The sequence below is a fragment of the Engystomops pustulosus genome, chromosome 10, assembly GCF_040894005.1.
Source record: "Engystomops pustulosus chromosome 10, aEngPut4.maternal, whole genome shotgun sequence".
Taxonomy (NCBI): Eukaryota; Metazoa; Chordata; class Amphibia; order Anura; family Leptodactylidae; genus Engystomops; species Engystomops pustulosus.
Genome location: NC_092420.1, coordinates 54,241,577 through 54,301,427, shown reverse-complemented (window position 1 = coordinate 54,301,427; position 59,851 = coordinate 54,241,577). Strand labels below are relative to the sequence as shown.

Sequence of the window (59,851 nt, the reverse complement as noted above, 5' to 3'; positions counted from 1 at the left end):
GCTTTGCGCTCGTCACAAGAGACGGGGGAAGAAGATTCCCTTGTTGATAGCCAAAGCACCCTTAGGTCTGTTTCTCAGCGCATATCGGAGGAGGTGGAGGTGGAGGAGGATGAGGAGGAAGAGGAGGAGAATGTTGGCGAGACACAAGAGGGGACCATTGTTGAGTCCTTCACTGTTCAGCGTGTATGGGCAGAAGAAGAGGAGTTGGAGGAGTTGGAGGAGGAGGAAATGGACAGTCAGGCCAGTGAGGGGAGTGAATTCTTACGTGTTGGTACTCTGGCGCATATGGCAGATTTCATGCTAGGCTGCCTATCCCGTGACCCTCGCGTTCAAAGAATTTATTCCAGCACCGATTACTGGGTGTTCACTCTCCTGGACCCACGGTACAAGCAAAATCTTTCCACTCTCATCCCTGGAGAGGAAAGGAGTGTGAGAATGCATGAATACCAGCAGGCCCTGGTGCACAAGCTGAAACAGTATTTCCCTTCTGACAGCGCTAGCGGCAGAGTGCGCAGTTCTGCGGGACAAGTAGTGAGGGAGAGTAGGCGAGCAGGCAGCTTGTCCAGCACTGGCAAGGGTACGCTTTACAAGGCTTTTGCCAGCTTTATGTCACCCCAGCAAGACACTGTCACCTGTCCCCAGTCTCGGCAGAGTAGGGCTGATCTTTACAGAAAGATGGTGAGGGAGTACGTAGCTGACCATACCATTGTCCTAAATGATCACACAGCTCCCTACAACTACTGGGTTTCAAAGCTGGACATGTGGCACGAACTGGCGCTGTACGTCTTGGAGGTTCTTGCCTGCCCTGCCGCTAGCGTCTTGTCCGAGCGGGTTTTCAGTGCAGGTGGTGGCATCATCACCAATAAGCGTACACGCCTGTCGACTGACAGCGCTGACAGGCTGACGCTTATTAAGATGAATAAAGCCTGGATTTCTCATAATTTCCAATCTCCACCAGGTGAAGGAAGCTCAACCTGAATAATTTATCCACTCCTCCTCCTCCTCATTTTCCTCCTTCTCCTCCTCTTTGTACAGTAAAGCAGAGGAAACTGGCTATTTTTTGACAGGGCCCACTGGCTCTAGCTATAGTACTTTATGCATTTAATTTTTCTGGAGGGACACCGACCCGGTCCACTGTTTTAAACAATTTTTGGGAGTGCCACATACAGGCACTCAATCTATTCAATTTTTCTGGAGGGCCACCTACCTGCTCCTCTGGTTTGAAAACTTTTTTGGACTGCCACATACAGGCACTCAATCTATTTCATTTTTCTGGAGGGCCACCTACTTGCTCCTCTGGTTTGAAAACTTTTTTGGACTGCCACATACAGGCACTCAATCTATTCCATTTTTCTGGAGGGCCACCTACCTGCTCCTCTGGTTTGAAAACTTTTTTGGACTGCCACATACAGGCACTCAATCTATTCCATTTTTCTGGAGGGCCACCTACCTGCTCCTCTGGTTTGAAAACTTTTTTGGACTGCCACATACAGGCACTCAATCTATTCCATTTTTCTGGAGGGCCACCTACCTGCTCCTCTGGTTTGAAAACTTTTTTGGACTGCCACATACAGGCACTCAATCTATTCCATTTTTCTGGAGGGCCACCTACCTGCTCCTCTGGTTTGAAAACTTTTTTGGACTGCCACATACAGGCACTCAATCTATTCCATTTTTCTGGAGGGCCACCTACCTGCTCCTCTGGTTTGAAAACTTTTTTGGACTGCCACATACAGGCACTCAATCTATTCCATTTTTCTGGAGGGCCACCTACCTGCTCCTCTGGTTTGAAAACTTTTTTGGACTGCCACATACAGGCACTATCCAAATTAAATTGTCTCCATAGCAGCCTCCACACGTTGTCTCCATTGCTACCTCCAAAAGTCGTCCATATAGCTGCCTCCATACATCGTCCCTTTATCAAACGAGGTGTGTCAGGCAGAAATTTGGGTTGTTTTCATGGATTCCACATCAAAGTTGTTAACTTTGTCGCCACCCAGCTGTGTTATCCACAAAATATACTGGCAAACTTTTATCATTTACCGATATTATTTCAGCGCTTCTTGCGCATCTGTTTACCCGCCATATCCTAAACTTATAAGAACGCTACTACACTTGATCTTATACAAAAGGTTCTTAGAAGTGCTGTTTGGGGAGTAGCCTAGAGACACGGGCTTGGATTGGCGAAAGCTCGCCTGGCAGCGGAGCGCCAGCTCCATGCCAAGATCCAACTAACATAGTTTTAACTGCAGCACCTTTAATCTACTACTAGTTCACTGCCTCCATACATGGTCCCCTTATCAAACGAGCTGTGTCAGGCAGAATTTTGGGTTGTTTTCATGGCTTCCATGTTAACTTTGTCGCCACCCTGCTGTGTAATTCACAAAATATACTGGCAAACTTTTATCATGTACCGATATTATTTGAGCGCTTCTTGCTCACCTCCTTTGGTTCCTCTCTGCCACCCATTGGTTTGAAGCCTGAGTCCATTTAGGGTATGTCGCCATGCCACTCTCTAGCCTGCCGCTGCTGCCGCTGCCTCTGCATGCCGTCCCCTATAGTGTCAGGGTCAATTATTGGATGTTTTAGATGCTATCTAGCTTCATTCTGTCACTCTGTCATGGCCATGCTGTTGCCCATAATTTTGGCATAATGGTGCGATTAAGCAGCCTCAGAGGCATCCATGCATGCTGCCCCTGCTGTTTCCTGTCCATTTCCGTGGTGTTTCCATCCTTTTCTGAGGTTCCCAGGTGTTTGGCCAAGCTTCCCTGTGCAGAGCCTTGGTCCCCTTGAAAAATGCTCGAGTCTCCCATTGACTTCAATGGGGCTCGTTATTCGAGACGAGCACTCGAGCATCGGGAAAAGTTCGTCTCGAATAACGAGTACCCGAGCATTTTAGTGCTCGCTCATCTCTAATTACAAGGGCAGTGTAGTGGATGTAATACAGTGGCAGTGTAGTGGATGTATTACAGTATAAAAAACAACTCCAAAGTGCAAGGAAAAAAAGACTTCTCCTATAGCCAAAGGAAAAAAGGAAATCACAGCTCACCATATGCCCGGATAGTGGTTTCCTCGATTGTCAGTGTGAACGGTGCCCGGAGCAACAAAGAAGATCCTGTACCGATGCAGGTCGTAATCCAGACAGAAAAACACAGATGTCCAGCACTCGTATGAATAGTAAGTTAAAAAATTCTTGAAACTTTATTTCATTCTGGTTAAAAAGGGGGTTGTCAGCGACATAGAAAAAAGCTTTAGAGCTAGCAAGCTGTTAGTCTAAAAAGCGTTTATCGGACTTACGCGTTTCGGACGCATCGCATTATGGTCCGTAGTCATGGTCTGGTCATGGACCATGACTAAGGACCATAATGCAATGCGTCCGAAACGCATAGATCCGATTACCGCTTTTTAGACTAACAGCTTGCTAGCTCTAAAACTTTTTTCTATGTCGCTGACAACCCCCTTTTTAACCGGAATGAAATAAAGTTTCAAGAATTTTTTACTTACTATTCATACGAGTGCTGGACATCTGTGTTTTTCTGGATGTATTACAGTGGCTGTCTACTCGATGCATTTCAGTGACTGTAAACAGGCTGCATTACAGTTGCAGTGTAGTGGATGTATTATAGTGGCTACGTAGTGTATATATTACAGTGGCAGTGTAGTGGATGTATTATAGTGGCTGTGTAATGGATGTATTATGGTGGCAGTGTAGTGGATGTATTACAGTGGCAGTGTAGTGGATGTATTATAGTGGCAGTGTAGTGGATGTATTATGGTGGCAGTGTAGTGTATATATTACAGTGGCAGTGTAATGGATGTATTATAGTGGCTATGTAGTGGATGTATTATAGTGGCTGTGTAGTAGATGGATTAAAGTGGCTGTGTAATGGATGTATTATAGTGGCTGTGTAGTGGATGTATTATAGTGGCTGTGTAGTAGATGTATTATAGTGGCTGTGTAGTAGATGGATTAAAGTGGCTGTGTAGTGGATGTATTATAGTGGCAGTGTAGTGGGTGAATTACAGTGGCAGCATAAGGACACATTGGGGCAGATTTACTTACCCGATCCCACTGTGCGTTGTCTGACGAGGATTCGGGTCTTCCGTGATTCACTTAGCTCGTGCGTCCAATTTCCTGCATGTGTCGCTTCTGCGCTGAGGTCCGCCGGAGTTCACCTTCTTCTTCCCGGTGCTTGTAAGTGCGTGTCTTGCAATACAATTCTAAATGTTAAATCTTGTGTGTTGTCCGAATACGTTGGGTTGTTGGACGGCTCCGATGCGCCAAAATCCGATTGCGTGCGCCAAAATCCCGGGGCTGTTCAGCGCAAAACGGAAATCGTCAGGAAACCCGACGAACATGCGCTCCGCGGACCCTTAGTAAATGAGCCCCATTGTGAAGACATTCATCTCTATTATACAACTAGAAAACAAGTGACTGAGTAGTTGCAGATGGCTTTTTATCCCTTAAAATTTGTGAAACGCTCCTGTGCAGAAGAACTTTGAAGCACAATAAATAGAGTATAAAGTGTGTCCATTGTCATTTATATGAATGTAGCACACTTTACTCCTGTCATTATTTAGTATTAAGAATTAATTGCTTGGCCTTTTCCCGTTAATTGGGGAGTGGGAGGAGTTGGGGGCTATGAGGGTCTTTGATCAAGAACTGGCTGCTCATTATTTTCATTGTGCTTGTAAAGTGAAGCATTTCTGGAATATGGCTATTTTTTCCTGTAAATAGCTTGCTGCAGAATGAGATCCATCTACTAAAAGCGCCTGTGATGTTAGACCTTTACTTTCAGCATAGGATGATGAGAAGTGAACAGCGAAACAAAACTTACACACAATGAGATACATGCAGAAAGCGTGCACACACATTATGATACACATACATGTACAGAACTTCCACATGTAATCAGCCACAGATATATACAGTACACACATATCAGACATTTCCAAATAATCCCTCCAAACTGCGACACACACTATTACCGCCACATAAAGTAAATACCAACATCCTGAAAATGAGCACGAGATTCTATTCACAGACCAGTATTTACAATAATTTACCACATAGAAACTGCATTTTTTGATTAACTTTACTGCTATGTTGTTATTATACAAACACCACCAAGCAAAGGACAATATCACTACTGACACCTCTGTACAAGGCCAAATAATAACATTACATCATAATTATAACCACCACATAATGACTGAATAATACTACAATACTAAATGATAACCTACACACAGACCAGTATGAACCACCATATAGTAACTATATAGTAGCAGATAGCAGTCCTGCACAGAGGCCACAGTGTAATCCAATGATTTACAGATGATGTCCCTGATGTTGTCTCTTCCCTCCTGTGTAATCTTCCAGGAGACTTCTTCCATCCATGATTAATCTCTGCTGTTCTATATAAAACAGGTGAGGTTGGCATCATCCTATACACACCTCACACCTGACCCTCACATACACAACTGACCACACTGTGCCCCCACATACATCATATACACACCTCACACCTGACCCTCACATACACAACTGACCACACTATGCCCCCACATACATCATATACCCCTCACACCACAACTGACCAAACTGTGCCCCCCACATATATCATATATACCCCTCACACCACAACTGACCACACTGTGCCCCCCCACATATATCATATATACCCCTTGCACGACAACCGACCACACTGTGCCCCCACATATATCAAATATACCCCCTCACACCACAACTGACCAAACTGTGCCCCCTACATATATCATATATATAACCCTCACACCACAACTGACCACACTGGGCCCCCACATATATCATATATACCCCACACATCACAACTGACCACACTGTACAACCACATATATCATATATACCACTCACACCACAACTGATCACACTGTGCCCCATCATATATCATATATACTCCTCACACCACAACTGACCACACTGTGCCCCCCAGATATATCATATATACCCCTCACAACACAACTGACCACACTGTGCCTCCACTTATGTCATATATACCCCTCACACTACAACTTACCACACTGCGCTCCCACATATATCATATATACCCCTCACACTACAACTGACCACACTGTGCCTCCACTTATGTCATATATACCCCTCACACCACAACTATCACACACCATGCCCCTCACATATATCATATATACCCCTCACACCACAACTGACCACACTGTGCCCCCTACATATATCATATATACTACTCACACCACAACTGACCACACTGTGCCTCCACTTATGTCATATATACCCCTCCCACCACAACTGACCACATTGTTCCCCCACATATATCATATATACCCCTTGCACGACAACTGACCACACTGTGACCCACATATATGAAATATACCACCTCACACCACAACTGACCAAACTGTGCCCCTTACATATATCACATATACCCCTCACACCACAACCGACAACACTGTGCCCCCCACATATATCATATATACCCCTCACATCACAACTGACCACACTGTACAACCACATATATCATATATACCACTCACACCACAACTGACCACACTGTGCCCCCTACATATATCATATATACTCCTCACATCACAACTGACCACACTGTGCCCCCCACATATATCATATATACCCCTCCCACCACAACTGACCACACTGTTCCCCCACATATATCATATATACCCCTCACACCACAACTATCACACACCATGCCCCTCACATATATCATATATACCCCTCACACCACAACTATCACACACCATGCCCCTCACATATATCATATATACCCCTCACACCACAACTGACCACACTGTGCCCCCTACATATATCATATATACTACTCACACCACAACTGACCACACTGTGCCCCCCACATATATCATATATACCCCTCACACCACAACTGACCACACTGTGCCTCCACTTATGTCATATATACCCCTCCCACCACAACTGACCACATTGTTCCCCCATATATATCATATATACCCCTCACACCACAACTATCACACACCATGCCCCTCACATATATCATATATACCCCTCACACCACAACTGACCACACTGTGCCCCCCACATATATCATATATACCCCTCACACCACAACTGACCACACTGTGCCCCCCACATATATCATATATACCCCTTGCACGACAACCGACCACACTGTGACCCACATATATGAAATATACCACCTCACACCACAACTGACCAAACTGTGACCCCTACATATATCATATATACCCCTCACACCACAACTGACCAAACTGTTACCCCTACATATATCATATATACCCCTGACACCCCAACCGACCACACTGTGCCCCCCACATATATCATATATACCCCTCACATCACAACTGACCACACTGTACAACCACATATATCATATATACCACTCACACCACAACTGACCACACTGTGCCCCCTACATATATCATATATACTCCTCACATCACAACTGACCACACTGTGCCCCCCACATATATCATATATACCCCTCACACCACAACTGACCACACTGTGCCTCCACTTATGTCATATATACCCCTCACACCACAACTGACCACACTGTTCCCCCACATATATCATATATACCCCTCACACCACAACTATCACACACCATGCCCCTCACATATATCATATATACCCCTCACACCACAACTATCACACACCATGCCCCACACATATATCATATATACCCCTCACATCACAACTGACCACACTGTACAACCACATATATCATATATACCACTCACACCACAACTGACCACACTGTGCCCCCCACATATATCATATATACCCCTCACACCACAACTGACCACACTGTGCCCTCTACATATATCATATATACTCCTCACAACACAACTGATCACACTGTGCCCCCACATACAGGTATATCATATATACTTATCACACCACAACTATCACATACCATGCCCCTCACATATATCATATATACCCCACCCAACGTGGCAGTTTTTGTTACATTTTTAAAAAGAACCAAAATGCAAGTGGGAGGGGGTTTGGCCAAAATGCATATGTGTTTGCCATGAAACACATGCTTTGTAGCCAAACTCCCACTTGCATTTCGGTTCCTTTTAAAAACGCAACAAAAAACACCACGCAGGAATCTACATCTCAGGGTGCATTCACACGTTGCAGTTAAAACTGCATGGCAATCAGCTTTGAGGTGGTTTTAGGTGCAGTTTTGTCAATTTAACAGGTGAAAGACATAAACTGAACGGGTGAATGACATCTGAGGAGCAGGTTTCCCCTTCAAAATCAAATTTTATCGTTCAGTTCAGATCTTTTACCTGTTTAATCGACAAAACTGCACCTAAAACCCCCTCAAAGCTGATTGCGATGCAGTTTTAACTGCAACGTGTGAACGCACCCTCAATCAGTTTTGAGGAAGTTTAGATGCAGTTTCTTATTTTAACAGGTGAAAGACATGAAGTGAATAGGTGAAACACATTTATTAAACATATTTCCCGTTCAAAATGAAATTCACCTGTCTTTGATCTGTTCAATTTACAAAAACTGCTTCTAAAATCACCTCACCTTGTGATGCAGTTTGAGAGGCAACCTATGATTGGAGACTGAGCCACACTTTTTCAGATGCAGTGTTTGAAGTCCAAACCAGGTGGAGGAGTAACACTTCCCAATGATAAGTTCATACCTATTATCATCCACACCTACTTTTAGCTTCAAAAACTGCAACTGAAATGGCTGAATAATACCACCACACCACTACCACTGCATCATGACTGAATAATACCACCACACCACTACCATTACCACTGCATCATGACTGAATAACACCACCACACCATTACCACTGCATCATGACTGAATAATACCACCACACCACTACCACCGCATCATGACTGAATAATACCACCACACCACTACCACCGCATCATGACTGAATAATACCACCACACCACTACCATTACCACTGCATCATGACTAAATAATACCACCACACCACTACCACTGCATCATGACTAAATAATACCACCACACCATTACCACTGCATCATGACTGAATAATACCACCACACCACTACCATTACCACTGCATCATGACTGAATAATACCACCACACCACTACCACTGCATCATGACTGAATAATACCACCACACCACTACCATTACCACTGCATCATGAATAAATAAGACCACCACACCATTACCACTGCATCATGACTGAATAATACCACCACACCACTACCACCGCATCATGACTGAATAATACCACCACTACCACTGCATCATGACTGAATAATACCACCACACCACTACCACCGCATCATGACTGAATAATACCACCACACCACTACCACCGCATCATGACTGAATAATACCACCACACCACTACCACTGCATCATGACTGAATAATACCACCACACCACTACCACTGCATCATGACTAAATAATACCACCACACCATTACCACTGCATCATGACTGAATAATAACACCACACCACTACCATTACCACTGCATCATGACTGAATAATACCACCACACCACTACCACTGCATCATGACTGGATAATACCACCACACCACTACCATTACCACTGCATCATGAATGAATAAGACCACCACACCATTACCACTGCATCATGACTGAATAATACCACCATACCACTACCACCGCATCATGACTGAATAATACCACCACACCACTACCACCGCATCATGACTGAATAATACCACCACACCACTACCACTGCATCATGACTAAATAATACCACCACACCACTACCACTGCATCATGACTAAATAATACCACCACACCATTACCACTGCATCATGACTGAATAATACCACCACACCATTACCACTGCATCATGACTGAATAATATTACCACACCATTACCACTCCATCATGACTGAATATTACCACCACACCACTACCATTACCACTGCATCATGACTGAATAATACCACCACACCACTACCATTACCACTGCATCATGACTGAATAATACCACCACACCACTACCATTACCACTGCATCATGACTGAATAATACCACCACACCACTACCATTACCCCTGCATCATGACTGAATAATACCACCACATCACTACCATTACCACTGCATCATGACTGAATAATATCACCACTACCATTACCCCTGCATCATGACTGAATAATACCACAACACCACTACCATTACCACTGCATCATGACTGAATAACACCACCACACCGCTACCATTACCACTGCATCATGACTGAATAATACCACCACACCACTACCATTACCACTGCATCATGACTGAATAATACCACTACATCACTACCATTACCACTGCATCATGTCTGAATAATACCACCACACCACTACCATTACCACTGCATCATGACTGAATAATAACTCCAAAAGAATACTTGGCACTCCTTGTTCGTTTTCATTTGAACATGATACATTTTTTTATTTATTACAAGTGGAGGTTTAGAATGGCAATCCAATTCAAAAATGCAACGTTTCGGTCTACGCAGAGACCTTCATCAGGCACGGATTGCATGGTATATTGAGAAAGAGACAGGTGGATAGATGTGCGGTGCTATGACCGCTAGAGCGCTGGGGAGTGTAGCAGCGGACACATCCGCTCAGGAGGAAGGCGCCTTCCTCCTGAGCGGATGTGTCCGCTGCTACACTCCCCAGCGCTCTAGCGGTCATAGCACCGCACATCTATCCACCTGTCTCTTTCTCAATATACCATGCAATCCGTGCCTGATGAAGGTCTCTGCGTAGACCGAAACGTTGCATTTTTGAATCGGATTGCCATTCTAAACCTCCACTTGTAATAAATAAAAAAATTTATCATGTTCAAATGAAAACGAACAAGGAGTGCCAAGTATTCTTTTTGAGAGAATTGTCGATGGTTTAGTAGCCTACTCGAGCACCCGAAAAACTACTCTCCGAGAGTGACGTGTATTATCTCTACACATATGAATAATAACTCCACACCGCTACCATTACCCCTGCATCATGACTGAATAATATCACCACTACCATTACCACTGCATCATGACTGAATAATACCACCACACCACTACCATTACCACTCCATCATGACTGAATAATACCACCACACCACACCATTACCACTGCATCATGACTGAATAATCTTACCACACCATTTCCACTCCATCATGACTGAATAATACCACCACACCACTACCATTACCACTGGATCATGACTGAATAATACCACCATACCACTACCATTACCACTGCATCATGACTGAATAATACCACCACACCACTACCATTACCCCTGCATCATGACTGAATAATACCACCACATCACTACCATTACCACTGCATCATGACTGAATAATACCACCACACCATTACCATTACCACTGCATCATGACTGAATACTATCACCACACCATTACCATTACCACTGCATCATGACTGAATAACACCACCACACCACTACCATTACCCCTGCATCATGACTGAATAATACCACCACATCACTACCATTACCACTGCATCATGACTGAATAATACCACCACACCATTACCATTACCACTGCATCATGACTGAATACTATCACCACACCATTACCATTACCACTGCATCATGACTGAATAACACCACCACACCGCTACCATTACCACTGCATCATGACTGAATGATACCACCACATCACTATAATTACCACTGAATCATGACTGAATAATAACTCCACACCGCTACCATTACCACTGCATCATGACTGAATAATAACTCCACACTGCTACCATTACCACTGCATCATGACTGAATAATACCACCACATCACTACCATTACCACTGCATCATGACTGAATAATAACTCCACACCGCTACCATTACCACTGCATCATGACTGAATAATACCACCACACCACTACCATTACCACTACATCATGACTGAATAATACCACCACATCACTACCATTACCACTGCATCATGACTGAATAATACCACCACATCACTACCATTACCACTGCATCATGACTGAATAATACCACCACACCATTACCATTACCACAGCATCATGACTGAATAACACCACCACACCATTACCATTACCACTGCATCATGACTGAATAACACCACCACACCGCTACCATTACCACTGCATCATGACTGAATGATACCACCACATCATTACAATTACCACTGCATCATGACTGAATAATACCACCACACCATTACCATTACCACTGCATCATGACTGAATAACACCACCACACCACTACCATTACCCCTGCATCATGACTGAATAATACCACCACATCACTACCATTACCACTGCATCATGACTGAATAATACCACCACACCATTACCATTACCACTGCATCATGACTGAATACTATCACCACACCATTACCATTACCACTGCATCATGACTGAATAACACCACCACACCGCTACCATTACCACTGCATCATGACTGAATGATACCACCACATCACTATAATTACCACTGCATCATGACTGAATAATAACTCCACACCGCTACCATTACCACTGCATCATGACTGAATAATAACTCCACACTGCTACCATTACCACTGCATCATGACTGAATAATACCACCACATCACTACCATTACCACTGCATCATGACTGAATAATAACTCCACACCGCTACCATTACCACTGCATCATGACTGAATAATACCACCACACCACTACCATTACCACTACATCATGACTGAATAATACCACCACATCACTACCATTACCACTGCATCATGACTGAATAATACCACCACATCACTACCATTACCACTGCATCATGACTGAATAATACCACCACACCATTACCATTACCACTGCATCATGACTGAATAATATCACCACACCATTACCATTACCACTGCATCATGACTGAATAACACCACCACACCGCTACCATTACCACTGCATCATGACTGAATGATACCACCACATCATTACAATTACCACTGCATCATGACTGAATAATAACTCCACACCGCTACCATTACCACTGCATCATGACTGAATAATAACTCCACACCGCTACCATTACCACTGCATCATGACTGAATAATACCACCACATCACTACCATTACCACTGCATCATGACTGAATAATACCACCACATCACTACCATTATCACTGCATCATGACTGAATAATAACTCCACACCGCTACCATTACCACTGCATCATGACTGAATAATACCACCACATCACTACCATTACCACTGCATCATGACTGAATAATACCACCACATCACTACCATTACCACTGCATCATGACTGAATAATACCACCACATCACTACCATTACCACTGCATCATGACTGAATAATAACTCCACACCGCTACCATTACCACTGCATCATGACTGAATAATACCACCAAACCACTACCATTACCACTACATCATGACTGAATAATACCACCACATCACTACCATTACCACTGCATCATGACTGAATAATACCACCACATCACTACCATTACCACTGCATCATGACTGAATAATACCACCACACCATTACCATTACCACTGCATCATGACTGAATAATATCACCACACCATTACCATTACCACAGCATCATGACTGAATAACACCACCACACCGCTACCATTACCACTGCATCATGACTGAATGATACCACCACATCATTACAATTACCACTGCATCATGACTGAATAATAACTCCACACCGCTACCATTACCACTGCATCATGACTGAATAATAACTCCACACCGCTACCATTACCACTGCATCATGACTGAATAATACCACCACATCACTACCATTACCACTGCATCATGACTGAATAATACCACCACATCACTACCATTACCCCTGCATCATGACTGAATAATATCACCACTACCATTACCACTGCATCATGACTGAATAATACCACCACACCACTACCATTACCCCTGCATCATGACTGAATGGTACCACCGCACCGCTACCATTACCCCTGTATCATGACTGAATAATACCACCGCACCACTACATTTACCACTGCATCATGACTGAATGATACCACCACTACCATTACCCCTGTATCATGACTGAATGATACCACCACGCCACTACCATTACCACTGCATCATGACTGAATGATACCACCACACCACTACCATTACCACTGCATCATGACTGAATGATACCACCACACCACTACCATTGCCCCTGCATCATGACTAAATAATTCCACCACACCACTACCATTACCACTGCATCATGACTGAATAATACCACCACACCACTACCATTACCACTGCATCATGACTGAATAATACCACCACACCACTACCATTACCACTGCATCATGATTGAATGATACCACCACACCACTACCATTGCCCCTGCATCATGACTGAATAATACCACCACACCACTACCATTACCACTGCATCATGACTGAATAACACCACCACACCACTACCATTACCACTGCATCATGACTGAATAATACTACAATACTGCTACCATTACCACTGCATCATGACTGAATGATCACACCACTACCATTACCACTGCATCATGACTGAATAATACCACGACATCACTACCATTACCACTGCATCATGACTGAATAATACCACCACATCACTACAATTACTCCTGCATCATGACTGAATAACACCATCACACCACTACACCGCATTATGACCAAATAATACCTCCACAACACTACCATTATCACTGCATCATGACTGAATAATACCACCACACCACTACCATTACCACTGCATCATGACTGAATAAGACCACCACACCCCTACCATTACCACTGCATCATGACTGAATAAGACCACCACACCCCTACCATTACCACTGCATCATGACTGAATAAGACCACCACACCCCTACCATTACCACTGCATCATGACTGAATAAGACCACCACACACCTACCATTACCCCTGCATCATGACTGAATAATACCACCACACCACTACCATTTGAGACTCTATGGTTATGTGGGTGTCGGTATGGGTTTCTAATAGTTTAGCAGCCCCTTACTTTGAGTAGCTGATACATGTGGGGCCCTTGGAGCCTAACCGACCTTATGTGAAGGGCAAGGGCCGGATCTACACTGGACGCCGGGGCCCCCATAGAGACAGGACTAATCCGGGGGCCCGGCGCAAGTGCTCCAGTCCCAGCATGTACAAACAGTTTGATGCTTTTTTCAGTGCCGAAGTCAGACAGAAAACTACCGCAAACGCTGTAATAAATGCGCCCAATGTTTTGTAGTGTCCATCGCAATGTCCTGATCTCAATCATATTGAAAATTTTTAGGCAAAGCTGAAAAGGCCTGAGCTAGGCGGCTACAAACATGGTGAAATTATCAGAAGCTTGTGGAAGGCTATCCAAAAGGCTTCACCCAAGTCATGCAACTACAGGCAGTCCCCGGGTTACATACAAGATAGGGTCTGTAGGTTTGTTCTTAAGTTGAATTTGTATGTAAGTCAGAACTGTATATTTTATAATTGTAATCCCAGACAGAACTTTTTTGGTCTCTATGACAATTGGATTTTAAAAATATTGGGTTGTCATAAGAATCAATATTAACACTAAAGCTTCATTACAGATACATTTGATAACTGTTACAGCTGATTATTGTAGCCTAGGACTAAAGTACAATAAATTACCAATATCCAGAGGTCCGTTTGTAACTATGGGTCGTATGTAAGTCGAGTGTTCTTAAGTAGGGGACCGCCTGTACTGTAAGTAAACTGTTGACCTTGCAGAAAGTTATAAAAATGCCCTAAAGGTTATCATTTCTTTATTATTCTGGCATTTTGGCAAATAAAAATTATTTTGGTAATCCTATTTGACCTACAATGGGAAAGGTTTATTCAGATTTCATGTCAGATAGTGAGAAACATATGCATAAATGTTTTTTTTATATAGTGTATGTAAACTGCTGGTTAAAACTGTATACAGGCAGTCCCCGGGTTACATACAAGATAGGGACTGTAGGTTTGTTCTTAAGTTGAATTTGTATGTAAGTCGAAACTGTATATTTTATCATTGTAGTTCCCGACAATTTTTTTTTTTGCCCCAGTGACAATTGGAGTTTCAAATTTTTTTGCTGTAATAGGACCAAGAATTATCAATAAAGCTTCATTGCAGACAATTTTAAGCTGATTATTGCAATCTGGGACTATTTTAAAGCATCCAGAGAGCTTCACCAGAGGTCACAGTGGGCAGAGGGGTCCGTCTGTAACTATGGGTTGTCTGTAAGTCGGGTGTCCTTAAGTAGGGGACCGCCTGTATACAGAGTGGGGCACATTTACTTAACCGGCCAAGGAGTTCATCCAAAGTGCACTGTTCCGACGATCATACACTCTGGCGCGATTCACTAAGATTGTGCGCCCGAGATCATGTGTCGCTTCCCCGCCGGAGGTCACCATCTTCTTCCGGGTGTATGTAAGTGCATTGGGTCCGAATCAGGCCCACCCCCGATTTCTGTTGTATGAAAGCTGAAATTGCGATCCGCGGACCCTTAGTAAATAAGCCCCAGTATTTTGCACTTTTAAGAGCGAAATTTTGCTTTTGCAGCTCCGTTTTTACACATTTGGATTTAGAGTGCCATGTCATGTTCGCAGTGCCCATGAGGTACCAGTGTAATAGAAACCCCTGAGAAATGATACCATTTTGGAAACTACACCCCTCAAAGACTTATCTGGGGTTGGAGGTGAGCATTTTAACCCCCAACATGCTGGCCAAAATCGAATGCAAAGTAAATGGTGCAGAGTAAAAAATATGTGTTTTTATCTCAGAAATGTAATTTTACTGCCTAATATATTGTATCCCACCCATGCCACTTTAGACAAACAACCCAAAAATCATTCTGCGGGTCATCCCGAGTACGGCAATACCACGCAGGTGCCAAAAATTGACAGGCTGGGTACACAGCAGAGATGAGAAGGGAAGGAGCTAAATTTTGCTTTTGGAGCTCCATTTTCACCTGTCTGGATTTGGAGTGCCATGTCATGTTCGCAGGGCCCGTGAGGTACCAGTGCAATAGAAACCCCAGAGAAATTATACCATTTTAGAAACTAGATCCCTCAAAGAATTTATCTGGGGTTGTGTCGAGCATTTTAACCCCCAACATGATGGTCAAAATTTGTCATTTTACTACCTAATATACTGTGCCCAACCCATGTCCCTTCAGACAAACACCACAAAAATAATTCTTTGGGTTGTTCTGAGTACGGCAATACCACACATGTGCCAAAAATTGATATGCTGGGCACACAGCAGGGCAGAGAAGGGAAGGAGCGAAATTTTGCTTTTGGAGCACCCTTGTCACTAGACTTGTGTTAGGGTGTACCAGTACAATAGAAACCCACAAGTAGTGACCCCATTTTAGGAAAGGGCACCCTTCAAAGAATTTATCTAGGGTTGTATGAACATTTCAACCCCTGAGATGCTGGGTCAAATGTAATACAAAATGATGGGGGCAGTGTAAAAATTGCATTACTTTCTCAAAAGTAGGAAGAAATTTATTCAGCCCAACTCATTCCACTGTGGATAAACACCCCAAAAATCATTCAGTGGGTTACTTCGGGTATGGAAATGCCCCATGTGTAGCAATAGTCTACAGGGTGGGGACACAGCAGGCCGGAGAAGGGACAAGCAAAATCTAGCTTTTGGAGCACCCGTTTCACTAGACTGGTGTTGGGGTGCCCCTGAGGTACCAGTACAATAGAAACCCTGTGTAGTGACCCCATTTTAGGAAAGAGCAACCCTCAAAGAATTTATTTACGGTTGTATGAGCATTTTAACCCATAAAATCCTGGCTCAAACACAAATTGAACGGCGTCGAGTAAAATTTGCTTAGCAATTTCTCTAAATTTGTAATTGTAGTGTCAAAAGTATTTTACCCAATTCATGCAACTGGAGGCAAACACCCCAAAAATCATCATGCAGGTTCTCCCGCGTACATGCCAATGATCTAAAAGATGGAGACAGGGCAGGGCTCGGAAGAGAATGGCATTTGGAGTACCGACATTTACATTTTTTTTGGCACCATAAAACATTTGTAGATGCCCTCGGGGATCAGTACAGTAGGAACCCCTGAGAATTGACCCTGTGACCCTGTAGTGAGTATTTTAACCCCACCAGTGGACCCCAAGGATGATGCATAATGGATGGTGCATAGTACAAAATATCTATTATGTCATCTTGTGCCCAGCTCCTGCCTCGGGAGACAAACACCCCAAGAATCATGATGCAACCTCTCTCTTGTCCTTGTACCTAGGCACTTCAGCACTACTACGAAAGTGCCTTCTCGGGGGGTCCTCAGAGTCGCTTTATGAGGAAGAGGTACACAAACAAAACGTCCCCACACTCGTCCCCACTAGCAGACTCCATATCGGAGGCCATATAATTATATACCTCCAAGTCAGTGTATGACTTCTGGGACATGGTGGGGGTAGTACACAACCTATGCAGAACAACACAGAACAACGCCTGCCCTTCCAGACAACGACTGCCCCTCCACACAACTACTGCTCCACAAAACACCTACTCCTCCACAGTACACCTGCTCCTCCACACTATGCCTGCTCCACCACAGAACGCCTACTCCTCCACACTAATCCTGATCCACCAAAGAACGCCTACTCATCCACAGAACGCCTTCTCCTCCACAGAACGCCTGCTCCTCCACAGAACGCCTGCTCCTCCACAGAACGCTTTCTCCTCCACAGAATGCCTGCTCCTCCACAGAACGCCTGCTCCTCCACAGAACGCTTTCTCCTCCACAGAATGCCTGCTCCTCCACAGAACGCCTGCTACTCCACAGAACGCCTGCTCCTCCACAGAACGCTTACTCCTCCACAGAACGCCTGCTCCTCCACAGAACGCCTGCTCCTCCACAGGACGCCTACTCCTCCACAGAACGCTTACTCCTCCACAGAACGCCTACTCCTCCACAGAACACCTGCTCCTCCACAGAACGCCTGCTCCTCCACGGAACGCCTGCTCCTCCACAGAACGCTTACTCCTCCACAGAACACCTACTCCCCCACACAACGCCTGCTCCTCCACGCTATGCCTGCTCTTCCAAGCTACACCTGCTCCTCCATACACCTACTCCTCCACAGAACGCCTGCTCCTCCACAGAACGCCTACTCCTCCACAGAACACCTATTCCCCCACAGATCGCTTACTCCTCCACAGAACACCTACTCCCCCACACAATGCCTGCTCCTCCACGCTATGCCTGCTCTTCCAAGCTACACCTGCTCCTCCATGCTACGCCTGCTCCACCACGCTATTACTACTCCTCCACAGAACACCTATTCCCCCACACAACGCCTACTCCTCCACAGAAGCCTGCTCCTCCACAGTACGCCTGCTACACCACACTATTACTACCCCTCCACAGAACACCTATTCCCCCACACAACGCCTACTCCTCCACGCTACGCCTGCTCCACCACAGAACGCCTGCTCCTCCACAGAACGCTTACTCCTCCACAGAACGCTTACTCCTCCACGCTACGCCTGCTCCTCCACGCTATGCCTGCTCCTCCACGCTACCTGCTGCCATGCCATGCAAGTAGCGCTCGCATCCGATATATTGGGCGCTGAGCGTTATGTCACTGCGCTCAGAGCGCAGAGCATGAAGGGGTTAATTATTTTTGTTTGTGAGAGTGTTTTTACTTTATGTCCCCCATGAGGTCATAGAAGACCCCTGGGGGACATTTTTAATTTTTTTTCACATTTTACTTTTTTTTTCCTATTACAAGTTTTCCCCTGTAACTGAGGCATCTATAAGAGCCTCAGTTACAGGGTAAATTCCCACCTGTCACTGGGGACAGGTGATCAGAGCTGTACTGGGTCTAATTAGACCCAGCATCTCTGATTAACCCCTTTAGACCCGGCGGTCACGTGACTGTCGAGTCTATGGAGCCGGCGGCCGCGCCGTTCAGCTCCTGTATGCATCGCACTCATTCAGCGCGATGCAGGGAGGATCGGAGAAGGGAGAAGCGGTAACGAACCGCATCTCCCTTCTCCCTAGGGTCTCCAGGTGCCTCTGAAGACGTCGCTGCAGACTCCGGACCTGCACCCGCTGACGCCTAAAGTCAGCGGGCGAGCAGAAAGGAGTTAAGACATGTATTAACATACATATACAATAAACATTATATTTGTACAATATAGATATAAGTAGACACATATCCACAGTCACACAATCACACACAGTATTACGATGCAAACACACACCTGTAAATAAACACATAGGGGCTCATTTACTAAGGGTCCGAATCGCGCATTTTTGTCGGGTTTCCCGAATATTTCCGATTTGTGCCGAATTGCCGCGGGATTTTGGCGCACACAATCGGATTGTGCAGCATCGGCGCCGGCTTTCACACGACAGAAATCAAGGGGCGTGGCCGTCGGAAAACTCAACGGATTCGGAAAAATCACGGAATAATAAAAGAATTGTGTCGCAAGAATAGCACTCACATACACCGGGACGAAGCAGGTGAACTCCGGCGGACTTCAGCGCAGCGGCGACACCTGCTGGATATAGGGCGCACGACCTTAGTGAATCCCGGCAAGCTCCCAATCAACGTTGGACAACGCCCACTGGATCATGACTGGACCGGGTAAGTAAATGAGCCCCATTAAGTACATACACATATAAACATATCCATATTATACATTCATACAGACATGTAACTCCATACATACACAAAAATATCAAAAACCTAGCAGCACTAATATACATGCAGACATACACGTTGCCAGACATGATTATACCCATTTATATATATATATATATAATTTTCATAACATTTAATTATTAAGTCAAGGTCAGCCATTCGCTGGTAACCTGCAGGGCCGCGTCCCTGCCGTCACTCCCCCTTAGGCGCGCTGGTGGAATACTAATTATTTTGGTCAGTATAACAGGACTGGGTGCAGTGTATTAACTCTTTTTCAGTGAAACATTACAGTAAGAATAATAAGGATAGGCAATGGCCCATTATTAGTCATTTTCATTCCGTCACCTTTCGTGGCACTAACCATTTAATGTAGTGAATTCTGAGGCTGGATGTTATGCGCCTCATTATGTCAGCTTTTTGGCACAGAAAACCGTAGATTACATTTTCCTCACTAGATTTCTACAACCTGCCACACATATTTCTCCCCTAATTGTAACATAGGGCATTATTCCTTTTTGGTTTTAAGTTGGAATATTTTGCTGCGGCAGAAAATATGTGCATGAATTCCCCTTTGCACACTGTGTTACTGTAGTTAAATGCTCAGTTCTCAGCTGGTTTTATATCATGCTGACATTGACTTCAATGCCATAGGGAAACCTCACAAGGAGGTTTTTATATAACTGTTTCTTTAGGTAAAATCTCAATATTTCAAGCAATAAGTTGTATATGTGCTAGAGCACCTACCTCCTAGTGTGATCACTGACCTAGTAATACAACACCTCACTATAACATATACCAGCAGGGTTATCATTATCCAAGTAACCTGCAAATCCTGATGTATGTTTCAGTTTGACATCTTCTTATAATCAAATGTTGAATCTAAGAAAAACGCTATCATTTCGGAAATGAAAATGGGCACTGGAATTAATCTGCTTTATTTGTATGTTATGTTATTGGAGGATAGCGAGATAATGTTCACATTTAGAGCATTATATAAAGTATCATATGAGGCTCCCCATGTCAGGATTCATGAATAAAATAGTATATAGACACAGCGCCATCTAGTGCTCAGCTGTGGCTTGCAAAAAAGATTCTCAAATAAATGAAAAAAAAGCTGAAAATTATTTTTCTCCGCACAAGAAAAGCACTTAGGTCAGAGTTCAAGAAGATCCTATGGTGGTTGAGTTCCTGACAATTAATAATGTGCCCCCAGACTACAACCCATTTATACTCTACACAAGGTACTACGCGGGGCATTTACTATTGGTATTGCAGCATTTTTTTGTGTTTTTTTGTTGCGCCTTATTTATTATTTGTCATCGCCACAATTTAGCTTCTTTTCCTCACAACTTTTCATTGCTCAATTTGCGCGTTACATTTGAATGGCGACTCTTTTTCTTCACATCCCGTTTCCCAATATCTTTTGGTGCCATTTTTGGTGCATATTAAGACCAACAAAAAGCATGTATACCAACCAAGTATAAACCCCTTTATTGATGTGGTTCATTATTTTTGATGCTCATTTATTCATCTTATGATGCGCTAAATACAATAAGGACGTGCGTCACCTTATAACATCACAGTGCAAAACACCACTAAATTTGGCACCAAAAAACAACACATAGCGCCAAAATTAATAAATGCCCCCTACATCTCTAGGTGGCCACTCATTATAATCACCTATAGCAGAACAGCTTGGTTCCAGGCTGACATCTGAGCCAACTGCTAAAAGTTTGGTGAAAGAACCTGCTGGATACTGGAACAGTGACTACTGTTCCCATGGTATGATGGTATCATATGGAGGTATCACTCTGATTCTAAATAAAATAATAAAAAAAAAAATGTAATTAAAAATAGGCCACTTTTAAATGGGACACATTTTTCTTGGCCGCAATGGCTATTAGCCATGTTTGCAAGTTTTAAAATCATATTGATTGCCACTTGAAAATAATAATTTTATGGCTCCCACCAGCCTGGAGTCACATGCAGTGGGCCTGAGTGCCACATGTGACTGGAGAACAATGCTTTACCATTTCATGACAACCCTTCATGTTGAATATAGTGTCTGATTTGTAGTCACCTATTTTATTACTCATCTTCATTTGATACAGAAAAACTTTTTGAAAAACATAAATACAAATTTCCCACGTGATCGATGTCCCTGATTACACCAATTGGCTACCCACTTCCCTTCTTTACAACTAAGCACCTAATTCTATGATCCAACAGACAACATAAGGAAGGCAGAAAAAGTAAAAATAAATACATGAAATAAATAATAAATACATAAATTAATTTATAAACAGGAATAACAAATTAGTAAACTATTCCTTTAAGTATAAAAGGAAATTTAACAACAAAATCCTTCATGATAAACCAGGGACACGAACTCATAGATCCAGGCATTGTGACTCTAGTAATCTTCTAATATATGTTATCCATGGATTCCTTCCTTCTACAATCAACTTTACAATTATGCTAATGAGGCAGAAGCCCTCTGGGGGTGTTACCAGAGCTGCTCAGTGCTGTTGTTTCACAGGCTGTTACAGTGTGCAGGAGCAGTTTGTCCTCCCACTGTGTGAAATTACAATAGGCAGAGGGAAGGGGGAAGAAGTGCAGGAGGGGAGGCATGCTCCTGCACAGTGTAACAGCTTGTGAAGCTACAGCACGGAGAGCCCTTCTGGTCATTAGTATCATTTTAAAACTTGATTTTAGAAGGAAGGAGGCAACGGATAACATATATAAGATCTATCCAGTGTCCCTGTATTATCATGATGGATTTTGATGGTAATAAATATTACACGTCTCACCGTTTCTTTTCCTCTCTGTTTGTCTTCTCTTTTCCTCCCTCCCTGCATTTTCCTATCTTATCTGAGTCCACTTCCAGCTCTTTCAATAGATTTTATTTGGCTGCAAGTCTAAAACAGCAATCACAACTATATCAGCAGACACACTGAAATAGTTTTCATACAGTATGTGCTTAACACCTTCTCTTGCTTAGGAAGGAGAGTACTTAGAGCAACCATGATTTTATTACACACCAATGAATTTCTTATTTTTCAGCACAGAAAAAAGAACTTTCCACGATTTCCTAAGTTATTTTTACATCCTTTTACACTCACTTCATTTTATATCTCAAAGGGAACCTGTCATCAGAAATTGGTGTAATAAACCACTACCAGTATATTGTCAAGCAGATGAACAGCTTCTAGCTTGTGTTTCTATCATGCTTCAGTGTAATGGCATGATCCAGAAAAACAACTTTGAACTGGCATGTAAGTTAGATGTATAAAGTCAGGGAGGCGGAGAGTTTAACACTGAAGTCAAGCTCTTCCTGCCTCTGAACACCTCCTCATGTACCGGACTTCAGAAGATCAGATCAATGATTTCCCTGGATGCAAAACCATCATATCGACCTTGGTAGGATAAGAAATGTCCTTTCTAGAATTCCCTCTTTTATATGAAATCTCACCTGTGTCCCTAAAGAAAAATCTCCCTCAAAGTCAGGCAAATATGACCTTTCTCACTGCATTTTTACATGAGATGAGGGGTTGAAGGAAAATGTCAGTTCAGAAGCCCCTTTCTTTCACAGAACTACAAACCTGGGGTGATCTGAAGGATGAGATTCTTATCTTGGATTTAACACAAAAATATGTTTCTAGGTACTGTAGGGCTTATGAAGTGTCCCCTTCCCCTGCAACCACCGATTTTGACTCAACTCATGTTTGAATCAGGTGAGAAAAGATTTTATTTTATTAGATATTTATATAATTAGTAGTCCAGTGTGTGGTTTTACAAAGTGCCCAATTGCCCACTCGACTCTAAAGCTCAGGCTGCATTGACCCCATCACATATGAGTTTCCATGAGATTGGTTACACTCCTGGTGGTTGTTACTGATTGCATGCGTTTCATGCCCCTTCCTGTTGCGTTTCATTTGAGTTTCTAAATGCGATTGAAACAAAACAATTGATTGCAGTCTTAGAACAATATGAAGTTTAAATGAAAAATTGTTTCCAGATAAACTATATATGGTTCAGCATCACTTGCACTATAACATGAAGGACGCAGATGGAGTTGACAGCCACTGGGAGACCTGACCGGGCCCCTCACTGTGCAGGCCCTGTAGCCGACTGAATTGGCTCACATGACCATATGAGCATGGAAAAAGTAATTGCTTTGTATTAGTGTTATACAATTTAGTGTAATATGTCGCACCAGCCTCAGGTAGTATAATAAATAGCACAAAGGAGGAGAAAGTCAGAGACTGAGAGGCAACCAGTCTGCTGGGCCTATATCTTTATAAGTACAGTACTTCTAAATGACACCTTATCTGCAATTGATACGTTTCCTCATTGGCTGATCTGATTGGGAATGTTATCTAATTAGAAAACTGATTGGCTGATGGAGAAGTAAGATTTCTCAATTAATCTTTGTGGTTAATTATCAGATTCTGATTCTCTATACAAACACACAGTTAAAAAGCCTTTTGCTATTTCAAGTGGAAACCAAAAAAAAAATCTTATGGGCATATGGAGCAATTAGTGGCAGAGTATCAAAGCAAGCGGAGAGGGAATATGCAAAACAGGCCAGTGTCAACTTGTATCGTCTTCGTTAGGGATCTAACAAGAATATGGAAATGAGTGTGGATGATATGAGCCAGGAAAATAATTGAGCCGCTTATCTTACTTAACTCACTCAAGACCAGGACCAGACATGGACTCTCTGTTTCTCGGCTGATGGTTCTTCTACAGTAGAACTGTTAAGGTGACTTTACATGTGAACTAATCCAGTTAAAAAAAAATTGTTATGTCCACAATATACAGTATAAAGAGGGACACATCCCTATCTATAGTTCCTCCTACTTCCCTACCTAGGACAAATGGACACATTTGTTGACATTCATTCAGTGGCCGGCTGAAGTGCTAGGTAGTGTGAAACGGCCATTGCCTCACTGTAGGTGTATCTGCTGGTCCAACCATGCCTGGTGCCGTCCTATTCTCCTATTTCCTGATGGAATATTTATTCACCAAGTGCCATAACCCTAAAATAAACATTTTATCTTCTTTTGACACCTGGGCACTATCTTCTCTGATGACAATGGAACTAAATGGCCGTGAAATGTTGTGCCAGACATTCAGCAGCAACTCATGGCTGCTGAATCTCTGGCAACCAAATAAGATAAAAATGGCTGCTTTTAACCAGAGGCATATCAAGGAATTTTGCATAAAAGCGCAATGCCCACCTGTGCGGACCCCGAACCCAAGAACAAAACTATTAAAATTTAACTAATGGAATGAATTGATTGGATTATGGCCATAGTTATGTTTGGAGGAAAAAGGGAGAAGCTTGCAAGCCTAAGAACACCATCTCAACTTTTGGAGGTGGTAGAATCAGCTTGGAAAACAATGGGCCTTTCAAATCGACAATGATCCAAAACATACTGCTAAACTGGTTACAAAGTAGCGTAAGGATAGCAAACTTAATTTTTTGGAGTTGCCATCACAAAGTCCTGACCTGATCTCATTCCTATTGAAAATGCATGGGCAAAGCTGAAGAGGCAGATGTAAGCAAGGCAGCTACGAACATGGTTCAGTTACACCAGTTCTGTCAGGAGGAATGGCCCAAATTCCTAACAACTATTAGGAGAGGCTTGTGGAAGGATATTCAAAACATTTGACCCAAGTCATACAGTTTAAGGACAAAGGTACCAAACGTTAATGAAGTATATGTAAACTGTTGCAGAAATTAATAAAAATGCTTTGAATGTTTCCACTCTCTCATTATTTTAACATTAAGTAAATATAAATAATGTTTGTAATCTAAATTGACCTAAAAAAAGACCTTATTTCATGCGTGTCTTTCATATGTGTTTTTTTTATATAGTTTATGTATAGTTCTGGTTTCAACTGTATGTACACATAGATGAATACAAACAGAGATGTTACCTTTAAGTCACTGCATTTTATGTAGGATAAGAGTAGCAGTATTGTGCTGAACTCATATATGCAGGATAGAAGTAATAGTACTGTGCTATACCCATATATGCAGGATAGAAGTAGTGTCACTGTGCTTTACCCATATATATACAGGATCGGAGTAATAGTAATGTGCTGTGCCCATATATACAGGATAAGATTCGCAGAATCTAAATATACAGGACAGGTGTAGTAGTACTGTGCTGTGCCTAAATATACAGGATAGGTATAGTAGTACTGTGCTGGCGAAACTACTCAAAGAAGGGAAAAAACGTACAGTAATTAAGGCCATAGACAAACCTGGGAGGGGTACTCTCCATCTTCCAGAGGATATACAAGAGGCCTTCGTTGAACACTATGAGGAATTGTTTAAATCCCAAAATACGCTGTCACGGGAAGAGATTGCCACATATATTTCACAGGTTCAACTTCCACGTTTGTCAGAACAAGAAAGAAAATTTCTTGATTCCCCGATTGGTCATGAAGAACTAGATGCGATACTCTCTCACATTGCTAGGGGGAGCTCCCCTGGGTTGGACAGGATCCTGTATGAACTTTACGTTTTATATAAGGATGAAATTATATCTCACCTCTTGGAAGTTTGGAATTATTCTATATGTAAGGGGGTGCTCCCTCCTTCAATGAGGGAAGCTTTAATAACCTTAATTTAAAAAAAATGAGTAGTATAGAAAAAAACTTGATTCAAATCGGCCAATTTCTTTAATTAATACTGATAATAAGCTTTTGGCAAAATTATTGGCTGAAAGACTAAAGAAGTGTGTCAGAAGTATTGTCCACGTGGACCAGCGGGGATTTATGCCTCGTTGCTCTACACTGGACAGTCTCAGAAGACTGTTCCTTAATTTACAGTTGATCCTTTCTAATCCAGGGGACAAACCATTTTAATGTTAGATGCCTCTGAGGCGTTCGAAACAATAGAGTGGGATTATTTATGGTTGGAGGCAATGGGTTTTGGGGATAGATTACAAGGGAGCTGAAATTGAGTAGAGGCTCGAGACAGGGTTGCCCCCTCTCCCCTTTGCTGTTCGCATTAAAACCTTTGGCGGGTAGAATCCATCAGTCGTCGGAGATAACGGGGTACAAACATGGGGAGATTCAAGAAAAAATATCATTATACACGGACAACAACCTATTATTCTTGGGTTTCATAAAGCAATTACAAAAGTATTCTCAATTTTTGACGAGTTTGGGAAGAGGTCTGGGTTGACTTTTAACTGGCAGAAATCTGTGTGTCTCCCAGTGGATCCATTGAATGGATATGTACCCGGAGATATTAAGGTTATCGGAGCGGATAGTTATGCAGATTATTTAGGGATAAAGAACACAGGTAACATAAACAGGTATATTGAACTCAACATTACACCAGTATTGGGTTACATTTGGAGTAAGATTAAAACTTGGAAAAAAGTACCCATCAATTTGATGGGTAGAACTGCTTTGTTTAAAATGCAGTTACTTCCAAAAATTCTCTATGTATTAGCTGCATCCCCAATATGGGTTCCATTAAGGATCTTTAGAATTATGGAGAGTCTTTTTAGGGAATTGGTGTGGAGGAGTAGACAACCTCGAATTAAGTTGCAAATTATGATGCTCCCACATGACAAGGGAGGAAATGGTGTCCCAGACAAGAAAGTCCACTTTTTACTGGCACAAATAAAATCCATTTTGACATGGGATGATCTTTCGTTGGCAGATTTACCAGCTAGGATATTGGGGGTTGGGGAGTGTGTTACAAAATTAAATATACTGGAAACTTTGGAAACTGGTATCTGGGACGGATGTGCTAAACTACACCCCACCTTATCCCTCATGTCCCAAGTTTGGAGGGAGATTAAATCTCTCTTAATCTGGTAGAGATACTTCCATTTACCCCTCTATGGAGGAATCAGAGCCTGGGGACGCCCAGGGTCGGGATCCTACCATGGGTGGAAAAAGGGGTAATATATGTTCAACAACTAACAAGATCGGGTAGGATTAAATCTTTCTCCTCCATTCAGGAGGAATTTGAGATCCCACAATCCTGTCACTTTTCGTATGTACAATTAACTTATTGGTGGTCCAGTATCAACAGGGCCTTAATAAGAATGGGATACACTACCAATGCTTATAAATATATTGTGGACTTCAGTTAACAAAAAAATTTAAAGTAAAAAGTTATATAGTATACTGGTCACACAAAGACATTTAAGATGTTCAAATAAAGTGGCAGAAAAATGGGTTGAGGAAGTAGGGGTATTAGAAGATCAGGTTTGGGCAGAAGCCTGCAGAGATATAGGTAGGATATTAAAAATTCCAGCACATCGATTGGCCCAATTATCCATACTCACAAGAACATATTACCGTATTTTTTGGACTATAAGACACACTTTTTAGTAGGAAAAAATCTTGCTAAAAAGTGCCTGCGTCTAATAGACCGGAGGTCAGGAGGATCCAGCACTGCCAGACCCTCCTTACCACTGTAATGGAGATCAGGTGATGCCTTGACATAGAGCTGCACTCGATCTCCCAGAGAGGAGCCTCCGTACAGCTCTTCCCTCTCCCCGTGTCCTACAGGTACAGGACCTGCGGTGATGTCAGAATCATGTGACTGATCACATGCTTCTTACATCACCACAGGTCTGATACTGCCATGCTGCGCTGGGACAGGGTGAGAAGAAGGGGTATGGGGAAAGTATGTGTGTGTATGTGTATAACTGTGCTGTGTGTGTTGTGTGTATAGCTGAGCTGTGTGTGTTGTGTGTATAGCTGAGCTGTGTGTTGTGTGTATAGCTGAGCTGTGAGCAACAGGGATATTTTAATTGGTATAAAATATATTTTTCCTTTTTTTGGAAGCCTAAATCTGGTGTGCGTCCTATAGTAAGAAGCGTCCTATAGTCTGAAAAATACGGTACACACCTAAAAAGATCTCTAAATTATTGGGGGAAATTGTATGTTGTAAAAGATGTGGTAGGGAGAAGGTTGACGATGTGCATATTTATGGTTCTGCCCACTGGTCAATAACTATTGGTTAGATATTATAAAGGTAATTGAGAGATGCTATGATATTCACATCCCTTTGGATTTTGGGACCTGGCAATTTTGGGTATATGGCAAGGGGATGTGGGTTGGGGTAAGGGGAAACAGGGCAAAAAAATTATTGTTCCTAGCCTGATTCTGTATCATAAAGAAGTGGTCCTCTGCGGACCCTCCCTCGCTTGGATTGTGGAAACGTATAACTACTAAAACTATTTTTTCTCGAAGGTTTTGAGAAGGTGTCTCTAAATCCAAACAGGCATTTCTTAAGGTATGGTCCAAGTGGATAGATTTGTTCTGCTCTGTGGAGGAGAAAATGTTACTAAATTGACTTAGCAAGAATTTAGGCCAGAGTTCGAGGTATGGGGAAGGGAGTGAGGTTGAATTAGTTAGTTTTTTTCTCTCTCTTTTTTTGGCTCTTTATTACTTACTTGACTATTGCGAGGTCATTATGGCAGGAGGGGGGCGCGGGGGGTTTGAAAAGGTACAATGTGACACAATCCCCGTCTTACTGTGGGTTATTGTATTTTGTGAAATATATACTGTTTTGTAATGTAAAATATGCGAATTCAGTTGTACATTAAAATTTATAAATAAGAAAAAAAAATAGTAGTACTGTACTGTGTCTAAATATACAGGAAAGGTATAGTAGTACTGTCTGTTCCCATATGTACGTAATAGGAGCATAGTGCTGTACTGTGGATAGTACTGTACTGGGAGGATATGAGTAGTAGTAGTACTGTCCTGTGCTCATATATGCCCGTATGTGCCCGTACGCCCGTACTGTCATATACCCAGGTAATGTAGCATAGGAGCAGAACTATGTGGAGCAAATTTTAATAAAAATGAATCAAAATGTCATTCAATTCCCAAAATGGAAGTAATGAAAGCATCAGCTTATCCTACAGAAAATAGCATTACAGGAATCTTTTTTCCAAAATTTTTTAAATGTTTTTTTTAAGGTATTAAAACATTGTTGCCTGTGAGGAAATGTCACAACTTCAATTTCTCTGTATGTGTATAGAAATGAAAAAAGCAAAAACAGGGCTTAGTCCTCTATGGGTTAATACATTGGTTCCGTCTTCTGTCCCTTGGCCCTCTTCTTTCTGAATGTAACATTAATGAAAGGTCTGTAGCCTCTACACAGTTTTGTCTGCTGCAGTTTTCTCAATATCTCTTATTTCAGTATTATTTTTAGACATTTATATACTTTTATATATTTATTGTAATGGTTGAAAGGTAGTGGGCACCAACAAGCATTTCCTTCTGGCTCATCAGCACCTTGAGCTGGAGTGAATATGTGGCTATTTAGTAAAGGATTATGCCTTATACCACCAGGATGAAGGATTGTATGCAAATGACTCCCTCAGGCTCATTTGCATACAATCTTTTATTCTGGTGGTAGATGTTCTTTAGGCTCACATTTGCATTAAAAACTAAATAAAAAATTATGGACAAAAAGAGACTGTATAGGACACTTTTTCATCTAGGAAAATGCTAGGTTCTCTAACATAACCCCATATATTTATATATACACACAACTGTTTTTGAGGGCTGTAAGCTGGATGTACACGGTACAGCACTGCTATCGAGACAAGTAGCGACACTTCAGATCATAGAGCAGGTCCTGATTTGCGGCACAGCCTCTCATTTCCTGTGGACACGGGTGGGCCAAAACAGGCCGCAAACAGTGCAACAATTTCTCCTATTTGCACATGCGATCTTATTCCTGGGGCCTAATAGTGGTTGATTGAGCATTTTGCCAGCATTTATCTAAAGTGTATGGTCACTTTGGAAAATAAAAGCGTAATCAATCTTTAACAGAACCTTTAGGAGTGTTGTTTGATACCTGTTTTCCAAATGTATGGCATATCCGACATTTCTTGATATTGACCAAAATAACTATTTGATAAGACACTTGGGGAGACACACATCTAACATTCACTCAGGAATTCTGAGTATTAAAACAAATTTATTTCAGTCCAACAATTCCGATACCATGCTGACATTCATTTTACAGTGATGATGATGAGATGATGGATTGCTGTATCTATATCTTGTACTTATAATTGATATGAAGTTCTGGATTAACATCATATATCAGGTTTAGGAGTTCCTTTACCACACTCTCCTTGGATTTCTGATAGTTTGCATTATACGCTTGGATCTTTTGCACGGTCTGTTCATCAATCTTTGTTGCCAGGTTTCCTTGGGATCCCATTATCTGGGTAGAGAACACAATAAACAAGGATACTTAGCAGTCTAATCCAACATGTATGTGCTAGAATAGTTAGCAATTGGGTGTCACTTACTGTAGTCTGGATGCGTCGAAAGTCACTTTCTCTTTTAAGCTTGTACTGATCAACTTCTGCTGTTGCTTCCTCTTTCGCTTGCCTTAATCTCTTATTTTTTCCTGCATTGAGAAAAGAGAAATATTTTTGTTAACTTTCATATTAAATCTAGTTCATTAGTACAAAACAAAAGTGATGGTGAGTGTTCTTATGGTAAACCCTTGCCTCATTAATAAACTGGTTTCCGGCTCATTGATACGAATGACCAGTCCATGCCACAGGTCCGCGGTTTCAGATTAGTGAGGGCCCGAATCCCCTGACAATAGAGCGAATGGAGTTAGAGAAACGCTCAGTTCCATACTCCAGAAACTTCCAGGAGCTACAATCAGCTGATGTGTAGTGGTCCTGACTGTCAGAGCCCCACTGATCAGAAATTGATGATCTATGATCTTAAATCCCTTTAAGAAAAGACTGCATAGTAAAACATTTCAGGTGACACTTTTGTAATCCTGGTTCTTTTTGCCTTGTCCTTGTCTTTAACTCTTTTTAATTGATCAGACTTCAGAAATGGCACTTGTATTGTATTAATATCATCAATGAAACCTGTGTAAAATTTGATCTTTTTGGTTACTGCAAGACATTTTAGAAACCATTTTTGATGGTAAACATAGGTGTGTAGGTTTAAGTTAGTCTACCCTTCTGCTGGGAATCAATTTTCTTTACACTTGGTAATATGGTCACCCTTATTAAACTTACCCCGTTTACTGGGAGCCGTGAGTGACTTCGGGCAGCAGGACACAGGACCTCCTGCAGGGGCGGACTGGCCATAAGACCCACCGGGAGAAATCCCGGTGGGCCGATTGGTTTGGGGCCGGTCCGGGGCCGGTCCTGTACTGGTGGGGCCGGTGTAAAAACAATAACACATGAAACTCACCTCTCTGATGGCCCGACGCTGCTCCCCTGCTTGATACCAGTCCGGCCGCGGTGACAACAACGTACGCGCCGGAGTCGCATAGACCATGACGTCGGCAAGCGGCTGACGTCATGGTCTGTGCGACGCCGGCCCGTACGGAGCTGTCACCGCGGCCGGACTGTGTTCAAGCAGGGGAGCAGCGTCGGGCCGTCAGAGAGGTGAGTTTCATGTGTTATTGTTTTTATGTACTGGCTGTATACCAGGGGCAGGCTGTATACCAGGGGCTGATGCTGTATGCCTGGGGCTATGTGCTGTACGCCTGGGGCTATGTGCTGTACGCCTGGGGCTATGTGCTGTACGCCTGGGGCTGGCGCTGTATACCTGGGGCTGGTGCTGTATAGCGGGAGCAGGCTGTACACCAGGGGCTATGGGCTGTATACAGGGCTATGGGCTGTACACCAGGGGCTAGGGGCTGTACACCAGGGGCTATGGGCTGCAATACTGGGGCTATGGGCTGCAATACTGGGGCTATGGGCTGCAATACTGGGGCTATGGGCTGCAATACTGGGGCTATGGGCTGCAATACTGGGGCTATGGGCTGTAATACTGGGGCTATGGGCTGTAATACTGGGGCTATGGGCTGTAATACTGGGGCTATGGGCTGTAATACTGGGGCTATGGGCTGTAATACTGGGGCTATGGGCTGTAATACTGGGGCTATGGGCTGTAATACTGGGGCTATGGGCTGTAATACTGGGGCTATGGGCTGTAATACTGGGGCTATGGGCTGTAATACTGGGGCTATGGGCTGTACACCAGGGGCTATGGGCTGTATATCAGAGGCTGGCGCTGTGTACTGGGGCTATGGGATGCAATACTGGGGCTATGGGCTGTACACCAGGGGCTTTTGGCTGTATACAGGGCTATGGGCTGTAATACTGGGGCTATGGGCTGTAATACTGGGGCTATGGGCTGTAATACTGGGGCTATGGGCTGTAATACTGGGGCTATGGGCTGTAATACTGGTGCTATGGGCTGTAATACTGGGGCTATGGGCTGTAATACTGGGGCGATGAGCTGTGATACTGGGGCTATGGGTTGTATATCAGAGGCTGGCGCTGTGTACTGGGGCTACGGGCTGTATATCAGAGGCTGGCGCTGTATACTGGGGCTACGGGCTGTAATACTGGGGCTCTGGGCTGTAATGCTGGGGCTCAGGGCTGTAATGCTGGGGCTCAGGGGCTGTAATGCTGGGGCTCAGGGGCTGTAATGCTGGGGCTCAGGGGCTGTAATGCTGGGGCTCAGGGGCTGTAATGCTGGGGCTCAGGGGCTGTAATGCTGGGGCTATGGGCTGTATACTGGGGCTATGGGCTGTATACTGGGGCAGGGGCTGTATACTGGGGCAGGGGCTGTATACTGGGGTTGTCTGGCTGTATACTGGGGTTGTCTGGCTGTATACTGGGGCTGTCTGGCTGTATACTGGGGCTATGGGCTGTATACTGGGGCAGTCTGGCCGCATACTGGGGCACGGGCAGACTGAATATACTAGGAGGGCTGGCTGGCTGTATACTGGGGGGCTGTATATATACTACAGTGGGCTGGATGTATACTGTGGGGGGGGGGGGGGGGGTTGGCTGGCTATATACTGGGGGGGGTAATGGCTACTAGTAATAGTAGCTATATTCTTGTACATAGGGGGCAGTATTATAGTAGTTATATTCCTGTACATAGGGGGCAGTATTATAGTTGTTATATTTTTGTACATAGGGGGCAGTATTATAGTTGTTATATTCTTGTACATAGGGGGCAGTATTATAGTAGTTATATTCCTGTACATAGGGGGCAGTATTATAGTACATATAGTAGAGGGCAGTATTACAATATATTTTACTTAGGGGCAGTAGTATTATACTAGTTACATTCATGTTTATTGGAGAAGGTATTGTAGTATGTTTTTAGTGTACATATATGGCAGTATTAAGTTGTGTGCTCTTAAAATAGAAGTGTTATTCCTTTACAAGGAGGCAGTATGAGTCTCTTTCTCTGCGGTGTACATGTTGATTTAGACCATCTATTAACAGTTTGCATAGAGTTTAGTAACTCCACCCACATCACAAGGCCACGCCTACTTGTTTTGACCCCCGCCCACCGAATGGGGCCACTTTTACAGTTTTTTCCACTTTAAATTCCCACTTTAAAGGGCCACTTTAAATTCCCAGTCCACCCCTTAGGTTCTTATACTTAACCTGTTTAAGTTTGCCATAAGCTGCCAACCCCTGTAATGCAGTTGTATCCCCTATCCTCATGCACACTGCTGGTACATGGTTTATCTATGGAACTAGCAGAAAGAGCTATTTTCACTGGTTTCATAGAGGGGGGGTTTAGCTACACTGGACACTCTTGACAACTGCTTAGTTACAAAAACTTCCCTTCCCTTATGCAAATAATCAAACATATACCTCATATGATACTTATTTGTCTACACTTCCCCTTGAAGTAACACAACCCTTTTTCTCATATTACTCACATTTACTGTAAGTGAATTTATATACGAAACCTCATGCAGGAAGTTACAGCTTATCTTACATCGCAGCAAACTGAGGCTACACACATTAGTATGTCCCAGTCTTTGCAGATACTTTTAGATTTCTTTTGTTTTAAAATTTTTCTTCTTTAAGATGTGAACCAAGCAATAAGATGTACACAAGGGGTTAATAGCTGGAGTCTGCATAGCCTGTATGGTGTAAACAGCGGAGGCAGCCAGTACCAGCCCGCTCCTGTGTAATGTGCCAGGGGTGTTTGTAGTAATAACAGGCCCGGCCTGAGGTATGTACCACAGTCAGGTGCTCTGTTGTGTCATTAAACGGAACCTGACGTATGGATTTAGACCTTTGAATGCTGAATGCAAATGACCTCTAAGAATCAGGGTAGCAGAGAAGAGTCATGCAGATCTGCCCCCTGCTGGCCTGAATAATTTTGCATAGGACATCATTATATGCTCCTTTATACTATATATCATTTTAGTCAGGAGGGTCTCTACTAGTATGAGTAGTCTTCACCCAATGGTCATCTGCCTACAGCGTAATCCCTAGAACATAGAAGGACATCCTCGTGAAGCTATCACTGTACCTGATAACAACATGGAGGTAGTTTGACTACACGATTCCATATGATGTGTTTAATTTAAAGAGGCTTTTCTCTCAAACTAGCTATAATGTAATACTGTGATCCATTGTCCGATGCATACCTTATATCTAGGAGTCCCATGTCCCCATATTCTATATAGTAGTAAAAAGCACTCGCTACACACATATCACTTTACTAGTCATAGTTTTATTTGTATCTGGGATGGATTATTGTATTGCATACCGCACTTTGTAACTTTCCAGTTGGGACAGTCTTTTACATGACGTTGCTTGCGGTTGTACGTGGACCTTAGTTATTAGGTGGGGTCCACATGTGTATTTTTGATGTGTCTTTTGTACACTTTTATTGGTTTTACTCCATCTGATGCTTGTCATCTATGTGTTTGTATTGTGCTCAATAAACTTGTTTAAAAAAGAGGGTCTTTTTTTAGAAGCTTTGTACTGATGCCCTATAAATGAGATAAAGCATCAATAACAAATTCACAGGACCACACAGTGCGGGTGCCACTGTGTACTGTTAAAAGTGATTTATTTGGAAGCACAGAGCCACACAATGGGGCTCATTTACTAAGGGTCCGTCGGACGCATTTTTGTCGGGTTTCTCTGCGATTTCCGTTTTACACCAAATTGCCCCGGGATTTTGGCACACACGATCGGATTTTGGTGCAGGATTTAACAATTAGAAATTTTTCACAAGACATACACTTACAAGCACCGGGAAGAAGCAGGTGAACTTCGGTGGACCTCAGCGCAGAAGCGACGGATGCAGGAACTCGGGCGCACAAGCTTAGTGAATTGCACCAGCCCCGAATCCTCGTCGGACAACGCACCGTGGGATCGTGACAGGACCGGGTAAGTAAATGTGCCCCAATGTGTAGTGGCTGTAGTTGGTTACTACAACTCCTTCCTATTTACTTAGAACTGAGCTGTAGGCCCGGCCACTGCACATTGTCACTGCTTCCAGTCTTTAAATCATGTGACTGGTGGTAGTGCTGAGAGTTTTAACTCCACTGATATACCATTAAAAAACTTTGCTAAGTATAGGTCAGCGATGTTATATTCCTGAAAACCCCTTTAAATGGGCATTATATTTGCATTTGGGACTTTGTTGTGTAACTTCCCACAGCTGAGAGTCACACGGCTGAAGTTGTCATGGGGCTCTGACCTTACAGTATACCTAGAATTATAGTAATGATCTGTAGAGCAGCAGCAGGAGATGTCTGAAGCCTTTTCTCCATATACTTAATAACCTTCCGTGCGAGTTTCTTTACAGTAGTGTGTAGTGACAATCTATGAGGGCATCTTCCATCACTGTATAAGCCCTGAGATATAGCTCCTATCGATCTGAATAGGAAAGTACAGATGAGACTCTTTATTGGGGAATGTGAACCACAGAGATTCTTTGAGTGAATGGAGGTCCAGATAAGATCTGTTACATACTGAAGAAGCTGGGCTCTGTAGGTTTATGATGTACACTGAGATTTCCTGCCACTGCCTGCACAGAATATTAATACAGCAGGAACAACCTAAGATGCAAATTCTAGTAAATATCTGATTCTTTTTATAATTCTCCTTTCCTCGTTATAACTTACATTTACATTTGCATGTGTCTTTATTATACTGTACATTATCTGCTATTGGATTGAACAATATATCCAGTTTCCAGCTTATGCACATTGATGTTACCCAACTTTCCTAGAGTACTGAGCATATTTGTCTAGTTACTCTGAATCATGGGAGTAGAGAATAAACATCTGCATTAAAAGTCAAATTGTCTATTATGGGAACTGTTTACATAGACCAGTCGATAGTATGTTACATAAGTTGATATTGCCATGACATATTCAGTCATTTGACAAATGCTGTTTAGAGAAATGTAGGGGCACATTTACTAAGGGTCCGCGGACCGCATTTCAGCTGGGTTTCCCGATGATTACCGTTTTGCGCCACATCTTACAGGGGTTTTTGTCGCACACGATCGGATTGTGTCGCAATCGTGCAGACTTTCATGCAACAAAAATCGGGGGATGGGCCGTCACATGATCCGACGGATTCGGACAAATTTAATTTTAAAATTTTCGCATATAATGTACTTACATACACGGGGAAGAAGATGGTGAACTCCGGCTGAGGAAGCAACACATGCAGGATATCGGGTGCACCCTGCAAGTGAATAGCGGCAGCTTTACATTCTCGAGGATTGCTCAGGGACGGGTAAGTAAATGTGCCCCATTATGTTACTTAAAGGGGCAGTATCAGACTGTGGTGTTATGGGCCTACCAGAAGTGATGGTCTTGAGAGCGTACCCTCCATCTATGAAACCCCCATGTAGGATGTATCATCAATAGGATTTTATAATCCAAAATATTTGAGAATCATCCTATACAAAATAGACCATAGTGCCAAATTGGTTTGTCTTCTGCTGGATCTTTCGGACTCTTTATAAAGTGTTAGAGCCTCGAGCCCAGTAGAGGATTCTGAGACACTCTGGTGTAGTCTGATCCTTTATAGGGGTATTCTGGTAATAAAAAGTTATCTCTGATCTCATAATGGATGTTCATGAGAATAGGGGGTCCCATGTACCCACATTTGAATCTCAGAAGCAGATGTCCACTCCATTCATCTCTGTGGGAAGGACAAACAGATGCAAATCACAGTAACCTTTGGTCCATTCAAGAATTCCTGTTCTCATAATTGGACCCCCTTCAAATTAGCAGGAGAAATACTTGTAATTTTCAGAATCACCATTTAATCATATTAATACTCTGACTCACGCACGTCTACGTCTATAACATCAGAGTTACCATTCAGGAGTCTGGGAAAAAGTAAAGACAATGGTAGCCACTTCATGGTTAAATTACATTGCCCTGTAGATGTAGTGGGGTTGGCATTTCACATATTTCTTTCACGTTGAATCACAAGTGGAGTGACCCAATAGCAACCTACAGAACATATGCAGAACATTGTGGACCATTAAGAACAGATGAGAAGCCACACAGTCAGGGAACACAATGGACACCATGGATTTTACAAGAGCAGAAGTGCTAGATGTGCGCTGCCATAGTGGAGAAAACCACAATGATTAGACACATATTGTGTGACCAAGCAATAGTCTGAGAAATAAATGTGCCTCTGCGTGAGGCAGTGGACATATTGCTTGCTATAGTCAGTTTATGATCTTACAGAAAACCCTATAAACTTTAAGTGAGGTTCTGATCAAAGCTCTTGATCATAGCCGGGTTCTTTGATTCTACCTCCCTTTGTTTGTCTATCATTTCCAGATGAATTTATCGTAACACATTTCTGACCATGGGACAGCTAATACAATGGGGGTTGTGATTCAGTCATCAAGGTATTTCTACAACTAAAGATGGTCTAATGCAGAACCACATGTGTGCAATTAAACCTCTCCAGGGAGATGGAGCTGAGATTGCTGATACCAAGAGACTATTTAGTGCATAGAACTCCATTGTTACAAACTGGCAATATCAGTTATAGGCCCACTTCATACAGACATAAAGGGAATTTGTCACCTCTCTTGACACATCTATTTTGAGTAAATACATGTATTATCTGTAAAATAACAAATCTTTTAGTTCCATTCCAGTAGAAATGTATGATTGACTTTCACCATGACTTTGGATATTGTCATTCCCTTGTATAACAGAAGGGGTGTCCTTACATTACTGATCACTGAAACAGTAACATAGGGTTGCCAAGTATTTCCTAACTATCTAGAAGGAATGGCAGAATCCTGAGTTATAAGAAAAGGTGTTCAACTAAATACTGAAACATAGAGAAGAACTGACAGGTTTTCCTTAAAACCGGTTCAAGAAACTTGCTCTGTGCAATTGCTCAATTTCCTGGACAAAACCTTAAGTCACTGAACGTCTGTTTAGCCGAGTTATTGTAGGTCTGGCCGGGGATGACTTTCTAAGGGTGATGGCACACGTGCGTTTTGAACACATTTTTGGCCCGTTTTAAGCAGTCCTTTAAAAAACACAGGAGTTAAAAAACACATCCATTTTGACAGGTTTGACCAAATATCTTAATCGAAACTGGTCAAATACGCATGCGCTTTTCAAAAACGCATGCGTTTTTTGACGGACTGCTTAAAAACAGGCCAAAAACGTGTTCAAAACGCTACATGTGCCATCACCCTAAGTCTATGTTTTGTGAACAGACGGTCTGTGGCAGCCTTTGCCAATCAATAATGAAAGGAATCAGCAACAGAACATTACAGTGATATGGAGAAATCGGCTTACTACAAACGTTAGTACACCTGTGGCTATGCTGTAATGTATTGTGCCACCCATTACATAAGATTACTCTTGCAGTCTGCTCCATATGTGCATTTTAAAGGGGTATTCCTAGGTGCGGCGATGGGCTGTTTCGCGCACTCCTGCGCTTAATCTAGCCATGCACAAATTCCCAATAAAGAAGAATCACTGGTGAGTGCCACCTCTGTTGTCTTTATTTCGTCATTTTATAATGAAAAGTTATACAATTTTCCAATTGTATCAATTTTGGTTTTCTAGATTTCTGCTTACTGTCGCTCTATAGAAAGCTTCTTCCAGTGGACAGAAATCTGACCAAGGTCACACAGGTGCACGGCTCATTATTACCCACAGCTGTAATTACTATCTGTGATATAACGAGCTGTGCACCTGTGTGACCATGGTCAGATTTTCATCCCCTGGAAGTAAATTGTAACCTGAAAGTGATTGTAAAAATTTATAATTTTTCATCATGCAAACAAACTAACAATAATTTGTCGAATTGAGAATACCCCTTTAAGATTACATGACTAGCTGTTTACAGATTGTGTGGAGTCTCAGGCTTGAGGAGATTGTTGTGGAACATGAACCCCCAGGAGTGCAGACATCTTGCATTCTTGCCTTTGGTATTACTACATTCTGGCTACACAGAATACAAAAATTCTATTTCTGGGACACCCCGTAACTTACTCTTTTTGGCCTCTTCCATCTTGTCCTTTGCTCTCTTTTCAGCCTGGAGGAGCTGCTGGATTCCCTGGGACTGAGTGGCCATTGTGTTCAATTGATGTCCCGTGCAGCCAGGAAACCTGTCCTGCTGCTTATACCTTGGACTTTTATACCCCTGATGTTTACTGTCATAACACTGAGTGGCTGCCCACAGAACTGGATAGGGCAGCTGAAGTCTGGTTCAACTGTGTATTGTTTGTAGACACCATATACATACACTACATACACATTATACATCATTGACAAAGACACCCACACATTAGTATTATAAGCATGACTATTATTAATACTGAATTCATTCATTGAGCGGATTCTGAGGAAGAAAATAGACAGAATATAAAACTTCGATCTTCCCCAATTCTAAAGGAGATTTTGTTTATTCCAGTAAATTTAAGTATTTCTTGGTCTCTGATTTTTTTTTAGAAAAGAAGCCAAAATAACACTATTATTAGCCCTCCATGTTTGAAAGAGTCAGCCTCTGAATAAAGAGCTATTTTGACCTCAATGACTTGTCATGACTGATACCAGTAGAGTCTAAGAATATTAATGATTTCTGAGTTGGAACCAGGCACATTCTGGACAGAATTTGTACAATTGGCTTTGTCTAACTCAACTAGTGTTGATTTCTGAGGGTATATGTAGAGTCCTCTCAATAATTGGTTTCATTTCCTTCCCCTGTGGAATAGCTGAAATATGTTGCCCTTACTTGCTAGTGCTCTGTTTCCCTGAAATAAGACACAGGAGGACATGTATCACTCCTATTACTTTCTTTTTTGTGCAACTTTTTGCAGTTTGAGACTTTGTAGCCCAGATGTTTGTTTCGACATATGAGATTTTTTTGGTTTGGAATTGTCCCATTCTTGCGTCTAATAAGTCACAAAACAGAGCATGCTAGACCCAGGGGCACATGTGCCTGGCTTTTTCTGTCTGTTTTTTGAGACTTTTCTTGGCTTTCCTGCTGATCAGATGTATCTTAACATTTTTTTATATTGCTACATGTGGTGTTTGGTCTGTAGTGAATATGTAACTTTTTAAAACAAAAGTCGCAAAAAGACGCAGACAGTTCCCCAGATAATTTCTACGCTTTGCCAGAGGCTGCCAAAGATTTGCACAAAAATTAGCAACTTTTTAAAAAACTTGCAACTTTCACATCTGGGTTAGGGTACAAATCCTGGGTTAGGGTACATACACACATACAGACAGCGATACACCACCGTGTGCTGGAGAGGAGGAGGAGGTAACCCCCCTACCTCCATAGATAAAAACGGCGCATGGCCTATACAAACAGGGAAAGATAGAGCATGCTCTATCTTTTCCCCGTGTACAGTGCGGATCGTTGCCACCTTTGCCATCCATGGGCACGTATATGCGGCCACAAATTTATGTCTCTGTCACTCTCATTCCAGTGACTGTCTCTGATGCTCTCATTCCAGTGACTCTTTGCCTTTCACATTCTCATTCCAGCAACTTTCTGTCTCTGACACTCTCATTCCAGTGACTGTCTGTCTCTGACACTCTCATTCCAGTGACTGTCTCTGACATTCTCATTCCAGTGACTGTCTCTGACACTCTCATTCCAGCGACTTTCTGTCTCTGACACTCTCATTCCAGCAACTGTCTATCTCTGACACTCTCATTCCAGTGACTGTCTCTGACACTCTCATTCCAGCGATTGTCTGTTTTTAACACTCTCATTCCAGCAACTGTCTGTCTCTGACACTCTCAATCCAGTGACTGTCTGTCTCTGACACTCTCACTCCAGTGACTGTCTGTCTCTGACACTCTTATTCCAGCGACTGTCTGTCTGACACTCTCATTCCAGTGACTGTCTCTGACACTCTCATTTGAGTGGCTGTCTGTCTCTGATACTCTCATTCCAGTGACTGTCTGTCTGACACTCTAATTCCAGTGACTGTCTGCCTGACACTCTCATTCCAGCGACTGTCTCTGTCTCTGACACTCTCATAGCGGTGACTGTCACTGTCACCGACTGTCACTTTGTCTATGGGGAGAAGCATAAGAAGCAATGAGCAATAGCGACCGCTAGGTCTTATATATAAGGGGAAGCCTTATATTTACTTGGTCTTATTTTTGGGGGGTTGTTTTATTTTCAGGGTAACAGAGTATGTATTAGCAAAGGCTAAATTGCAGCTGATGTAGTAACAGCATCCGGTTGATTAATTTTAGGTATTTGAGTGAATATGACTTTATCTTTTCTAATCCTGGATTCGTGTTATCTGAAGACTGTAGCACTTCTCAGCAGCGCTCATGAACCAGAGGCATCATAGGGCTTCGCACTTCTCTCCCACCCTAATACCAGTGCAATGGGTTTCCTGATTTTAGTTGAAAGGGTTGTGATCATTCTTGCAGATTAACTTTCTTGTAAAGTTTCCCTGAAAGGTTCTCACTGCTTTCTGACTTGGGAATGTAAGATGTTCTATTGTATTTGATACTTCGGGGCATAACGCTTGTGTAAAGTCTTCCCAGCAGGAGAGATGCAATAGACGCCAATACAATAAGAGAATTCAAAACTGACAATGTGGCAAGGTTTCATCTGATAGAAGATGTTAACATGAATCATCACATACAATTGTATTATATTTTACTTGTCAATCACTAAGATTCAATTTAGCAAAGAAATACAAACAGAAATATATATTCTACATGGACTGAAAGCACAAAAATGACAAAAAAGAGATTGATTTTAATAGAATAACAGCAAGTAATAAGTAATAATACAGATTCATGTGTCTTAGCTGATTGAATACATTTCTTGGTGCCCAAAAACATAATTAGACATGGGATACTGTAATGGCAGTGTTCTGAATTAGGTGTAAAATTAAAGTACAATAAGATCATATGCAGAGACCACAGAAACGGTGCCTAGGGCAGCCAGCATAAAGGGGGCTGCCAGGTAGGGGGAATTGTTTTCATTAATAAAAAAAATGCTCCCACAGGAGAAGATTGCCTGTCCCCATTACCCTATATCCGCTCCCGCCTGCTCCAGAGAGTACCCTGGGGAGGGATCTGGCTCCCACCCCGGACTTATTGCAGCGGAGAACACAAGCTCTCAGCTGCCATGCTCTGCTGCTCTCCATCTATCATACAGCCGAAACTGACCCAGCACAGGCAGACGTCTAATCTTATCACACGTCTTCTGAAGCAGACAGAGGGAGGAACAAAATTTCAAAATTTTTTTTTACTATAGGCAACTGGGGAAGCAATTTGACGACTTGGGGGAAACACTCTCACTACAGTGGACAGCACTGGCTACTAAGGGCAGCACTGTGACTACTGGGGCCAGAACTGTGACTACTGAGACATAACTGGCTACTGGGGACAGCAATGGTAATTTGGGGCAGCACTCTGAGTATTGGGGGAGGCCCTGGCTACTGGGGGCAGCACTGTTTTTACTGTGTGCAGCACTGGCTACTTGGGCAGTACTGTGACTAATGGGGGCAGAACTGTGACTACTGGGAACAAGCATTGTGATTAATGGAGGCAAGGACTGTGACTGCTGGGGGTAAGGTCTGTGATTACTAAGGTGCCAGGCACTGTACCTATGACTATTGGCTACTGGAGAAAAGACACTGTTACTAGTGGTTACTGGGAGCAGGTACTGTTACTAGTGGCTACTGGGAGCAGCAGGGCCGATTCTAGACAAAATGGGGCCCTGGGCAAAACTAAAAGTGGGGCCCCAAAATAAAAATATTTTATGACCATTCACAGTCAGCAAGAGGCTCCCGTTACTATGGTAAAACAAACTGTAATATGGGAGTATTTTATAGGAGATAGACAGATGATAGGGAGATTGATGGGTAGCTCGTGGCTCAGCACTACAGCCTTGCAGTGCTGGTCAACATCTGCAGAGTTTGCATGTTCTCTCGGTATGGAAACATCTGCAATGTGTTCTTCACACATATTGTTCTTCATATACTATTGTGAAGAACATTGTTCGGCGCGCGTGTCTTCCGATAAGTTAGATGTTCGGAACATCTGCAATCTGTTCTTCACTGCGTTTTTTCAATGTGTTTGTTCAGTGAAAACACGATGGAGACACGAGGTGAGGGAGCAGAGCAGTACAGTTATTCTGTGTTGTTGTCGATTTTGAACAGGTTGGCTTTTAGGTTACGTTTGAAGCATTGGAAGGTGGGGGACAATCTGACACATTTTGGTAGAAATGGGGGGTGGGGGGAATGCACGGGAGAAATGCTGGATATGGTTGTGAGAAGTGCAGATGGTAATAGAGGGAAGGTGAAGGTCCAGTGAGGAACGCAGATTAGGGTAGATTACTTACCTGTCCGATGGAGTTCACAGAAAACGCATTGTCCGACGATAATACACTGTGATGCCATTCACTATGATCGTGCGCCCAATATCCAGCATGTGTCACTTCCCCGCTCAGGTCCGCTGCAGTTCACCTTCTTCTTCCTGGTGCATGTAAGTACATTGTCTTGCGACACAATTTGAAAGTTAAATCCTGCAGTCATTCCGAATCCATTGAAACACCCTCCGATTTCTGTTGCATGGAAGCCAGTGCAGCTGCAGAGATAGATGTATATATATATATATATATATATATATATATATATATATATATATATAATTACACACACACATACTTACACATTACATTATACAGTATATAATTTATATATACACACATGATAAATGCATATTCCACTTGTTTACACATTCTAAGTACATGTAGAGTGTACATCTCTCAAGTATGGAGATTACTCACACAAATACTGAAGATAAACACTACAAACATATCACATTTTTACTGATTTATATACACATTGAAAAGTAAAGAACACTTTACTTCACACATTATTATATATAATTATATAAGTATATTGTATACATTGTGCATGTTAAAAATTCGGCATCTATACACATTACATGCATATATATGTCGCACATATACATTCCATTTGTATACAGATCTCATGTACCGTTACATATTCCGCATGATAATTGCACATATACATTGCACTCGTATTCACACTAAATATTCATACACACATTCCACATGCATACATACTACTTGTACATAAAATGACATTCCACATATAAGCATATTACACACAGATAAATGAGGTGCACTCAAACTCATCTAAAAAAAAAGTAATTACTTACCTTTCATCTTCCGTGGATCCTGCAGCTGACACATTGCCTGCTGGACAACAGTTGTACATTTAGTACAATTTTTCTGCTATATATATATATATATATATATATATATATATATATATATATATATATACAGGCAGTCCCCGGGTTACATACAAGATAGGGTCTGTAGGTTTGTTCTTAAGTTGAATTTGTATGTAAGTCAGAACTGTATATTTTATCATTGTAATCCCAGACAGAACTTTTTTGGTCTCTGTGTTGGATTGTCATAAGAATCAGGATTAACAATAAATCTTCATTACAGACACCTTTGATAACAGTTACAGCTGATCATTGTAGCCTAGGACTAAAGTACAATAAATGACCAATGTCCTTAGGTTCTTAAGTAGGGGACTGCCTGTATATATATACATTTCTAAAAATTGCATGTTAATTAAAGGAAATGTACCTGTGTGAAGATAAGTTACCATAAATATAATCATGTTGTACATTAGAAACAAAATAGTTGTTCTTAGATATGACCACTTACGGCCTCTGGCAACAGTGGTCAGATATGTCCACTTGGATTTAGTTTTCATTACCACAGGACATTGATCATATGACTACATTTATGGGAAATAATTTTTACTCAGATATTTTTCTTTAAATTAGCATCCAATTGAACGAATGTATGTATACAGCAGATGAATTAAATTAAATGTGAATGTTCAGATGAGAACACCCCTTTAACCCCTTTGTGACCAATGGCTGGCCTACTTAATCACTTAATCATTACAATGTATCTTAAGTTCTTTCCCTTTGTGATACATGTGATGAGTTGCCTGTTTAGTCTCACTTTTTGGACTTTTTGTGGTGTGAGACTTTTTAGTCCCAAATAGTTTACCAAAAGTACATCTGGGCTAGCATGCTCTGTTTTGCAACTTATTAGACGCAAGAATGGGACAATTTCAAGCCCAAAAGTCACACAAGTTGAACAAACATCTGGCTACAACGACTGCACACTGTGGATTAGCATCCAACGAAATGCAAAACAGGTCAGGAAAGAGCCACAGAGTCAAGAGGGTAGAGGCAGAGTACTTTCTGTCTTTCCTGTCTCCCCTTCCCTCCTGTCACTGCCGACTACACGACAATCTATGCAGAATAGGAGAAGGCGGGAAGACAGTGGGGCTTATTTACCAAGAGTCCCGCGGAAGCATTTCCGTAGGGATTTCCAACATTTTCGGGGATCGCGCTGCTGGGACAAGCATTTAGAAGGGGATTGTGTTGACCGCGAGCGGATTTTGGCATATCCGCGATGGCTCTCATGCGACAGAAATCGGGGCGACGATCAAACGGATTCAGACTGAGCGGGATTTAACATTTAAATTGTGTTGCAAGATATACAATTACATGCACCAGGAAAAAGAAGGTGAACTCCAGCGGAACAGAGCGGGGAAGCGACACATTCAGGAAATCGGGCGCACAATCTTAGTGAATCGCACCGGAGTCCATGATCGTTGGACAATGCACAGCGGGGATCGCGACAGGACCGGGTAAGTAAATGTGCCCCAGTATCTCAAAGCCGCTGCCAGTGGTGAACACAAATTCGGATGTCTCTGTTAATTTCATTAGAGCCAGCCACTCTTTAGAAGCTCCACGGCCTTCTCTTCATAGCTCCGTCTGTGGGAGCAGAGAGAAGGGCTCACCAAAAAACTCTTCTCCGGTCCTCTGGTGGGCCATTCCATTTCTATATGTAGGGTATTCCAAGGGGTGGATTAATACTGCGCTAAGGCCTGTGCTGTATGAATAATATAGCCATACAAGTTCAGAATTCACTTCCTACATATGGTACTAGAATCAGCTTCTTGAAAAACAGAGGATGTGTCCCTTCTGACTGGTTTCAATCTGCGGTTTTAGGACCTTAGGAGAAACTTCAAAGGTCCTGAAATGACTCTTCTGTACATGTATATTGAAAGAATGAACAGATGTACAAGGATTTCATGGATGAAGGCCCTTCTTAGTATAAAAATTGGTGGGTGGTTTGGAAGGCTTGGGCCCCAGTCTACAATGCATTACATGTGCTATATGTGATTTACAATGCATCTAATCCATAGGTAAGCCATAGTAAGATGAAGTTCTGTGAAGTTCTCTTTACATTATATTAAATACCTTAAACCTGTATTTGTGTGATTTTCATCATCAGCCATTATCTGTTATTATTGTGTTTCGGGAGTAAATCCTATAGCCAATTGTGGTGAAATCGCATCCCCCTCAGGCATAATTTTTGTTCCATATCTGGTGGTCTTCATTGTGATTGGACAGAGGTTCTTTGTGTCAGGGATAACAAGCATAAAGAGCGCAGAACCTGCAGAGCGGCTACAGATGCTTGACATGTTTTGGCTTCTGTAAGGTATTATCTTGCTTTGCTAGGATTTGATGATTTCTTTCATAGTGCCCAGCTGCCACAGCGGGCAAATCATGTGCCATGTGCTGTAACGTTACATTTGTACATCAGTGACATCTAAAAGCCAGGCACTTCATAGGGTCACAAAATCCAGAATGAACTGAAAATAAATAACAGGAACAATTTAAACTGTGTTCTTTGTAGAAAGGGAACGCAGACGTAAATCAATATTTCATCCAGTGGAGCTGAACAGAAAGTTCACTGTGGCTCTTCACATTGCATTTTTTCACAAAGGCTATTAACTCTTCCATTTCTGAGTGATGTAAAAAGCCAAAATAAAGGTAGGTAAAAGTAGAACCACCGAAGTGAGGATCAGATACATTGCGCTTCTAAGATGAAAAATGGTTGGGAAATGACATCAGGTACTTTCACTATCACGTATTTACCTCTAGATGGAGCTGCTTATAACAAAAGGACACGTAAAGACGACCTCACAGCTCTGGTGTAATAAATATTTGCATTTCCGGAATGTACTTTCTCATAACTGGGTGATGGCTCTGTTATTCCCTGAAATAGTTATAAATAAACTGACAGCTGAGTGTTACCATCATACTTGTCAAATGGGTGTGTCTGATACTATTAGCTCTGTTTAACTATAGTCTTATTGTGTTAAGGTTGAACTCTCAACTATTAACACCCAATTTTAAATTAATTTATACATTTCTAGGAATAATTACAGAGGAAAACTATAAAGCAGAATTCTAAGAATTCTAAAATATGTTTAGAAATTTTCATTGATTAATAAAATAGGTCAGCAAAGACAACAGGTTTTCTTAAAGTCATTTATATGTTATTTAACCAAAGATAAAGCCTTGCAGTTTTTGATTGGTGTAAAATGTGAATCATGCTCATGTCACAGATGTTCCATTGTGATGTTTGATATACACATCTAGTCAGTGTCGGACTGGAGTACCTTGGGCCCACCAGAGAAAATCTTTTTTGGGGCCCACCTTTCATGTTAATAGAAAGAATACTACAGAACCCAAAACACGTTGGGGAAGATTTATCAAAAGCATTCAACATTAGATAGCGTAAACGGAGACGGACAGATTTATACTGCACCGGAAATCATCCAGCATCGCAATGTATAAATCTGGATGATAAATATGTTGTAGTATAAGTCTTTTTAGTATAAATTTGCACCTTCTATTAGTTGGTTTAGATTACATAAAAAAGCCAGATTTTTGGGCTCTTTTGAACCTGGTGCTAAGGCACAGCCCTTTTACTCATATTAGTTGAAAAACTGTCTAAAAACTGCACTGCAAAGCTCAGTACACAAATAGAGTAACAGAACCATATAAAATACAACATTTGTACATTGCCAACGACAACCTTGGTCATAACAACACAGGTGACATTACTGTACTGCAAGCTCCAGGCAGGGAAGATCTGGTTACTTTATCCACCAACCTTAAGATGAGAGACAGACCTAAGAGCGAAATCTAGAGAGTGCTAAAAAATGTCTATTGTGACTAACAGTGACTATATAGTAGTCAGATACAAGGTATACACAGGGGCTCTGCAATACTCTCATTCTCCATGAAATAACAATTCTAAGACATATTTTCTCCAAATCCTGGATTGAGCATCTGTTATTTCTCGGTATATATGTATGCATAATGTGACAACTGGGTGTTCCCATTACTTCTGTTAGAGACCTATGCTCAATATACACTACAACAGTGTCCTGTCATCGCCGGGGACACATCCTATTTGGATTCACTTAATGAGACTTTATGTAGTGCTACATAACTATAGAGTGAAGCTTGAATGGAGCTCCAATGCTGTGTACTGCTGCTTTAGCTCCATGTATAGCCGTTTACTGCGGCTGTAGCTCCATGTACGGCTGTGTACTGCTCCTGTAGCTCCATGTGTGGCTGTGTACTGCTGTTTCAGCTCCATGTATGGATGTGTACTGTAGCTGTAGCTCCATGTATGGCTGTGTACTGCGGCTGTAGCGCTATGTAGGGCTGTGTACTGCTGCTTTAGCTCCATGTGTGGCTGTGTACAGCAGCTGTAGCTCCATGTATGGATGAGTACTGTGGCTGTAACTCCATGTATGGATGTGTACTGCGGCTGTAGCTCCACGTATGGATGAGTACTGTGGCTGTAACTCCATGTATGGCTGTGTACTGCGGCTGTAGCTCCGTGTATGGCTGTGTACTTTGGCTGTAGCTCCATGTGTGGCTGTGTACTGCTGCTTTAGCTCCATGTATGGATGTGTACTGTAGCTGTAGCTCCATGTATGGCTGTGTACTTTGGCTGTAGCTCCATGTGTGGCTGTGTACTGCTGCTTTAGCTCCATGTATGGATGTGTACTGTAGCTGTAGCTCCATGTATGGCTGTGTACTGTGGCTGTAGCTCCATGTATGTCTGTGTACTGTGGCTGTAGCTCCATGTATGGCTGTGTACGGCGGCTGTAGCTCCATGTATGGCTGTGTACGGCGGCTGTAGCTCCATGTATGGCTGTGTACTGTGGCTGTAGCTCCGTGTATGGCTGTGTACTGTGGCTGTAGCTCCATGTGTGGCTGTGTACTGCTGCTTTAGCTCCATGTATGGATGTGTACGGCGGCTGTAGCTCCATGTATGGCTGTGTACGGCGGCTGTAGCTCCATGTATGGCTGTGTACTGTGGCTCTAGCTCCATGTATGGATGTGTACTGTGGCTGTAGCTCCATGTATGGCTGTGTACTGTGGCTGTAGCTCCATGTATGGCTGTGTACTGTGGCTGTAGCTCCATGTATGGCTGTGTACTGCGGCTGCAGCTCCATGTATAGCTGTGTACTGCTGCTGTAGCTCCATGTATGGCTGTGTACTGCTGCTTTAGCTCCATGTATGGCTGTGTACTGCAGCTGTAGCTCCATGTATGACTGATGTACTGTGACCGTAGCTCCATGTATGGCTGTGTACAGCGGCTGTAGCGCTATGTATGGCTGTGTACTGCTGCTTTAGCTCCATGTATGGCTGTGTACTGCGGCTGTAGCTCCATGTATTGATGTGTACTGCGGCTGTAGCTCCATGTATTGATGTGTACTGCCGCTGTAGCTCCATGTATGGATGTGTACTGTGGCTGTAGCTCCATGTATGACTGTGTACTGTGGCTGTAGCTCCTTGTATGGCTGTGTACTGTGGCTGTAGCTCCATGTATGGATGTGTACTGTGGGTGTAGCTCCATGTATGGCTGTGTACTGTGGCTGTAGCTCCATGTATGGCTGTGTACTGTGGCTGTAGCTCCATGTATGGCTGTGTACTGCGGCTGCAGCTCCATGTATGGCTGTGTACTGCGGCTGTAGCTCCATGTATGGCTGTGTACTGCTGCTTTAGCTCCATGTATGGCTGTGTACTGCTGCTGTAGCTCCATGTATGGCTGTGTACTGCGGCTGTAGCTCCATGTATGAAGGTCACTGAACAGATTCTTCAGAATTGTCAGCTCATGGGTAAAACAAGCATCACATGACTTATGGGTGACATCTAATTGGAGGAGTTCTCTTTCATCTACTTCTTAGAACTAGACCACCATGTCGGCTCCTACCAGACACAACTTGTCTCTGCAGACTAAGAAACACAAACATTTTAGGTTCTGCTCTTCATTACAGTTGCCAATAACACTGCCCAACAGTAGGCAACTTTAAAATGCGAACTCCACTGTGTTGGGTATTGTAAAGGTGCTCTTACAATAGCCAATATAAGCACAGGGGCCTCACAGTAGCATCGCCAATATAGTAACTGATCCCCCCACAGTAAGAAATTTAGCTATGAAGCCCCCTTTGTAGTCAGTATCTTAATGGTGCAATCACAGTAGTCATCATATTAATAGTGTGCATACAGTAGTCATAACATTAACGGTGTCCCCTTGTCCCCAAAATAACCATTATAGACAAAAGGTACCCAACAGTAGCCAATTAAATAACAGTGCCCCCAAAGTAGCCAAGATAGCCAAAAAATCCCCTTAGTAACAAATATAGTCACAGAGCCCCTCACAGCATCCATTCCAAATCCCCCCTCCACACGTAGAATCCATTCAAGAGCCCCCCCCCATAGCATCCATTACAGCCCTCCCCATCCCTCTCCCCCCACAGCATCCATTACAGCCCTCCCCATCCCTCTTCCCCCACAGCATCCATTACAGGGCCCCCTCTTCCCTCCCCATCCTCCTCCACCCCCCACAGCATCCATTACAGGGCCCCCTATCCTCCCCACTCCATCCACTGTTGGGCCCCCCATCCACCCTTCCCCCACAGCATCCATTACAGGACCCCCTCTTCCATTTCCCCCCTCTCCTTCCCCCCCACAGCATCCATTAAAGGGCCCCCTCTTCCATATCCTCCCTCCCCCCCACAGCATCCATTACAGGGCCCCCCATCACCCCTCCCCCCACAGCATTTATTACAGGGCCCCTCTCCCCCCCAACAGCATCCATTACAGGGCCCCCCATTCCATCCCCCGCAGCATCCATGACAGGGCCCCCCATCCCCCCTCCCATCATGGCATCTATTAAAGGGCCCCCCTCCCCTCATGGCATCTATTAGAGGGCCCACCTCCCCTCATGGCATCTATTATAGGGCCCCCCTCCCATCATGGCATGTATTAAAGGGCCCCCCTCCCCTCATAGCATCTATTAAAGGGCCCCTCATAGCATCTATTAAAGGGCCCCCCTCGCCTCATAGCATCTATTGCAGGGCCCCCTCCCTTCATAGCATCTATTAAAGGTCTCCCATCCCCTCATAGAATCCATTACAGGGCCCCCCGCCCCCTGCAGTTCACATTACAGGGCTCTGTACGCTTACCTCCTCAAAGGCTGCTAACTGTCCCACTCCGATGGTCCAGCCTGCCTTCCTACGCGCTTCACATCAATTGTGCAGCGAGCATAATGATGCCGGCGGCGCGGACACTGATGTAAGGGGCGTGCACACTGATGCCGACACCCCGCTAACTGACGCCGCCGCTGCACACACTGACGCTGCCGCGTACAGCGATGCCGCCGGCGCTCACGCTGATGCCGCCGGCGTGTATGCCGCCACTGTGACCTGGTGCTGGCAGAAACAGCTTCCGCCAGTGTCTGAACACAGATGCTATTTAAGTGTGTAAGTGTCGGGACTCGGGGCCCACCAGAGGTTTCTCCGGTACTCTGCTGGGCCAGTCCGACGCTGGATCTAGTGTTCATGAAAAGGTGTTTCTAGGCATTTTATAATTTTTTTGCAAAAATGAAAATAGTATAAGGTAATTATTTAAGTAAGGTAAATAAGTGAGTTATAAAAAAAACTTCCAGGATTAAGCATTTGTAAAAAAAAAAACAAAAACAAAAAAAGTGCCTGGGAAGGAGATAAATGTACTATGTATGTGGCTTTATTTCCTCATATACAATGTATGTGCCATGTATTATATCTTTGCCTGCAGCTTCTCTGTGTGATAAGCTGGAATACTGGTGGAGGGCAAGGGGAAGATTAAACAAAAGAAAAGCCCTAAGGCTACATTCACACATGCAGTTTTTAAGCAGTTTCTTTTAACCAAAGGCAGAAGTGTATCGAAGATAAAGGAACAAAAATATTAATTCACATTGGATATAAGAATCAAGTGCAATGATTCAGTTGTACAGGTGAGGTATGAATGGACCTGAACAACAAAGTTTGAAAGTTTCGTACAGAACTTTGCAGGTTGGACCCCGGATTTCATTAGAAATAAGAGTTTGGCTTACCCCACCAACCACTGGAAAAACCCACTATTGGTAACAGTATCGTTGGGGGTTTGACATTTAAATTTATCCCCCATGATGTCACATGGACCATGTTGACACATTGGTACTGGTGCGCATATGCTGCGTCAATTCAAATGCTGCAGGTGACTTTGCCAACACGGTCTGGGTTAGGTACAGTAACCTGGTCCTAAGCATGATTTTTAATTTTAGGTCTGGCCAAACTCGGCCGGGCCCGAGAGTGGGTCTGCTCATCTGTAGTAAAGGGAGAAATGGGAGAGGCTTTTTATACCACAATGGGATAAGTCAGTAGGCATCCACGGGTATAATGATGGCATATTAATGGGCAACTGACCTGTGTCCCCTGGGGTACTTATAACATCTTTGATTAGGATGAACCTCTTTGGTGGTAAACACATGGTTCACCCTTGTTGTGGTACCACATCAAGGGATTTTCTGCCTTCCCCCTATGTGATAAACTCTTAGCTAAGGCTTTGATGGGCACTTTGAAGAAAGAACTTTTTACATGTGGAACCCCCTGTGAAGCCCACATGCAGCTTTCCCTTGTGGTCTCACTTGCACTTCTTCACATTTAAAAAAAATCATAAAATGTGGAGAAACGCCATAGTGTATTCCAGTATTCATTTTCAGGGCAATGTTCACCTCGACTATCTTACATTTTAGACGTTACAGTTGCTAGTAAATAAATCCTGACAGACGCCATTGGTACAAGATCACTTTACCTGGGTTGTGTGGGCTTATTAAACATTTTATATATGTCTTGGGGAGGGGGGAGGCTAAACAAGCATAAACAATTTTATATTCACCTCCTCCGACAGTCCTGTTCTTCTGTGCTGTAAACAAAGGCTGATGCTCCCGTCCTGACCACTGCCATTTTGCTGCCAAATATTAAAAACGCTTTTTCCAGTGGCCAATGGTCAGGATGTGAGCGCAGGTCTGTTAACAAACAAACAAAGGCTGGCAGTATGTGGAGTACTGTTCAGCAGGACTAGATGAATGTACTGGGCTATATAGAGAATATATGAAGAATATAAGTCACTATATAGAGAATATAAGTTATTATATTTACTATATAATACCATTTTATATAATATATTTTATACAAATCTGATACATTTCCTGTCTTGCAGCTTTTGTGTGTGCCTTTGCCTATTCATATTTGTAACAATTTTTTTCCTTTGTAGAGTTTGAATTATTAGCACAGGCTGTGCAATTACTGGGGAGCAGTCATAATACATAATTTTTAAGGTAGTTTTCACTAGAAGATACATCAGACATCTACAGCATTTGCAAATGTGCATCATGAGGTCAAACCAACAGGAAGCTTTGCAACATTTGAGAAAACACAAAACCTATGTGTAACATGGCATTAACACTATTGCTAAAGATGTGTTAAATAGAAAGTGGGTGAGGCTGTGAGATGATTAGGCCTCATGGATAAAAGAGTATTTGGGGGCTGTGAGCAGAAGCTAGTACACGCCCCCAGTAAGGTCTCACCCCACTCATTCACCTCTAAAGAGCTGACAAAGTTTGCAGCCATAAACTTTAGACAAGAGGCTGCAATGCCTACAAAGGTGGTCTGTTGAAGGAGACATACCCCCCTTCCTGATTGTATCCTATCATAGTATCATAGTATATAAGGTTTGAAAAAATTCAAGTCCATCAAGTCCAACCTATAAGAGTAAACAAATGTTTTTTTCCCCATAACTTGTGATATCTTTGCTCTCCAGAAAGTCATCATGAACATGTAGTCTCACTGCTCCTAGAGTAAAGGACCTTTGTCTATAGCGATGGTAGAACTGCCTCTTCAGGTATTTGTACATTGTAACGAATGTAATTGTTTGCCCTCAGATGTCTTTTTTTGAAACTGAATAATCCCAAATTTTGTAATCTGTAACATTATATTCTACCCCCCCCATTCCCCTAATAATCTTGGTTGCTCTGCCCTGCACCCATTTCAGTTCTACTATGCCCTTTTTATACACTGGCGCCAAAACTGTACACAATATTCCATGTATGGTCTGACACAGGATTTGTATAAGGGTAAAACTATGTCTTTATCATGAGAATCAATTCCTCTCTTGATACCTTCCATAATTGTATTTGCTGTAGCAGCAGCCGTCTGGGTCTGGTCACTAAAATTAAGTTTACCATCCACCAATACCCCCCTTTTCAGTATTTTTCCGCTGCAGTTTTACCAAGTAATTGACTGTTTACAATTATAATTGTACTTGGAACACAAGGACACGGGAGCTGGAACGCTGGAGAATGGAAATACAGGAATAACGCAGCGGAGCTTTCTCTAAGGCTGTTGGCTCAAACATCTGGCGGGGAATGATGGGAGCACTGTCCCTTTAAATTTTCGAGGACCGGGGCTTACTAGTAGATCATAAATTAAACAACAGCATAAAATGTCAATCAGCTGCCTCTAAAGCCAGGAAGATTTTGTTATGTATCTAAAGTGGTATCTCGGGGTAGGGATGTAATATTACCACTGTACAAGACATTGGTTCGGCCACACCTGGAATATGCCATCCAGTTCTGGCTCCGGTCCATAAAAAGGATGCCCTGGAGCTGAAGAGGGTTCAACGAAGAGCCACAAAACTGATAAGGGCTTTGGAGGGTCTCAGTTATGAGGAAAGATTAAAACGACTAGATTTATTTAGTCTCTAATACAGATGACTAAGACGGGACATGATACATTTATATAAATATATGAATGGTCCATACAACAAATATGGTGGTAAGTTGTTCCAGATAACATCAAATCAAAAGTCGAGAGGGCACTGTCTCCGTCTAGAGAAAACAAGGTTTAATCACCAGAGGCTACAAAGCTTTTTTACTATGAGAACTGTCAATCGGTGGAAAGGGCACAGGGACAGCAGAGAGCTTCAAGAAGGGTCTAGATGCCTTTTTACACCTAAATAACATTGAAGGTTATGTTATATAGAATTGTTTCCCCTAAATCCCTTCCTCATCCAATGCCTTCCCTTCCTTGGTTGACCTTGATGGACTTTTTTCAACCGTCTAAACTATGATACTATGATAAAACCAACAGTAATGTGTCACACGACCTATGTTAAAGGTGCACCAAAAAAAGCAATGCACTCTGTCAGGATAATGCAGACGGGACCAGATTCATGCAGAACGAGCACAAGATATCCTGAATCTGGCGCCCTCTGCACAATTTGCAATTTGTAATGTTCTTAGTAAATGTGCCCCAATGTCCCAGTTTATGCCTTTATAGGAAACCTGTCACCACATTAATCACAAATATAGATAGTAGCAGGTTCCCATAGAACCCTATTAACTGACACCCTTCTTTTAGCTAAAAATGGTTACCCTCAGATTCCCATATGTTCAACTTTATAATTTTACCTGGTGTCTAAGCATGTCTATAGCGAGTTGAGGTGGGACGTGGCCTCCTCTGGCTGAATCCAGCAGCTCCTCTCCTTGCTATCTCTGCATGCAGCAATAATGTCATGTGACCAGGGTCCATTAGCAGGTCCATTAGCCTTCTAACATTAGAATATTGTACACCAAGCATATATCTCATGAAATCACAGCATATCATAACACATGATATCACAGCAGCCCGCATCGAGAGAAGTCCATGCAGGCATTCTGTGATTTTTTTATGTGCTCAGATATGTGCATGAGGTACAGTTTGCTAATATTAAGAGGCTTAACGACCTGTGATTATGTCACCCTGGTCACATGCCATTAGCCCATGCCCCTCGACTTGCTCTAAAGATGCATAGATTGGCAAGTTTATAACTCTGATTTTTTGGGGGATCTGAGGGGAACAATTTTTAGCTAAAAGCAGGGTGTTAGATAGTTAGTAGAACTCTATAGGAACCTGCCACTAGTTGTATTTATGAAAAATGTGGTGTCAGGTTCCCTTTAAGGTGTACCCTTAGCTGCTGAAATTTGCCCTCCTGAAGTTTAGAATGTTCTTTATCCCTCTACTAACCATCTTTGTAAAGCGTAATATAAAATCAATAATGTTGTGGTAGCTATTACCTAGCTTCCCCCCAACCTGTAATTTTTATATTCTGTCAGGTCTGTTGGTTAGGATAAAATGTGGAATACATGTAATTTGTTTAGTAGTTAGGGTTTGTTTGCTTTCAAGCTGGTGCACAAGTAGGGGGGATCACCCTCTTCCTGAATTTCAATGTAGACACTTATAAAGATCATTTGAAGAAAAAAATAACAGAAGTGTCAATGACATCTCGCAGGACAGGCTTGAGGCATATCAACAATTGCCATGGGCAACTAGAACTATCCTGACTTTCAGACAGCTTGATAAATCTACCCCTATGTCTGCTTTAGAGAAGGACAGACTAGTTATCCTCAAATGATTTCCTCCTCTTCTTTCACTATAAGGGAAACATTATGGGTGACATTTACTTACAAGGTCACTCGAGTTCACAGAAAGTGCAATGTCCGCCTATAATACAGCGCGCGGTAATTCACTAAGATCGTGCACCAGAAATCATGAATCTGGCGCCTCCCCGCAATGGTCAGACAGAGTTCACCATCTTTTTTGTGGTGCACCTTTAACAAAGGGCGTGCGACACAATTTGAAAGTTAAATACGGCGCCTGGTCCTAATCAGTCGTGCCGCCCCCTAATTTGTCAAGTGCAGTTGCACCACAAAAGGGTCACGTGCAATACAATCGCAGCACAGACACTTCTTAAATACCTGTGCAAGCCGTTTTAGCCATGAAGAACGTGCACTGTCCTACAAAAGTGCAGTGTTCGACGAATAGTAACTGTGCCCCACAGTGTTATATCAGAGGGGATGTCAGTGCAGAAGGATGAGTAATGCTGTTATGGACCGATTTATACAAATTGAATCACTATAAGAGTACATTTACATGGCCATCTGGAGGGATGTATATGCGGCCGCAAATTTGCAGCCACATATACGTCCCCATAGACGGCAATGGCGGCCCAGAGGCAGTACCTGGGGAAAAGATAGAGTATGCTGCTGTTCTCTATGGAGGGGGTAGGGTTCACCTCCTCTTCCTCTCCAGCACACAGCGGTATGCCCCTGTGTATATGTACTCTTAGAGGAAAGGGTTTACAGGCAGTCTCCGGGTTACGTACAAGGTTCTGTAGGATTGTTCTTAAGTTGAAATTGTATGTAAGTCGGAACTGTATATTTTATAATTGTAACTCCAGACAAATTTTTTTGGTCTCTGTGACAATTGGATTTTAAAAATGTTGGATTGTTATAAGAACCAGGATTAACAATAAAGCTTAATTGCAGACACCTTTCATAACTGTTATAGCTGTTTATTGTAGCCCAGGGCTAAACTACTGGAAATTACCAATAACCAGTGGTCCGTTTGTAACTAGGGGTCATCTGTAACTCGGGTGTTTTTAGGTAGGGGACCGCCTGTATATGTTTTTTTTTTCTAAGAGCATGGCACTTTGTCCAGGAGAGATCTTTTGTGATTTCTTTAGATTTTTTAAAACACACTGGTTTA

The 59,851-nt window shown here is 42.7% G+C and overlaps 1 protein-coding gene across 1 annotated transcript; it reads right to left on the bottom strand.

The window, feature by feature from the left end:
- Positions 1–31,648: 31,648 nt before the first annotated feature.
- Positions 31,649–41,136, bottom strand: ATP6V1G3 (ATPase H+ transporting V1 subunit G3). Its single transcript, XM_072127398.1, has 3 exons — positions 41,031–41,136; positions 32,026–32,126; positions 31,649–31,937 (listed from the first exon to the last, which is right to left on the bottom strand). The coding sequence occupies exons 1-3, from the start codon at positions 41,110–41,112 to the stop codon at positions 31,764–31,766; spliced, it is 357 nt and encodes a 118-aa protein (XP_071983499.1). The 5' UTR covers positions 41,113–41,136; the 3' UTR covers positions 31,649–31,763.
- Positions 41,137–59,851: the final 18,715 nt, after the last annotated feature.

Coding starts and splice junctions, on each gene's coding strand:
- ATP6V1G3 (XM_072127398.1), bottom strand. CDS start 41,112: ATGGCCACTCAGTCCCAGGGAATCCAGCAGCTCCTCCAGGCTGAAAAG. Junction 32,127..41,030: donor GATGGAAGAGGCCAAAAAGA/GTAAGTTACGGG, acceptor TTCTCAATGCAG/GAAAAAATAAGAGATTAAGG. Junction 31,938..32,025: donor TTCGACGCATCCAGACTACA/GTAAGTGACACC, acceptor TTCTCTACCCAG/ATAATGGGATCCCAAGGAAA.